This window comes from Ovis canadensis, chromosome 3 (assembly GCF_042477335.2).
Source record: "Ovis canadensis isolate MfBH-ARS-UI-01 breed Bighorn chromosome 3, ARS-UI_OviCan_v2, whole genome shotgun sequence".
NCBI classification, from domain to species: domain Eukaryota; kingdom Metazoa; phylum Chordata; class Mammalia; order Artiodactyla; family Bovidae; genus Ovis; species Ovis canadensis.
In genome coordinates, this window is record NC_091247.1 from 168,558,341 (window position 1) to 168,629,660 (window position 71,320).

Below are 71,320 nucleotides of genomic sequence, written 5' to 3' on the forward strand. Positions count from 1 at the left end.
CATGGTCCAAGTGTAAAGACTGACAAGAAAACAATGCAATATACAGTCATCCCTTGGTATCCATGAGGGGTTGGTCCCAGGACCCTTCACAAATACCAAAATCTGTCCCTTATGTAAAATGACATAGTATTTGCATATAACCTATGAATATCCTCCTTAAATCATCTCTAGATTACTTACCATACCTAATATAATGTAAATGATATGGAAATAGGTGAAAATACAATGTAAATGCCTGTAATTAGTTGTAAATGTGGTGTAAATGCTATGTAAATAGTTGCTGGCATGAAGCAAATTCAAGTTCCGCTTTTTTGGAACTTTCCGGAAATTTTTTTCCTAATATTTTTAATCTGTGGTTGGTTGAATCTGCAGGTGCAAAACCCATAAATATGGAGGGCCAACCATAATAGAAGTAAGGGCCAGATGCTGTTGGAGCATTCAGGAGAGGTTTCCAAGCCAGTCCAAGAACTGAGAGGTTTCCTAGTGAGAATAAAGTATAACTTGAGATCAAAAGCATAATAAAATTATAGTAAGAGCAGCTAACACTTGCAAAGCACGTGCTGTATTACAGGTCCTGTTATAAGCATTTCATATATATTAAGTCATTGAATTTTCATAACAGCCCATTAAGGCAGGTCCTATCAATATCCCTGTGTGTCAGTTCAGATTCCAAGACAGAAACAGACATGCAAGGCATTCACTGGGGGAAAATAACTAAAGAGACTAAAGGTGGAAAGTGCAGGAGTAGGTGCCAATACAGGTCTGAAACAAGAAAGAGAAGGAAAGTTGGATTTAAAAGGAAGAAACTTAAACTGCAGTTCAGCCCTGAGAAACTCTCAGCTAGGCCAACGAGGGTCCTTGAACAAAGACTGCCCAGTAGAGTTCTACGTTGTGCTGAACTGGTTGGAACTTTCAGTTCCACCTCCTGACCTCCAGGGAGAGGAGAGGGGTTGGAGATTGAGTTTAATCACTAACGGCCAATGACTTAAGGGGCTTCCCTGATAGCTCAGCTAGTAAAAAATTGGCCTGCAATGCAGGAGGCCCTGGTTCAATTCCTGGGTTGGGAAGTTCCTTTGGAGAAGGGCATGGCAACCCACTCCAGTATGTTTGCCTGGAGAATCCCATGGACCGAGGAACCTGGCAGGCTGCAGTCCATGGGGTCACAAAGAGTCAGACACTACTGAGCGACGAAGCATACAATGATTTAAATCAATTATGCCTAGGTAATGAAGCCTCCACCAAAACCAAAAAGGATAGGGTTCAGAGAGCTTCCAGATGAACATTGGGAGATTCAGGGAAGGTGGCTTGGAGAGGGCAGAGAAGTTCTGTCGTGTCCACTAAGTTCTGTCGTGTGTCACTAAGTCGTGTCCAGCTCTTGTGACCCCCATGGACTGTAGCCCACCAGGCTCCTCTGTCCATGGGGTTCTTCAGACAAGAATACTGGAGTGGGGTGCCATTTCCTTCTCCAGGGGATCTTCCTGACCCAGGGATTGAACCCGGGTCTCTTGCATTGCAGGCAGATTATTTACCAAGTGAGCTGCAAGGAAACCCAGACCTTGCCCTAAGCATCTCTTCCGTCTAGCTGCTCCTGAGTTATATCCTTTTATAACAAACCAATCATCAAATAAGTAAAATGTCCCTCTGTAAATTCTGTTAGCCACTATAGCAAATTAATCAAACCCAAGGATGGGGTTGCTGGATCCTTGAAACTACTGTCTGTCAGAAGCACAGGTGATAATCTGGGCTTATAACTGGTGTCCAAAGTGAGGGGTGAAGAGAATAGTAGGCTTGTAGGACTGAACCCTTAACTTGTGAAATCTAATGTTGTCTCCTTGTCGTTAGCATCAGAACTGAGTTGAATTGTGAAACACCTAACTGGTGTTGCAGAGAATCATTTTTTTATAATTAGGTCCAGAACTGTTGAAGGTAGAGGTGAATAGAAATCGAGGAGCCAGTGAAGTGGAGAAAACAGTGGACAGAGACATTGAATGCTCCCTCCCTCCTCTGCTCTTTCTCTCCTTTTCCCTCCTCCCCCTGCCTCCGTATTCTCTCCCCTCCCCCAAGTTTTCTGCTCTCTCCAGTATGAGTCCTGTGTTCTCTAGACAACTGCCTCTGTTCTGCCCAGTTGTCATTCTCTGGTGCACTGTACTAACAGAGCTTCATCCTGCCTGTCTGTTGACTAAAAGGGTAATTTCCTGATGCCATTCAAAGATGAGAATCCATGTCCCCGGTGAAGAGGAAGCTTGGAACCCACAGCCTTTCTACGTATTACTATTCAACCACCACATAGTAAGACTAAACTTGAAAAAGAGATATGCCAGGCCAGGCAGAATCCCAAAACATAAGCCAAAATTGAACATGAATCAAAAGCCTTGAGATGTCTTGACTATTTCGAATATCTATATCCCTTGACCTGACCATTTTCTGAGGCTCTATCCTGTGTTTCTAATTTCCTTAAGTACTCTCCAGCCAGATGTTGAGCCAGATAGTCAATATATCCAAGATAGAACACATCATATTTTCTCCTAAAACTGTTTCTCCTCCAGGATTCCCAATTTCTATTTGTATTATTTTTAGTCTTAAGGCTCTGACACTTTCTCTTCATTGCCCCATGCATTCCCTCCAGAGATGAGGCTGTAGAGTCCAGCTCTCTATCTGGAGCACCTGTCCCCTACCCTTCAATCCCATGGTCACACCCATTGTTCAAGCCTTCAACATTCAGTACCTCTTGCTTGCCCTATCATAGGAGCATTCTCACCATCCCCACAGTGTTAGTCCCTTCTCGCCTCCCCACAGTGCCGTCTGATAATTTTCCTCAAGCACAGCTCTGTTGATGTCACTATTTGAAAAGTATGTACTGTGCTTAGTCATTCAGTCGTGTCCCACTCTTTGCAACCCCATGGGCTGTAGCCCTCCAGGCTCCTCTGTCCATGGGGATTCTCCAGGCAAGAATACTAGAATGGGTTGCCATGCCCTTCTCCAGGGGATCTTCCCAACCCAGGAATTGAACTGGGATCTCCTTCATTGCAGGCAGATTCTTTATCAGCTGAGCTACTAAGGAAGCCCCACAGAAGAAACATATTTCAACATAATAAAGACCATATATGACAAGCCCACAGGCTTCCCAGGTGAGAAAACATAGGGAAAATTCCTTGATGTTGACCTTGGCAATAATCTTTTTGGCTGTGAAACCAAAAGCAACAAAAGCAAAAATAAGTGGGACTACATCAAACTAAAAGTTTCTACACAACCAGAGAAACAATCAACAAAACGAAAAGACAACCTATAGAATGAGAGAAATATCTGCAAACTGTATATCTGATAAGGAGTTAACATCCAAAATATAGAAGGGACTCATAAAACTCAATAGCAAAATAAATCCAATTACAAAAGGGCTCCAGGAGTCCGTGATGGACAGGGAGGCCTGGCGTGCTGCGGTTCATGGGGTCACAAAGAGTCAGACACGACTGAGCGACTGAACTGAACTGAGAGGATCTGAGTAGACATTTTTCCAAAGAAGTCATATAAACAGCCAACAGATACATGAAAAGAAGCTCAATATCACTAATCATCAGGGAAACGCAAATCAAAATCAGAATGAACTATCACTTCACGTCTGTTAGAATGGCTGCTATCAAAAAGACAAGAGTTAACAAGTGTTTCCAAGGATAGGGGAAAATAATCCACCTATGTCAACAGTCCCAAGGTTGAACAACTACAACAACCTTAAGAGGTTGGGAGAAAGAAAGGGAAAACCTAGGAGAAGTCTCAGGGCAATACTGAGGACTAGGCTCTGCTTAGCAGGTGTCTTCACTGAGCCACCTCCTTGGACTGAAGACTCTCAAATGGAAACATGACTCTGTAGGTGTTTCCTCTGAGCCTTTTCTTTACCAACAACGAAGTCATTAGCCCATTCTGTCTTGGACACTTCATCCTAAGACTATCTACAATGAACTGTAGAGCTCATCTGGCCATCCCCCAGCCTGAGATTCCCTTACTGCTCTCCCCACTTAGCAGAGTGAGCTTTTCTCTAAGGGAACGGTGTTTGTTTTTGTGGATGGGGCCATGTAAGCATGAAAGGAAAGGGAGAATATAGCAGAAGAGGAAAGAAAGGTAGAAAAAGGTGTGGGGAAGTAGAGGGTTCCAGGGGCTCCAGGAGAAAGTAGAGATGGCTTAATCTCTGCCTAAGCACCCACCAGGATGTCCCTTCTTTGTCTCTCCTCCCGCCAACATGAGTCTTCGCAGCCCATCCTCACCAGCCCAGGTCTTATTCAGTGAAAGGGCCCCAGGGAGGAAGCAGGAAGGTTTGGGGGCCCCTGAACTGACCTCTCTGGATGCCTTGGAATCTGGGGTGCACACAGGGTCACTAGCCACTGGTATGGATATTAGAAATATTAATATTGACTACTACCCCTGATTGGTTTCTCTTAAACTTGAAAATCCCAACAAAAACTAGCCATAATACCGTGTCATCTATCTCTCAGTAGAGCAATCATAAAAACCTGACACAGGTGTGAAAATGAAAGGGAAAACCCAGGAGAAGTCCTAGGGAGGTTGGCAATCCTCAAGGTTAGGCTCGCTCCTAAACTGGGCTTCCCCACCCAGTCACTGTACTTGGTGTGTGCCGAAGACTCTCACATCCAAACCTGGAGGTGTTTCAGGCTTCTGTAACTTTCCTCTTCAGCAACTATGCAGAGCTAGGACTTCCCTGGAGGTCCAATGGTTAAGATTCTGGCATTCCCAGTGCAGAGGGCTCAGGCTCAGTCCCTGGTCAGGGAACTAGATCCCACGGACCACAACTAAGAGCCCTGACCCTACAATTAAAGACCTCGTATACTACAGTGAAGAACCAGTGCAGCTGAATTAAAAATATATATAGTGCAGAACACATTACATTTCTCAGAACACTTTTTTTGGAGTCTGTTATACCAGTGAGACTCTTGGCTAATACTCTGCCTACCTTTCCTTTTATTCCTTTCCAATCTGCATGAGTTCCCCTGACCTCAACCCTGATTTTGTGGATAGCACAGAAATATGAGCATGTTTTCTGAAGTCAGATTACTTGGGCTCAAATCAGGCTTTACCATTTACTTGTGTAGCCTTGGGCAAGTTAATTAGCCTCTCTACCTGTGCTGCTATTGTGCATGCTCAGGCGTGTCTGACTCTTTGCCACCCCCACGGACTGTAGCCCGCCTGCCTCCTCCATCCCATGAGACTTTTCCAGGCAAGAATACTGGAGTGGGTTGTTATTTCCTCCTCCAGGGGATCTTCCTGGCCCAGGAATCGAACCCCGGTCTGCTGCAGCTCCTGCCCTGCAGGTAGATTCTTTCCCCGCTGCACCATTAGGGAAGCCCTCTACCTGCATGCTCATCTTCAAAATGGGAAAAAGGACCCTTCAGTGATCTGTTGGGAGAGTTTAAGTGAGTTAATACATGTAAAGCACTATGTAATTTCTAGATATTATTAGGATTACTTTGGTGGTTGTTTTATTATTGCCATTTTAGACTTTTATCCCTGAACCCTGCATCTTCCTCCAGGTCTTATCAGAATCACTTTTTCAGTGTGTGCAACTCCAAGCATTGCAACATCCTTAGTCTTTTCTATATGCTTTTTATCACTACACTGGGCCATACTAGTTCACCCTGACCTTCAGTCTCAAGCAGGGGACCTGTCTCTCTGCTATATAGCACAAGGCAAAATAAGGAATAGCTTTTATTTCCTTTTTTTAAATCTTCAGATGTGGGTTTATCTATAAGGTTAAATCAGTCTAGTCACTGATCCAAAGAGTGAGTCTATCAACAACGCACGGATTCATGGACTGATCCATTGTGACGTTCTTTGTCCTCACACTGGGCATACAAACTAGGTGTTACTTGCAAAACAAAGAATGTTGCCCACTATCCAGTTCTACAAGGATCAAGTCATTAGCCTCTGCAGTCACTGACTGGCAGTACACTCTGAAAAGAATTCAAGATGAAGAATGTGATAAGGCATTTTATACTTTGGAAAAATAGATGCCTTAGTTCAAGATATCTCAGGTGGAAAACAATTTAACGAACCCAGATTTTTGCATCTTCTCATACAGAAAAAAAAGCACTAAGATCATTAACTGAGGACTTCCTTGGCAGTCCAGTGGTTAAGAATCTGCCTACCAATGCTGGGGATACAGGTTCAATTTCTGGTTGGGGAAGATCCCACATGCCACAGGGGCAGCTAAACCCATGCACCACAACTACTGAAGCCCACTCATTCTAGGGCTTGAGAGCCCGTTCACCTTAGAATCCCTGCTCTGCAAAAGAGAAGCCACTGCAGTGAGAAGCCCATGCACCATAACTAGAGAGCAGCCCCTGCTTGCCACAACTAGAGAAAACCCACACGCAGGAATGAAGACCCAGTGCAGTCCAAACAAGTATAGAAACAAATTTTTAAATCTTTAACTCAGATGTCTGACCCTGGTGGTGCAGTAGATAAGAATCTGCCTACCAATGCAGGGGACATGGGTTCAATCTCTGATCTGGGAAGTTTCCAGGTACAGCAGAGCAACTAAGCCTGTGCACCACAACTACTGGGCCCGCACTCTAGGGCCTGTGCTCCGCGGTGAGAGAGGCCACCACCATCAGAAGCCTGAGCACCACAGTGAAGAGTAACTCCGGCTCACCGTAACTTAGAGAAAAAAAAAAAAGCTTGAGCAAAGTAACAAAGACCCAGCACAGCCAAAAATAAAAGTTTCTTAAAAAGAGTTCACAAGAACAATCAAACATTGCTATTGAACAAGTAAATATATTCAATTTGGAAAAAGCAATTTATCATTATCTGCCAAAGATAATGATCCACCTTCCCTATACCCAAAGATTCCAGTTTAGGTATACAACAACAAAATATGTACACCATAAACATTACTTGTGATAGCCAAAAGCTGGAAACCACCCACACATGCACAAACAGTAGAATGGATAAATAAGTTGAAATATGTTCATACAATGGAATGCTATACAGTGACAAAAACAAACTATAGCTACAAAGTTACATGAATGAGTCCCACAAACATAATACTGTCACACAAAAGAACACATACTACATGATTCCATCTACACAAAGTTTTAAAATACAAAACTAATCTATGTTGGCACTTCCTTGACTGTGCAGTGGCTAAAATTCCACACTCCCAGTGCAGGGGGCCAAGGGTCAATCCTTGGTCGAGAAACTAGATCCTGATGCCACAACTAAGACCTGAAGCAACCAAATAAATAAAACTAAATATTTTTAAAGCTATTTTAAAAAATTTAAATTAATCTATGTTGATATTAATACAAATCATATTACTGGTTACTTTGGGGGAGGAGGTAGGGTTCATCAAATGAGAACGGTATTAATGGATTATCTACAGTGCTCATAATATTCTATTACTTGACCTGTGTGGCTGTAAGAGAAATGCAAATTTTGTGAAAATTCATTGAACTGTCACCTGTGTGTTTTCCACTCAAATTAGAAAAATTAAAATACCACCTTGAGGCTGGTGCACTGGGATGACCCAGAGGGATGGTACGGGGAGGGAGGTGGGAGGGGGGGTTCAGGATGGGGAACACGTGTATACCCATGGCGGATTCATGTTGATGTATGGCAAAACCAATACAATATTGTAAAGTAAAAAAATAAATAAATTAAATAAAGGCTGAATAATAATTTTAAAAAATACCACCTTGATTAAAAAGAGAAGAAAAGAAACAGCCTGAAGAAAATAACTTCTGCATTTGTCATAAAATTCTTATCAAGAACCCTGTGCATTTATACACTGTGTAAGATCCCATATGATAAATCCTGTCATGCATTTAGTACCAGGAAAGACTTTGTCTTTTCTAAGTAAATAGTATACTATTGATTCTTTTTAAATTATCTAATTTTTCCATATTATCTTAGTGGTTTAAGGCCAAATTTAATGTTCAGTCATAGTAATTCTATTAGTCCTCATAAATAGCATTTTTTTCTTCTCTCTTCTCTTTCAACACGTGGATTTTCTTTCTCTTTTTATGTTTCATTTGCATTTTAATAACTTCTTTTGTGTATGTGTCTTTTACTATAAATTACCTCAAACTCTTTTTGAAGATGCTACATTTGTCCAAAAATAAAATCTAACAGATTTGCCAACCTTAGTCTCATCCCAAAAGCTGACTCAATCCCTCTGCCAAGTGGGAAAAAAATTGGTAAATACTCCAGTAGTTGATGCCATGTACTGGCATATATATATACACATATATCTATGTAAAATATGATAAAATGTACCTATACACATATACATAAATCACACTTCATTCATTTCATATCAGTATATGAGACTCCACAAAGAGAAAGGACAAATGTTACCTGAGGAATTTTTATTTGTGAATATATATCACATTTCACCTACCTTTGGAATTTTACTTCTTCTCTGTTCTCTGCAGGATTAGAAATGTAACAAGAGAGAAGGAATCATGGGACTATTAAAACCTTGTTTACTGGTCACATGGGTTAAAAAAGAGAAAGAAAAAAAATTTCACCACTCCCACTGCAAAGAGCTTGCTCATAGTAGGAAATGGGGGTAGGGTTAGGGCAGGACAGAACTAGATCATAGAGCTTCAGCAACACAACTCTCAGGGCTTAATTACATAAAGCTGCTTTTGCTTATCCCAAAGTTCACGAACTTACTCCACAGCTCCCAGCATTAACTAAAAAAGAGCTGGTTTTCCACACTGTCAAGATTCCCAGTTTACAGAGCATATCCAAGGGGTCTTATGTGTAAGGATAAAATCACTGTCAACTTCTAAACAATATTTAAACTGCAAAAGAATAAAGATCAAAAAAGCAGAGAAAATCATCAGTTCAGTTCAGTTCAGTCACTCAGTTGTGTCCTACTCTTTGTGACCCCATGGACTGCAGCATGCCAGGCTTCCCTATCCATCACCAACTCCCAGAGCTTGCTCAAACTCATGCCCATTGAGTCGGTGATGCCATCCAACCATCTCATCCTCTGTTGTCCCCTTTTCTTCCCGCCTTCAACCTTTCCCAACACTAGAGTCTTTTCCAATGAGTCCGTTCTTCACATCAGGTAGCCAAAGTGTTGGAGTTTCAGCTTCAGCATCAGAGAAAGCCATGGTGATGAATTTTCTTTCAGAAATCAAAGTTGAAGGGTCTTTTAAGAAAATTATAGACCACAATCAAGATCTTTCTCCAAACAGGTTTTATTTCCAACCCCAAACACACACACACACTCTCACACCATTTGTTCAGGAAGAGTTTTCAGAGGACTTCATGAACCCCACTGAGCAAGGTCCCTTTCATTTCCTGCACGCTGCCCATCCCAACCTTCTGCACCTGTTTCACAACACCACTCTCTTGTGGTCAGAGTTCAGGGTGCTTCGCTAGCTTGTGCCTACAGTTCTCAACAGTGCCAGCCTTGTTCAGCTGCAAATTCAGACCTGTTACAGTCAAAATTAAAAACAGAAAGCTCCCATTCTCTAAGTTGGAGCCTCTGCTGGAGTCAGGGAATGGGGAAGCAGAGCCTGCTCTTAGACTGCCCACCTGAGATCAGTTTCCGTGAACTGGGGCTCTGGGCCTTAAGGCTGTCAGACACGTTTACAAAAGACCTGCCACTGCTTTATGATCTAATACATTCTAGCAAATCAGTCAAACCCAAGGAGGGAGTCGTGGGAACCTTCAATTTAAAGCCAGTCCGTCAGAAGCACAGGTAACAACCTGGGCTTGCGATTGACATCTGAGGTTGGGGGGAGTCTTCTGGGGGGGAGGCTTGAATCTATGGATTCTGACACTACCTCTGGGTGCATGCATGTTCAGTCACTTCTTTGCAATGCTGTGGACTGTAGCCCACCAGGCTCTTCAGTCCTTGGGATTCTCCAGGCAAGAATACTGGAGTGGTTGCCATGCCCTCCTCCAGGGCATCTTCCCGACCAAGGGATCAAACTCGTCTCCTGAAACTGGGTAGATAGTATCAGGGCTGAGTTGAATTGTAATACACACAGCTGGTATCCAAAGAACTGGTTTAGAGGTATGGGTAAACCCATCCCTCCCTCACATTGGAATTGTTATAAAATCCTTCAGCACCCTTTCACAACTCTCTCCTTTCTTGGCTCCTATGAAATCACCATCTCCTAGCTCTCCTGCTTCTATTTCTATTTGTTCTCCTTGTCCTTCGCTGGCTTGTCTTCCTCCACCCAATATTTAAAGTCAGTATCTTTAAGAGTTCTATCCAGGCCCTTCTTCTCTTCTCAGTGCACACACCTTCCTTGTATGGGGACCTCAGTCATCATCAACTTCAACCTGATCTACAGTCTAATGACTTTGTAAATCTCTGCCTTCAGTCAAGAGCTCTCCTGACATCTAGCTCCTCATATCCAACTGCCTGCTGGGCATCTTTCACTGGAATTCATTCATTCATTCCGTAAATATAGAGTTCCTACTATGTGCTAGGTCCAGCGCTATTTACTGGAGCTAATGTTGTTGATTTTGTTTAGTCAGTAAGTCATGTCTGACTCTTTGCAACCCCATGGACTATAGCCTGCCAGGCTCCTCTGTCCAAGGGAGTTCCCAGGCAAGAATACTGGAGTGGGTTGCCGTCTCCTTCTCCAGGGGATCTTTCAGACCCAGGATCAAACCCACATCTCCTGCACTGGCAGGTGGATTCTTTACCACTGAGCCAGCAGGGAAGCCACTGGAGCTAATAGAGGAGAGTAAATTGGCGTGATATTTGAAATCTTAGAACTTATCATTTTAGTAGGAAAACAGACATTAAATATACATTCCTACAAATAAATATATAATTACACACTGTGACGAAGGCTATGGAAGAAAAGCATGGGGAGCTTAGGAAATATCACAATAGAAACTCAAATTTAACTTTTCAAAACTGAAATGATGATGATTCAGTGCAATCTGATCCTCCTCATTTTCATGTTACTTCCTATCCCTACATGTATTCAACAAATACTCAACAAATTTAATGGTTACCCACTAGATGCTAAACAACTCCCTTCCAACCAGCTGCCCAATCCTGAAACCTGGGGGATCATCCTAGACCCATCCCTCATCCCCTACATCCGATCAACATTAATTCTTCATAATATTTCTTGTCACTTATGTCCACCCAATCACATCCATCTCTACTGCCTTAGTTCAGGCCACAAGTATTTGTGCCCTGGATTCCAACAACAGTTTCTTGGGATGATGCTGCCTCTGGTTGCTCTTTCCCCTTCTATCTGTCCTTTACAGGGCTCCAGAGGTTATTGGAACAGACTGGTTCCAAATCGGGAAAGGAGTACATCAAGGCTGTATTTTGTCACCCTGTTCATTTTACTTATATGCAGAGTATATCACGTTGGGCTGGAGAAGCACAAGCTGGAATCAAGATTGCTGGGAGAAATATCAATAACCTCAGATATGCAGATGACACCACCCTGATGGCAGAAAGTGAAGAGGAACTAAAAAGCCTCTTGATGAAAGTGAAAGAGGAGAGTGAAAAAGCTGGCTTGAAGCTCAACATTCAGAAAACTAAGATCATGGCATCTGGTCCCATCACTTCATGGGAAATAGATGGGGAAACACTGGAAAGAGTGACAGACTTCATTTTTCTGGGCTCCAAAATCACTGCAGGTGACTGCAGCCATGAAATTAAAAGATGCACGCTCCTTGGAAGAAAAGTTATGACCAACCTAGATAGGATATTAAAAAGCAGAGAAAGACATTACTTTGCCAACAAAAGTTCATCTAGTCAAGGCTATGGTTTTCCCAGTAGTCATGTATGGATGTGAGAGTTGGACTATAAAGAAAACTGAGCACCAAAGAATTGATACTTTTGAACTATGGTGTTGGAGAAGACTCTTGAGAGTCCTTTGGATAGCAAGGAGATCAAACCAGTCAATCCTAAAGGAAATCAGTCCTGAATATTAAGTGGAAGGACTGATGCTGAACCTGAAGCTCCAATACTTTGGCCACCTGATGCAAAGAACTGATTCATTTGAAAAGACCCTGATGCTGGGAAAGATGGAAGGCGGGAGAAGGGGACGACAGAGGATGAGATGGTTGGATGGCATCACTGACTCAATGGACATGAGTTTGAGTAGGCTCCAGGAGTTGGTGATGGACAGGGAAGCCTGGCATGCTGTAGTCCATGGAGTCGCAAAGAGTCAGACACAATCGAGCAACTGAACTGAACTGAAAGGTTCTTTCTTTCTTTTTTAAAATTTTATTTATTTCTTTTCTGCTGCCCTGGGTCTTCACTGCTTTGTGCAGGTTTTCTCTAGTGGTTCTTTCTCTGGTTCTTGTGGTGTGTGGGCATCTCATTGCGATGACTTCTCCTGTTGCGGTTCATGGGCCCTAGAGTGCACAGGCTTCAGGACTAGTTGTACCGTTCAGGCTTAGTTGCTCCATGGCATGTGGAATCTTCTCAAACCAGGAATCTAACACTGTCCCCTGCATTGGCAGGCAGATTCTTACCCACTGCACCATCATAGAAGTCCCCAGAGTTTATTTCTATAACACAGTTCTGATTACGTTTCTTCCCTGCTTAAAAGCCTTCCAAGAGTCCCTATAGTCTTCAGACAAATACAGATTCCTGGGGAGGAACAAAGTTTGATGTTATGTTTTGATTTGAATCTGTTATCCTTTATTTTAAGCAGTCTGCAAGGAGGAAGCTAGACCCAAAATGTATATAACTTTATAATTAACAAGAAAATCTATTCAGTAGGTATATTAGCAGGTTACTCATCAAAAATCTGGTGGGTTTGCTATTGTATAGAACATGGAGCTCTGCTCAGTGTTATGTGCCAGCCTGGATGGGAGGTGGGTTTGGGGGAGAATGGATACATGTATAGGTATATGAATGGATGAGTCCCTTCACTGTTCACCTGAAACTGTCACAACATTGTTAACTGGCTATATCCCAATACAAAATGTTTTTGGTGTTAAAAAATAAAATTAAGAAAAAAATTTTTTAAATATTGTGGGTTCATTTACAGCTTAAGTGAAAAAATTCAATTTCATATATTATATCCATCAAATAGGTTAAAAAACGATTGCAAAGGCCTATAACACGTTTTATCAGCTTTGAAGTCATCATTTGCTTTGTGGTTAAAAGAATCATTCCTGTGAGATTTAACTAAAACTCTGTCATTAAAAAAAAATGAGGGTACTCTTTATTACTTTCAGTAGTTGATAACAAGTGATAAAAGTTATCATAAGTTGAAATATGATCTTGGCTCCACCTAGACAGTCTCCCCTGGTTTATGATGCTCTTCTGTGAACATAACAGATTTTCTTATTTTCTCCTATTTTATTGAGGAGGAAAATAACTAGCACAGGGTAATTCAAATTTTCAACTTGTTTCAACAATATTATTCATTCCCAAGCCTTCAATGCAGATATGATTGAATCAGATATGATCAATATTTTATTTTAATTTTAACCAAAACTGAATTAAAATGGACAAATGACTTTTATTTCCATACTCTTTAGTTTGGCACACAATGCTCTGGCCATAGCTTGCCAGAGAGATGTCTTACTGTGCCTTCCCTTGAAGTCTGAGTTCTGACCATACGGAACTATTACTGGCAGTTTCCTGGAAACACCATGCCATTTAAGCTTTTGAGCCCTTCCTCCCTGTACCAATCCTGCCCAAGTCTTTAAAAAAAAAAAAATACTGATACCAATAGACAACTGGGTTAAAAATTCATTGAAGAGTAAACAAAAAATAATTTACAAATAGATGGACTTTGGGGCTTTTCTGGAAGACCAGTGGGAGGGAAAAAAATTCATCTATAACATTTTATTCTACTTTTTGATTTGTATCAATTGCCCTTATTAGACTATAACTTTCTTAGAAACAGAAACCATGTCATTTTTCTCCCCAGAGCCTAGCTAAATGTCCAATACAAATTTTTATTAACTGAAGAATAAATGAATTAGTTAAAAAAATGACTGGATGAACCATATCTTTCCCAAACATTCCTTTTACATGCTAAAAACATCCAGAATAACAATACAAGCTGGACTGAAAGTCCATGAAGTAGGTGTCCAAGTCTGCAAAGAACTTGAAGAGAGTGATGGAGGGCTGACAGATTACCCAAAGAGGTTGACAGTAGACATAAGCAGTAAATGTAAAGAAGGTAGATAATGTAAGACTTGAAGGACAAAGAGGTTTTGCAAGTACAAAGATGAAAACACAGGGGAAACCAACTGAATGGCAATACTGCCTCCCAGTGGCCCTTGGGATAAAAACCTGTATATCAAAGCACTTCCACAAAATATCTTTCTCTCTTTGAGTGGTTCTGGGCTATGAGCTTGTGCCAGGCACCTCTTAGTTTATCTCATTTAACCCTCAAAACAACCCCTTGTAGACAAATAGCTTGAAGCTTAGGAGTTAATCTCACAGGCTAGGAGCCAGGATGTCTGCTTCTCTCACTTACTAGCTTTGTGACTGGGACAAATTAGATCTCGGCATATGTCTCCACCCTAATGGCAGGAAGCAAAGAGGGACTAAAGAGCCTCTTGATGAAAGTGAAAGAGGAGAGTGAAAAAGCTGGCTTAAAACTCAACATTCAGAAAACTAAGATCACGGCATTTGGTATATCACTTCATGCAAATAGATGGGGACACAATGGAAACAGTGACAGACTTCATTTTCTTGGGCTCCAAAATCACTGCAGATGGTGATTGCAGCCATGAAATTAAAAGACACTTGCTCCTTGGAAGAAAAGCTACGACAAACCTGGTCAGCATATTAAAAAGCAGAGATATCACTTGCCAACAAAGGTCCGTCTAGTCAAAGCTATGGTTTTTCCGGTAGTCATGTATGGATGTGAGAATTGGACCATAAAGAAGGCTAAGCACCAAAGAATTGATGCTTTCAAACTGGTGCTGGAGAAGACTCTTGAGAGTCCCTTGGACTGCAAGGAGATCAAACCAGTCAATTCTAAAGGAAATCAGTCCTGAACATTCATTGGAAGGACTGATGCTGAAGCTCCAATACTTTGGCCACCTGATGGCAAGAGCCGACTCGTTGGAAAAGACCCTGATGCTGGGGAAGATTGAAGGCAGGAGAAGCAGATGACAGAGGATGAGATGATAGGATGGCATCACTGATTCAATGGACATGAGTTTGAGCAAACTCTGGGAGATGGTGAAGGACAGGGAAGCCTGGTGTGCTGAAGTTCATGGAGCCATGAAGAATCGAACACAACTGAGTGACTGAACAACAACAAATAGGTCTCCATCTGTAAAACAGGGATATGGTTAGTACTGATCACATATGTCCTTGACAGCATAGCAAATGCTATACAAATGTTAGCTATTATTATGTCCTCTTGCCTAATGAGAAAAACTAATGTTAAATAAATCAAGCATACAATAGGAACTCAATAAATAAACTTCCTTTGCTTTGCCCCCTTATGTCTTAGCTCCTCGCAGTGTGCCCTCTTTAATGGTCCTGAAATTCAAATGGAGGACTCCCAAATAGCTAAAAGAAATTAGTTCCTAAAGGCAGCAATAAGGAATTTCCAGTAAAGAAACACCAAAACCTCCATTAAAAAGCCCAAGGGTATGCAGCTCTGGAAAAGAGAACTCTTAATGTTGCTCTTTTTTGTTCTTTTTTTTAATTTTTGACTTTTGACTGCATCAGGTCTTAATTGTGGGAAACTCAGTTAGTTCCCCAACAAATTTCTGTATCCCCTGCATTCAAAGCATGGAGTCTTAAGCTCTGCACCACAGGGGAAGTCCCTCTATTGGCACTCTTGCTACTGTTATTAGAGTGAAGACATTCCCAGAAATGAAATTTACTCTACCCAAAACAGGTTGTCTGGGGATTGTGAAAATCAGCTAACATTGTGCAGAACATCACACTTCTAGAAATACTCAAATAAATATGATCTGTCTAGAGAGTATTTTTCACCATGTTGCCTACAAAAGATGAGGGACCATGACCACTTTCAAAAATTAAAGTTCATGAAAATGATAGCTTTCAAGCAATAATACTTATGTAACTATCAGACTACCCACCCCGACCCACATTTGTAGTGAGATGTATCTTTACCTGGTAAGACTGATTGGCAAATCTGCACATCAATAGTAAACAGGCTCCTTTCATACTTATAAAACTCTCCATGATTCTGCAAGCTTCCTTGGATTCAGATTTTAGTACTCCTGGATGCTCTATATGAGAGACCAAATATAGAAAGAAATAATGACCAGACCATATACAAAAACAGAACTCTGATCCACAATCTGCCCAAAATATACCCAGGAAACCAACTCCCTTATCTATAATAAACAGCCCAGAAAGCCAGCTTGCTTTAGGTCAGACTTGGAGGAAGTGAGACTGCAGTCTGGAGTAATAGTCCAGGAAGCTAAATAACCCACATAATAATCCATCCAAGATAGTCAAGACTTGATTAAAAACTGACAGCTTCCCTAATTTTTTCCCCCACTTTCAATTTAGAACCAACAAGAGAAAGCCAAATATGTGCACCTAACCAATCACATAGGATGTCCCAATGTATGTTAGCCCACTTATACCTGCCCAATGCAAAGGCCTTGATTTAGGATATACCTGAAACCTTCTCTCTTGTCCCTATTAAAGCTTTCCCATTCCTCTGCCTACATTTAAGTCTGTCAAAATACAAGTGAGGGTGGCTGACTCCCTTTCTGTATAAAACAAGTTCTTGAATAAATAGATCCCGCTTTTCTCATTTGATTGGTCATTTATTTCCATATATTGGACCTAGAAATTCTATGAAGAACTAATTTCCAAACCTTCTTTAATTGCTTAAATGTGTTGTTTCTAAAACAGTTATAAAGTTAGCAGAGAACATCTCTTTTACTTCATCTTGATAATCTAAGTCTATACGCATTCTTGCCTTGAGAACCCCATGAATAGTATGAAAAGGCAAAAAGATGTAACACTGAAAGATAACTCCCCAGGTTGGTAGGTGCCCAACACGATACTGGAGAAGAGCGGAGAAACAGCTCCAGAGGAATGAAGAGGCTGAGCCAAAGCAGAAATAACACCTAGTTGAAGATGTGTCTGGATATGAAAGTAATTCTGATGCTATAAAGAACAAAATTGCATAGGAACCTGGAATGTTATGTCCATGAATCAAGGTAAACTGGAAGTGGTCAAACAGGAGATGGCAAGCACAAACATTGACATTATAGGAATCAGTGAATTAAAATGGACAGTAATGAGTGATGTAATTTAGATGACCATTGTATCTACTACTGTGGGCAAGAATCCCTTAGAAGAAATGGAGTAGCCATCATGGTCAACAAAAGAGTATGAAATGCAGTACTTGGGTTCAGTCTCAAAAATGATAGAGTGATCGTGGGTGGCTTCCAAGGCAAACCATTCAATATCATAGTAATCCAAGTCTATGCCCCAAACACTAATGCAGAAGAAGCTGAAGTTGAACAGTTCTATGAAGACCTACAAGACTTTCTAGAACTAACACCAAAAAAAAGATGTCCTTTTCATCAAAGGTGAATGGAATGCAAAAGTAGGGAGTCAAGAGATAACTGCAGTAACAGGCAAGTTTGGCCTCGGAGTACAAAATTAAGCAGGGCAAAGGCTAACAGAGTTTTGCCAAGAGAATGCACTGGTCATAGCAAACACCCTCTTCCAACAACACAAGAGACAACTCTACACATGGACATCACCAGATGGTCAATACCAAAATCAGATTGATTATACTTTTGCAGTCGAAAATGTAGAAGCTCTACAGAGTCAGCAAAAATAAAACCAGGAGCTGATTGTGGCTCAGATCATGAACTCCTTACTGCCAAATTCAAACTTAAATTCAAGAAAGTAGGGAAAACCACTAGGCCATTCAGGTATGACCTAAATCAAATCTCTTATGATTTTACAGTAGAAGTGACAAATAGATTCAAGGGATTAGATCTGATAGACAGAGTGCCTGAAGAAGTATGGACAGAGGTTTGTAACACTGCACAGCAGGCAGTGATCAAAACCATTCCTAAGAAAAAGAAACGCAAAAAGGCAAAATGGTTGTCTGAGGAGGACTTACAAATAGCTGAGAAAAGAGAAGTAAATGGCAAAGGAGAAAAGGAAAGATATACCCATCTGAATGCAGAGTTTCAAAGAATAGCAAGGAGAGAAGAAAGTTTTCCTAAGTGAACAATGCAAAGAAATAGAGAAAAACAATAGAATGGGAAGGACTAGCGATGTCTTTAAGAAAATTAGAGATACAAAGGGAACATTTCATGCAAAGACTGGCACAATAAAGGACAGAAAAGATATGGACCTAATAGAAGCAGAAGATATTAAGAAGAGGTGGCAAAAACACACAGAAGAACTATATAAAAAAAGATCTCAATGAGCCAGATAACCATGATGCTGTGATCACTCACCTAGAGCCAGACATGCTTGAATGCAAAGTCAAGTGGGCCTTAGGAAGCATCACTTAAAACAAAGTTAGTGGAAGTGATGGAATTCCATCTGAGCTATTTCAAATCCCAAAAGATGATGCTGTTAAAGTGCTGCACTCAATATGCCAACAAATTTGGAAAACTCAGCAATGGCCACAGGACTGGAAAAGGTCAGTTTTCATCCCAACCCCAAAGAAGGGCAATGCCAAAGAATGTTCAAACCACCACACAACTGCACTCATTTCACATGCTAGCGAAGTAATGCTCAAATTCTCCAAGCTAAGCTTCAACAGTATATGAATGAACCCAGAATACCAAGATGTTCAAGCTGGATTTAGAAAAGACATAGGAACCAGAGATCAAATTGCCAACATGCACTGGATCATAGAAAAAGCAAGACAATGCCAGAAAAAAATATACTTCTGCTTTATTGACTACGCTAAAGCCTTCGACTGTGTGGATCACAACAAACTGTGGAAAATTCTTAAAGAGATGGGAATACCAGACCACCTTACCTGCTCCCGAGAAACCTGCATGCAGGTCAAGAAGCAACAGTTAGAACCTGATATGAAACAATGGACTGGTTCCATATTGGGAAAGGAGTACATTAAGGGTGCATACTGTCACCCTGCTTATTTAACTTATATGCAGAGTACATCAAGCAAAATGCCGGGCTGGATGAAGCACAAGCTGGAATCAAGATTGCCGGGAGAAACATCAATAACCTCAGATAGGTAGATGACAACGTCCCTATGGCAGAAAGCGAAGAGGAACTAAAGAGCCTCTTGATGAAGGTGAAAGAAAAGAACGAAAAAGTTGGCTTAAAACTCAACATTCAGAAAACTAGGATCATGGCATCCAGTCCCATCACTTCATAGCAAATAGATGGAACAATGGAAACAGTGACAGACTTCACTTTCCTGGGCTCCAAAATCACTGTAGATGGTGAAAGCAGTCATGAAATTAAAAGACACTGCTCTTTGGAAGAAAAGCTATGACAAACCTAGTCACCGTATTTAAAAGCAGAGACATTACTTTGCCAACAAAGGTCCATCTAGTCAAAGCTATGGTTTTTCCAGTAGTCATGTATGGATGTGAGAGTTGGACCATAAAGAAGGCTGAGCACCAAAGAATTGATGCTTTTGAACTGTGGTGTTGGGAGAAGAGTCTTCAGAATCCCTTGGACTGCAAGGAGATCAAACCAGTCAACCCTAAAGGAAATCAACCCTGAATTCATTGGAAGGACTGATGCTGAAGCTGAAGCTCCAATACTTGGGCCACCTGATGGCAAGAGCTGACTCATTGGAAAAGACCCTGATGTTGGGAAAGATTGAAGGCAGGAGAAGGGGACGACAGAGGATGACATGGCTGGATGGCATCATCGACTAAATGGACATGAGCTTGAGCAAGCTCTGGGAGATGGTGAAGGACAGGGAAGCTTGGCAGTGCTGCAATCCATTGGGTCGCAAAGAGTCCGACACGACTGAGAGACTGAACAACAACCATATGCTTCTGGGCTCATCTTTCCGTAGTAAATCATCCAGAAATGGGCGTGGTCTTCTTCGTCCCACCTGTGCAGGGAAACTAGCAAAGAAGTAAATGGGCAGGGACCACAGGAGCACCTACCTCAACCAGAAAGTGAACGGGAAAGTCGCTCAGTCGAGTCCGACTCTTTAAGACCCCATAGACTATAGCCTGCCAGACGCCTCTGTCCATGGAATTCTCCAGGCCAGAAAACCAGAGTGGGTAGTCAATTACCTTCTCCAGGGCATCTTCCCAACCCAGGTATGGAAACCAGGTCTCCCTCATTGCAGGTGTATTCTTTACAGTCTGAACCACCAGGGAAGTCCAAGAATAATGGAGTGGGTAGCCTATCCCTTCTCCAGCGGATCTTCCCGACCCAGGAATCGAACCTGCGGTCTCCCCTTGCAGGCGGATTCTTTATCAGCTAAGCGACCATAGAAGCTCAGTCGGTCAGAAGCGGCCTCGCCCAGGCCAGCCTCCAAATAGGAACTACAATTCCCAGCGGCCCCTGCGGAGGGCGCCATGATGCGCCTGCGCAGTGGCGCAGGCTCGCCCTGTGTGGTTCCCGCCAATTCTTGCGGTAGTCCTCTCAGGGTTGAATTCTGCGTTCCATGGAGGCGTTTGATCCTGCCGAGCTGCCCGAGCTGCTTAAGCTTTATTACCGAAGGCTCTTTCCCTACGGCCAATACTATCGCTGGCTCAACTATGGCGGAGGTGATGGAGGCAGGGGAGAGGGTTGGTAGTGTGTCTGCAAAGGCGTGTGAGGAGGTTTGGGGAGGGTACCCTGGAATGACAATATGAAGTGCCTCCTGTGCGCTAGGCGTTGGGCTGGGCGCCTTCGTCCCTTATCTCCAGCCCTCTCCGTCACCTCTGAGGGGTAAATGGGCCGAGAGAGGATGTAATGACCAGCCTACGCCGCACACGGAAAGGTATAGCCGCTACCACTACCACTACGTGTTAGTGTGTGCTAAGTCGCTCAGTCATGTCGACTTTTTGCGACCCTGTAAACTAGCTCACCAGTTCCTCAGTCCATGAGATTTTTCCGGCTCAAATGGTCGAACTCACTTTCCGTTTGGTGTTTACCTGCAACCGCGGGGCGGGAGGGGAGTGGAGGTGGGGGAGGGGTAGGTACAGCGCTCATAGCATGAAGCTGCGAAGTCGTGATCTGCTCAGGGACCGGGGGGCATCTTCTAAAAGAGGAGAGGTACTTAACTCTTCCCTCTTGAATTTATTAGTGCCCACCAAGGAAAGAGGGGTGGTATTACATATTGAAAATATTTCTGCATCTTTATCTTCATCTTTGTAAACCCTTTCAAATTAGGAACTAGCTCTTGTCTTTTTTTTTTTTAACATGTAGCATAGTGTTGAGCACAGAGGACTCACTAAAAATATCTTCTCATTGGTTAATGTTTTAATGCTCTGAGCTGGATAAAGTACCAAATTAAGGTGTACATTTATTTTGCAGTGGTAAAGAATTACTTTCAGCATCGTGAATTTTCATTCACATTGAAAGATGATATTTACATTCGCTACCAATCCTTCAACAACCAAAGTGATCTGGAAAAGGAGATGCAGAAAATGAATCCATACAAGATTGATATTGGCGCAGTATATTCCCACAGAGTAAGAAATCGTTTTTTTATGTAGTTTGTTGTTTTTTAAACCAAGAAAGAGTTGGTGCCCCTAGCATTTTGAGATAAATTTGTAGTGTGTGTTTTATTTGAAGAGCCACACTTTAACCATTTTTGTAAGGAAGTTGTAAAGGTAAAAAAAAAATTTTTTTTAATGTCCTTTGATACTTTACTGACTGGAAATCATTTAGAAATGGATTGGCTATATTCACTCTAGGACAAAAAAACTTTAAGCCAGTATCTGGCTAAAAGACTAAATGAGGGACTTTCCTGGTGGTACAGTGGATGCAGGGGACACAGGTTCGATCCTTGGTCCAGAAAGATCCCACGTGCCATGGAGCAACTAAGCATGTGTGCCACAACTAATGAGCCTGTGCTCTAGATCCTGAGAGCTTAAACCGAAGCCCAGGTGCCCTAGAGCCCATGCACCTCAACAGGAGAAACCACTCCAATGAGAACCCCGTGTATCGAAACTAGAGAAAGCCCATGTAGCAATGAAGAGCCAGCACAATCAAATAGATTAAAAAACATTTTTTAAAGACGAAATGAAGAAGTCAGCATGGTTGAACACAGGACATTGGAGAGAATCATTCTTGATTCCTCTCTCACACCTATATCTGTTTCGATAGGTAATCTCTTTAACTCTACCATAATAATATCTACTAACCACTGCTACTAGTGCTACTATCATCATCATCACCTCTTATCTGAATTATTGTAAAAACTTCCTAACACTTTGCTCCTGTAGACTCTAGACTGTATTCTCAACACGGCAGCCAAAAGGAACCTTTTAAAACAAGTAAGATCATCATGATTCATCTGCTCAAAACCATTCTCCAGTGGCTTCTCATTTTACGCAGAGTAAAAACCACTCTCTCCCTCACTCACTCCATTCCTGTCACACTGACCTGTGCTCAATCAATTTCCACTGCCTAGAACCCATTTCCCGAAGTATCTTTTTGGTTCATTTTTCTCACCTTCAAGTCCTTACTCAAAGAGGCCTGCAGCCTGCCCTTCCTCCTACCCTCTCCCCTCACTGATGCATTCTAAGTGCCTAGAATACTGCCAGGCAGAGAGAGTACATCATAAGTATCTGTTGAATGAACCAACATAATTGCCCAAAATTGCCCTTCTTCCTCTCCTTAAAAATACACACAGGTAGGAAAAAGATACACATAGAATAACAGCTTTTGTATGGAGCTTTTTTTTCATGTTGTATAACTTGTTTTTCATATCATTCTTCATTATTCTTTTTTAAAAAAGAGAACTTAGATAATTTGGCCTAGGTTACACAATTTCTAAATGAGGGAGATAGGACTTGAATCCAGGTTTTCGGACTCTAAATCCCAAACAAAAGGGAGAGGAGGTAAGAAAAGGCAGGCAGGGAAAACACTTTGGAGCAGGTTTCTCCTCTTTTAGGGACAGAGATTAAAACTGAAGTCTCTGTAGAAGAGCCAAGGTGTCACTCTTATCTAACTCCTCCCTAGCACAGAAGGGGGAAAAGGTGTCATTTAAATTGGGCCCAGACAGGCATCTATACATCATCTTTGTGTGTTTTTATTGGCTATATATGCACGTAGTTTACAAAATCAACTACTATTAATTAGGCTCTTTTTTTTTTTTTTTTGGTTTCTTACTTTTGCCTCTATTTTCTGTTCCCAAGAGGCAACCTCTTTTTTTTTTTTTTTTTTTTTCCGGCTGTGCTGGGTCTTAACTAAGGCACAAGGAACCTTCCGTCTTCATTGCAGCATATGGAATCTTTAGTTGTGGCATGTAGGATCTAGTTCCCTGACCAGGGATTGAATCCCAGGGCCCCTTGTATTGGAAGTGCAGAGTCTTAGCCACTGTACCACCAGGGAAGTCTCTCTTCCTATTTTTATTTTCATTTTCTCTGCTTTCTGAGGAATTTCCTCAGAGGTTTTCATTTCTGCTATTATGTTTTCATTTCCAAGAACATTTTTTTTCTAACATATCCTGTACTCTTTTCATTGATATATCTGGTCTTGCTGAAGATATCAGTGACAGTTTTTTACATTTTCTTCTGTTACACAGGCTGTTTTATCTACAGTTACATTTTTTTTTCTGTTTTTCCACTTTTATCAGAGGTTTTCCTTATATATCTGTTAATTTCTTGCTTGTTGCTTATATTTAAGAATAGAGTACCAAAGAGCTGATTGGAAGCTCTGGCTGAGATCTGGGCCATTTTATTGTGGGAAGCTCTGGTGTCAGTTTCTCTAGGTCTTTGCTTGAATGAAAACTCCAGTTGATCACTGATCTGTTCCTAGAGCCTAATAACAATGCCTGACACACATGGTCAGTCTTCAGAGAGGAATTTTCCTGTCTCCTGCCTGGGGTGGCAGTGGAAAGGTACAGAGGAGAGAACTAGGTCTCAACATTCCACAAGTAAATGTCTAATTAATCCCCTGAATATCTGTACAGTTCAACCTTTTTTCAGCTGTGCCTACTCTCCCCTTCTCAGTCCAGGGACCCTCTGTTTTATGCTCTCCAGGTAATGATTCAGGTGTCTTTGCCAGGGAAATGGAAGCACAGTCAGCTAGCTCCACACAGTAGGTTTAGCACTAACTGCTTCGTAAATAGATTTATAATCAGTCCTCCTGTTTTTAATCTCAGCTCCAGAGATACCTGTTGTCACCTTTTCCTAAGACTTGGAGATTCTGAGATGTAAACTGGGTTTCTTCTTGTTCTTCTTTACTGAGAGCTGAAGATTCAGCTTTTTGAATCTCCTTATAAAAATTGTGGTGGTGTTGTCTCCTCTCTGGTTCTCTTTTTAAAAAGACTTATACCTATCTTTAAAAAGAAAAAATTATTTTTGTGCAGGTTTAGAGGAAGCCAAATAAGTATTTGCATTCAGTCTACCTTCTTTACCAGATAGTCCATAGCCTCAAAGGAAATTCCTTAGAGCTTGAGCCAGACTGACTTGGGAGATCTTTTTGAATTATTGAAAAATTTTAAACACATTTTTGTTACTTATATGACCAATAACAACTAAAGGTCCTTAAAATATCTTGCAGTAGGCTACTAATTATTTGTATGGACCTTGCCTGATCAGAAACCTAAAAATGCTTTATTATGATTTCTACTGATCAACAAATGTTTATTATACAATGTCTTATGTCAATTATATCTCAATAGGATTATCAGAAAACATACTTATGGTAAAACATTTATCAAACCTTGTTTTTAGTAGATGGAAGTTACACTGGCATCACTTCTGGCTGTATAGGATCAAATCAGTGAGCTTCTTTTCTATGTCAGTCACTGACAGACTTGGCATTATATGGTTTCTTTCCTTCTCTTTGGCCCCTTTTTCTTTATAGGTAGGAAATAAGCATATCTGACAGTGTGGCAGCTCTTACAGAAACTGATTGATATTTTGTCCCTTTAGCCCAATCAACACAATACAGTGAAGCTGGGAGCTTTCCAGGCTCAGGAAAAAGAACTGGTGTTTGACATTGACATGACAGACTATGACGATGTGAGGAGATGTTGCAGGTGAGTTCCGCATGCTTTGCTAGTAGGGTGGGTGATATCACTGACAGTGAGTAATGATCATTCTGCCCCAGTTCTGCAGACGTATGTTCCAAGTGCTGGACCCTCATGACGATGGCCATACATATCATCGACCGAGCACTGAAAGGCAAGTATTAGCAGTATCTAAATGGGGTCACGTGCAAGAATCTTTTTCTTCTGAATATTAATCTGTCTATACCATTTTATAATCAAGTCTCATAAATTTCTGACATGTTTCTTTGAAATATATGATGGGAAAATAAAAGATTAAAGTTGTAGTTAAAACTTTGATAAACCTATTGATCAAATCATGTAATTTTTTTCCCAGTTCAGTCATGTGTTGAGCAATTCTTGCATGCCAGTTACTGTCCTAAGTGAGGAACTATGAAAGATAACAGTTCTTACCTCAAGTAAGTTATGCAGTCTAAGGAGAAAACAAGAAAATTAAGGATTACATATGTGTTAATATGCACAGGGTGCTATGGGGATATAGAACAGCAGGAGTGCATACAGGAATGGGAAGATATTAGATCAGAAAAGGCTTCCTGGAAGAGGTGATGGTAAGGATGAGAATGATAATGACTAACTTATATAAGAGGCTTATTATGTACCAGGCACTATTTCAAACACTTTAAATGTGTTACCTCTTTTAATATTCTTAGCCAGGGTCTTTAGAGAGAAATGGCAGTTGGTCAGGGAGAGAAATGGAAATACTGGGGCATGAAGAAATTCTTAGCAGAGTGACCAGGATAAGTAAAGAACTGAAAGCAAGAGCTCAGGGAGCATGGGACACTACAAATAATGTACAGTTGACTCTTGAACAACATGGGTTTGAACAGCGCAATTCTACTTATACAGATTTTTTTCAGTAGTAAATACTGCAATACTATATGCTTCATAGTTGGTTAAATCTGCAGATGTGGAACCACAAATATAGAGGAACTGCTGATGCAGAGGAACTTGTCCTTTTATATATATATATGTGTGTGTGTGTGTGTATACATACACATACATATTTGTTGGCCGCACTGGGTCTTCATCACTAGACATGGGCTTTCTCTAGTTGACAAGGAGGGCTATTCTTCGTTATAGTGTGCAGGTTTTTCTTATTGCAGAGTATAGGCTCAGTAGTTGTGGCACACAGGCTTAGCTGCCCCACGACATGTGGAATTTTCCCTGACCAAGGATCAAACTTGTGTCCCCTGCATTGGCAGGCAGATTCTTAACCACTGGGCCACCCAGGAAGTTCAAGGAACTGTTTCTATGGAGGGCCAACCATAAGTTTTATGTGGATTTTCTAGTGGGAGGGTCGGCATCCCACTTTGTTCAAGGGTCAACTGCAGTATAGTTAAGATGAGTACATGTGGATAAGAGGTAAAAAAAAAATCAAGCTAGAGAAATATGCAAGAACCAGAAATTTACAAATTTATTTTAAAACTGATGATTTCTTCCCTCCTCAGAGGACTTTGGATTTAAACATCGTCTCTGGGTATATTCTGGAAGGAGAGGTGTTCATTGTTGGGTCTGTGATGAATCAGTTAGAAAACTGTCCTCTGCAGTACGTTCTGGGATAGTTGAATATTTGAGTCTGGTAAAGGTAAGGTCTTCTTAATGATAGTTTACATTTCTTCATTAGCTAGACATCACCCAGCCTTGTATGTTTAGTAACAAAAGCAAACTATCTTTTAAGCATTCATATTTCAGAGTAAATGATTTTATCAGTAGATCAGTTAAAATCATAGTAGTTACATTTTTAAGATATCTCATATTTTGCTGTATGTGGCAAAAGGAAGTTTAGTTTACTTTTCTGGTCCAAGTATGTCAAGTAAAGTTAACCAAGATTTATACTTTGACAGAATTTAATCAATATCTTTAGAATACATTAGAGAAAATTTTGATTCTTACATGAAGTTTTGTTTTGTTTTTGATGGTTTGTTTTTCAGGGTGGTCAAGATGTTAAAAAGAAAGTTCACCTAAGTGAAAAAATTCACCCTTTTGTCAGGTCTGTTGGGGAAGACTCCATGAAGTTTAAGTTGTGTCTGATTTACCTGCATGTGCTTTTAGAATTACTGTATCAATTTTCTGCACCAGGGTAGCATTTTACAACAATAATAGCCAGAATTAATTAATTGTCTGTTTTGTACATTCCAGTATTCTTGATAGGTGTTTCACAAATGTTCTTACTGGTCTTCACAACAACCGCATTAGATACATGATGGTTATCTCTCATCTATAAGTGGAGAGATTGTATAATTTGTTTGGCTTTATGCAAGTAATTATTAAAATCAGCATATATGTCCTTGTCTGCTTGATCCCAAAGACCATACCCTTTCCATTTAATTCACTACTTCTCTAGGATAATGGAAAGAGCATTGCATTAGAAGTAAGAATCCCTATTCTGCCACTTTAATATGACCTTGATAAAATATTAGAGACTCTGTTTCTTATCAGTATGGGGAGAACAGTGTCTACTCCATCTATCTCAGAGTTGTGGCAGAGATTAAATGAAACAGTAGAAGGGCCCTGGCAGTCCAGTGGTTAAGACTCTCTGCCTCTACTGCAGGGGTCATGGGTTCAGTCCCTGACTGGGGAACTAAGATCCTGCATGCTGCATGCTGTGCAGCCAAAAAAACAATAATAATGAAATAAAAACTAGTAACCTAACGTACAAATATATATACATAAAACAGTAGATGCAAAGTCTATTTTCAAACTGCAAAGCACTTTGTAAGTGTTGAGATGCTAAAGCAAGCAATTCAGAATAGAAACTGTTGATTGTATCCCACATCCTACTACTGATGTATTATTACATTGTCCTGACTTGGTTGCTTTCTGCCCTTGTTACATGTCTGTGATGCTATGAACCTTCTAAATTGTGGGATTTAAGAAGTAAACATTTCTTGAATATCTAGTCTAAGCCAAGTACTTTGCTAGGTTCTTTCCCCTTAGAGTGTTTCATTTAACTCTCATAACCCTGTGAAGAGGTATAATTCCCATTTTATCTAGTTAAGTTCTAGAAATTCAGTGAAAATAAGTACTAGCCTCCCTAGTGAACAAAAGCCGTGTGCCATATATGTCACTAATAGTGTTGGGACTTTGTTATTATTATTCCTACAGAAAATCTATAAACATAATTAAAAAATACTTTGAACAATATGCCTTAGTTGATCAAGATATTCTTGAGAATAAAGAAAGCTGGGATAAAATTTTAGCCCTTGTTCCTGAAAATATCCTTTCCCAAGTCCATTTCTATGTGAGCTACTTGTACTGACCTGTGATATTATAAATTTGTTCTACCTGCATGTTCTCATGTACTTATATAGTTTTAATCTTTTTTACACAAAACATCTCCTGTATTTCTGCATTTTTTTTTAAAATCTCTAGTCTGGAATACAATAAGAAGCGAGGCTGTTTTGTAAATAAATTTCCTCATTTTGGAAGCTGATCCTCCTAAAATTAGTGACTACTTAACGGATACAAAATGATCATCAAAATATATACAGATCACGAACCAGTTTTACCTTAAACCTTAAAGCTATTTTGGCATTCTTTCTGTCGTACCTAATACAATTTAACAGGGGAATTTTTCTAAGGTTTTGTGTTTAATATGTGTATTTTAGAAAATAATAATTACTTTCTATGTAGTCTTTAGATATCCTTGTGGTAATACACATTGAAAATAAGTTGTTCATTGATGTACCCTAAATGAGTATGTTCCTTAATGATCCATCACCAATGCGTGATGAACTTCAACAAGGCTTCCAAAGGCATAGCAATTCACTTCAGCGTTGGGAGAATTTGAAGAACACCATCAACAAATATCAGGTATATTCCATTGAAATCTGTATTACAAATACAATAATGCAATTCTTAATTAAATTATCATTTTTTCACTTACTAAGTTAAAGATGGTTGAAGATCATTTTTTCACCACCTTAAAGAAATCTTCAAAAGTTCCTACTGATCCTCATGCTGGACTTACATCTGTTTTTAGAAAAACAACAAAAACGACAAATGTGGACCCTGGCTTGAGTGGGAGATCATGCTCCAGTATTGTTTTCCACGACTGGATATCAATGTTAGCAAAGGAATCAATCATTTACTGAAGAGCCCTTTTAGTGTTCATCCTAAAACAGGTACTATTTTTTAAAAAATTAAGAACAAAAGAAAAATCAAAGTTATTTTTTGTTATAGAAAGCATGTCACTGAGTGTGAATGTCTGAAATAGTAAAGCTTGAAGAATTGTTCTGTCAGCTAGTATCTGAATTAACTTATTTTTCCATTGTCAGTTAGTAGGTATTCAATGAGTTTCCACTATGTAAATAATTTTCAGTTGGGTTTCTAAGGTTCAGCGTTAGAAGTAGAGTTGGAGAGGAACTTAAAAATCATAGAACAGCAGCACATATTGTTCAGATGAGAAAACAGTGGCTCGAGAGGTTAAAGTGATTTGTCCACAGTCTTAAAACAAATTTTGGGGAATTCCCTGGTGTGATCCAGGGAGGTTAGGACTTGGCACTTTCACTAATGGGGACCAGGTTCTATTGCCATTCGGGGAACTAAGATCCCACAAGCCTCGTAGTGTGGCCAAAAATAAAAAAATTATGTCAGAACTGATAACAGAGTTCAGTTCTTAAGACTCAAAGTTCCATGCTTTTTAGAAATAGAATCACAGATGTAGAGGACAGACTTCTGGTTACCAAGGTGGAGGCAGGGGGTGGCATGAATTGGGAGATTGGGATTGACATATATACTCTACTATGTAAATAAATAATGGGAACCGACTGTATAGCTCAGGAACCTGTACCAGTTATCTGTGGTAACTTAAATGAGAAGGAACTCTTAAAGAGGGGAGCGGTATATGTAATGTATGCATAGAACTAGTTCCTTTTGCTGTACAGCAGAAATTAACAACACTGTAAGGCAACTATACTCCATTCCATGCTCTTTCCACTATGCTGCCTCCCTCAGGTCTTTTTCAATAGATTTAGCTTTCTTCTTTCACTCTTCTGGATAAGATTTGATGGACTAAAACTGACTTTACAATAAGTATGATAGTAGATACAGTGGCATAAACTTTGCTCCATCCAACTAGAGGACACAATTAGAAGTATCTAGTTATCCTTTTTAGTGTCAACAATTCAACTCTGCCACTTGCCGTGGGAAGTTAAGCAAATGACCCTTGGTTTTAACATCTGTACAGTAGATACCTCAGTGGTTTATGGTGAAGATCTAAAAGGTTAAATACTTAGAAAAGTGTCTGTCACATATTCAGTACTCCCACATTGCCTAGTTTTCTTTAATAGTCTACAATGACTCTGTAGTATATACATTTATATAGCCCCTTTTCAAATCTGCCAGTTATGTGTTTTTAGTTTATTTTGGTAACAAGCTTAATGTTTCTTAATGTTTCTCTTAATATTCTAAAGCTTCAGTGAGTATTCCCCTTATTTAATATTCAAGATTTGAGTAACTAATTACATTCACTCTTAAGTATACATTTTTATTATATCTTTTTCCCATTAAATGGCTATAGTCTTTTCACTCTGCCTTCTACCCGTAACTCTCAATTTCCTTAATTATTTTGTTAGTCACCTGCCATTCTTTAAATTCATTATCTCATTTTTCAGATATGAATTTTATCCTCATGTCCCAGATGTGGATTTTGTAAAAGGGTAATATGTCATTTATATTATTTCCAAAGATGCTCAACACATAGGTGTCTGTTTTGATTTCAGCAAATTAAAGTAATGAAGTAAACTACTTCCATCTATTTTGTGTTCCATCTTCAGGACTCACTAAATTTGAGATTGTTCCGTACGTACATATTGGAGGATATAGGGAAGAGAAAAACAGAAATCAAAATGGATATAAGAGCAACTAGGTAATAGCTCAACAGTCTTTCACATCTATTTTTTGGTGTTTTTAGAGAAATAAAAGGCACTAATATGAAAGTACTTTTTTTTAAGACCCAATTTTATTGTGTTTATGTATTTTTTGAAACTTTTTGGCCACATGGCATGTGGGATCTTAGTTCCCTAGGCAGGAAGAGAATCATACCCCCTGCATCGGAAGTGTGGAGTCTTAACCATTGGACCTCCAGGGAAGTCCCGAAAGTACTTTTATATTTCTAAATAAATATTCTTAACAGATTAGTGTAACCCTCTTTCTAAGCCTTAAAGTTTTAGCCAAAAATAACTCATAGGACACAGCCTATAATTATTTGTATTGTACAATATTCAGCTTATAATTTTTTGTTTTTCACAGGTCGCATTTCTGTGCCTATTGACTTACAGAAAGTGGATCAGTTTGATCCATTTACTGTTCCAACCATAAGGTATGTTCCAGATCACTGATCACTCCTTTTTTGTTTGTGACTGTTGTAAATGTGAAGTAAATTGGATTAGATCCCTTCTGGAGAGGCAGCTTCTCTGAGGCTGTATGATGGTGCCCTTCCAGAAGAGCATTTCCTCGTGAGTTCTACAGAACACAAATTTTTCAGCTACTATTATGCAAAAAAAAAAGTTCAAATAAGTTTGAGAAGTGTTGACTTAAGCAAAATTTCCTAGTCTTTAATATGCTAACATGCATGGAAAACTCCAGAAAGAGAGTATGATGTTTAGAATATCCCAAATTCATTTGGCCACATTTTTTTCACAGAAAATCTTGTGAGATTCATGTGCTTTCATACACTGGGTAATATTGACCAAGAATCAACTTTTAAATTATCTTCTATTATTTGTAGTTCCATTTGCCATGAGTTGGATGTTATTTCTACTAAAGAAGAAAAAGAGAATGGAGCTGAATCTGATATTAAACACAGAACCAGAGGTAGGTTAGTATATTGAAGTCTCACTTTAACATAATCTTTTTATATTGACGTCTTTCTGTGACTCAGTAATTAATTTGCCTTGGATTCAGACCAGAATGGATCATTGTTTATCCTGAAACCAGCTCAGTAGCAAATAATATGATCACAATGTTTCTCTCCTTCATCAGTTGCCCAAATGGTGCTGTTGAATCCAATGTGAGTCTACAGATATTTACAAAATAACATTTAATGCCAGGATCTATACTGAAAGATTAAATTGTCAATTGATTTTGACAGTTGTTTGAATCTCACAGTCTTAGATTCAATAACTATCTACTTAACAACTACCATGTATGCAGTATTTCGTTCTCTACTTATTTTTGTATCCAGATGAGTATTATGTTAAATATATGTCTAAACTGTAACTGAATTGTATATCCAATAATTTGAAAGAGATGGGAATATAAAACGGCCTGTTCAGTTCAGTTCAGTCGCTCAGTCGTGTCCGACTCTTTGCGACCCCATGAATTGCAGCACGCCAGGCCTCCCTGTTCATCACCATCTCCCTGAGTTAGTGAAAGTCAAATCTTATACCAATACCCAAGAGACACTATAGCAATAGTTAACACTACTTTCTATGATGAAAATGTCATGCACTGTCCAAATGGTAATCACTAGCCTTTATACATGACTTTTGAGAACTTGAAATGTGAGAAACTGAATTTTTAGCTTCATTTAATTTAAATAGCCTCATGTGACTCGTGACTACTGTAATGGGCAGAACAGATCTCTGATTGATCTTTTTAGTCAAATGTTGCTACCTTGCTTTCAGAATCCAAGCTCAAATGTCACTTCATATATTTCAGCTCTAACATAAACAAGGTACATTCCTCCATCAATATTTATAGAATGATTACAAGCATTCTGTTTAAAATAATGGACAAAAGTCTCTAACAAATAAACTGGAAAATAATAAACTGGAAAAAAAAAGAACTCAGGGAAAATAAACAATGCAAGGAACAGAGGAAACCTTTTTTTAAAAAAACTGATCTCCTCAGAGATTAAGAGAAGACAGTGTATCCATGAAGCAAGACCAGAATGCTATGGGGAAAAAAACATTCAGAATAAGAAAGAGGTCTTAGAAATCAAAAACATAATCGTTAGAATAAAACTTTCACTGGAAGGGCTGGAAAAGAAAAGAGGAGACTTCCTAGAAAGTAGTGAAAAAAAAAAAAAAGACAAGTTAGTTATGTTTTTTAAGGAGGAAAAAGATAAAATTAAAGACTGATTCAGGAGGTCTAATATCTGACAGAAAAAGAACAAATAAAATAGGGAGGGAAAAAATTGCCAAAATTATATATGAAAACATCCCAGAAATGAGCCCTTTGTTAAAAGGGCTCAGCATAATGAGAATGATATGCCTACACCAAGGCACATCGTTTTGAAATTTAACAGAATTAAGAGAAGATCTTAAGAGCTTTCAGACCCCTTCCTACAGTCCCTCCCCACAAAAAAGCCATGGACCTAGGAAGAATGGCCTTAAATTTCTAAGTAAAAATGGAAGTATTCATTTTTAGAAGTAAGTGCTAGAAAAGAAAAAAGTAGTTGCCATTCAAGAAGATGGAAAGGTTAGCAGGGAGCTGCTATTTTTTTCCACAAAAACCTGTTAATACTATTTTACTTTTTTTTTTTTTAGCAAATTACTTTTAACACAACTTTTTAAATTTAATAATAAAAGAATAATAAATTTAATAGTATCTCTTTGTGGACATCTTTTTACTTTATTCAGAGGTTTTAAGAAAGCAAGTTTTGGCTCCCTATAAGGAGAAGCTTTATAATAAATATCTGTTCGGAAATAAACTGCTCTTTCCAGTATTCATACAGGCTATTAGCCGTGAGTAAGTCAGGGATGCTTTAGATGAGGTGGGAGGCTGGCATAGGTGATATATATAAGTTCTTATTATTTCTTTAATTTCTATGATTCTAAACTTTTGTCCATTTTCATATTAGTACCATTTGTTCCTTCCTTTCTGCTTCCCAAATACTGGTATGTTCTCTACCTTCCTCACTGACTATCTAATTAAATCTTTTTTCTAAGACCCAGTTCATAGCTACCTCAGTCAACTGTGATTGGTCAGTTCTTTGGACACAAAATTATCCGTATGCCTGTTTGGCCTTTAATTATATGTTGTCTTCTGTTACTACATAGAGGAGTTGTTTTTCCAGTTCTTTTGAAAGCTTCTTGAAGGAATTCCCTGATGGTCCAGTGGTTAGGATTCCATACCTCCACTGCAAGGAGCCCAGGTTCCATCCCTGGTCAGGGAACTAAGATCCTGCAAGCCTCACAGAGTGGCCCAAATAAATAAATAAATATTTTAAAACATAAAAATTTCTTGAGATGAAGTAGTATGTATGGATTATACTTTTTTATAATTTAGCATAGTACTCAATATATAATTATGGCATGTGGGATCTTAGTTCCCTGACCAGGGATGGAACCCTACCTTGCAGTGGAAGCATGGGGTCTTAACCACTGGACCACCAGAGAAGTCCCTGGTTCCTTTTCTTTTCTTTTTTTTCCTTTAAATTCTTTTTAGTAAACTATTATGAGTATTCTTAATTCCATGCAGATAAAATCCAAATCTCATCTTGATCTTAATTAGATTTTTTCCCTTCCTTTGGGTATTAATTATTGATTGTATAATTAAATGGATGATTATGATTCTGTATTCAAAGTTTTATGTACATTTTTAAGACTTTATAAATCAAAGAATACCTGTACTTAATGCATGTGACTATAAACTTCTGATTGTTTCTAGAAGGTATGGCCCCCACTTCACATGTTCAGTGTTTTGATCTGTTGGTAAAACTATTTATTATTGAAGCCACAATTTCCAAAGAAAGGAGTGTTTGGTGGGACTTAATACATAGCAGTAGATGATGCTGGTCTAATACCAGAAAGCCTGACTACTAGAGTAGTTATATATATATGGTTTGGATGTTTTAGAGCAGCACTGTCTATAATATATTAGCCATATGTGGCTATTAGGCATTTGAAATGTGGCTAGTATAACTAAAGAACAGGGTTTTGTTTTGTTTTCTTAATTTTAATTAATTTAAGCTTAAAAACTGATAACTGATTCAATTATTGGAAAACTTTTAAGCATGTTAGAAAAATTAGTTCTATGAGCTTGCTTTTTTACCTACATATACTATAATTTAAATCTAGATCAAGTATTTCCAATGATATGATAATATAGTATCTGTTAATAAATTAAGTTATACTTTAAGTACAAAATACTAGATTTGAAAGACTTAATATGAAAGAATGTAAAATATTTCAATCTTTAATGGCAACCCACTCCAGTATTCTTGCCTGGAAAATCCCATGGATGGAGGAGCCTGGTAGGCTACAGTCCACGGGGTCGCAAAAGTCGGACACAACTGAGCAACTTCACTCACTTTTTATCATATGTTGAAATATTTTAGATATAATGGGTTAAATAAAATATACTATTAAAATTAATTTCACCTTTTTAATGTGGCTACTAGAGTGTTTTAAATTATACATTTTGGACAGTACCATTCTATAGAATTTTTACAAGAGACTAAAAGTTATACATTATGTTATTCTTGCTGCCAAAATGCTAATTATAACTCATGGTCTTCATAATTTAGATTATAAGAAGACCAGTCTAGCTCCTTTTGTAAAAATTTTTGAGCAGTTTCTTGAAAACCTGGATAAATCCCGAAAAGGAGAACTTCTCAAGAAGAGTGGTAAGATTCTACACCTTTCCCTTATAGCTATTTTGATCTTAGTATGGGCAGTTTAAAACATCTAACAAGTGAACAATTTTAAGAGCTCTAATCTTTGCCCTCTCAAGAAAAGTTACTAGTTTATCTTACTATCTTTAGTGTTTTGAAAACTGAGGTCCCTTAATTCAATTCAGCACATACTCATATAACACTTTCTATATGTCAGGTTCTATGAGAAAAATAAAAATGAATTATACAAGGATGAATTCCACACCATGGCTCCCTGCCCTTAGGGAGTACTAACTGATACCAAAAAAAGTATAAAATGCTAAAAAAGCGATAGAGGTCTCGTCTGACTGAGAGAACCTAGGAAGATTTTATATGAAAAGAATGAAAAAAAAAAGAAAAGAATGGCATTTAACTCTACTCAGTGAACTACTGTATGAATTCTAGTCCCCAGTGCCATTATATCATGCCTTGAGGTATGAGTAGGAATTCCACAGAGATTTGATGAGATAAAGATACAAGAGTGGAGAAAGGAGACAGGTTGTTCATTCTCAAAGGAACAGCAGAAACAAAGGCATAGAGCAGGAAAACATCAAGTCACTCTAGAGGCCATCAAGTAGCATAGCTTATTTGGAAAAAGATGCATCAGGAAGTGATGCGATAGAAATTCAGAGAAGCCACAGTGTAGATTGCCTTTAATTTCAGACTTGGGAATTTGAGTTTAATTCACATGAACAGGGAAGCAATTAAAGGTTTTTGAGGAAGGGAGTGTCATGATTTGTAGTTGTATCTAAAAAGATAAATCTAGCAGTATCTGGGGAGAAACAGGGAATAGAATGAGCTGTTAGTATTAGGACAACAGAGCTGGAGATCTCCAAAAAGTGCAAATACTAGAGCCATCCTTGAACTTGGTAATGATTTTTGGGGGAAGCTGAAAGATCTAAGTATAAGTGTCACAGAAGCCAAGCAAGAGGAAAGTTTCAATGAGCTTATCAAGTTCTTTGACTAGGAGACACCCAAGCATATGTGTAAAGCAAAAGGAAAAAAATCAGTAGTGAGTATTATTCAAGAGATTGATGAATACCATAGAAAATTGGCAATGTTATAGAAATGCAAGCCCCTTTTCCACTTCATTTTTTAATAAAACGTGTGATGATTAAATAGCAGTGCCTAAGATAATGCTCTACTCATAGCAGACACTCAAATACGTGCTTGTTGAATGAACAGTGATGACTCTGAACTTGGAAAGCCTCATTGAAGCTGCCATTCCAATGGGGCATATTAAGTCCTTTGTATTCTCGTTCTGTACTAACTCAGCCTATAATGTGGGCTTCAGCAAATGTGAAAGCAAATCTTTATGCATGATGTGAATTTAATGGAAACATTAAGCAAATCAGAATGTGAAATAAATGAGCTTTGTTTTCCTTTACTATCCTTGATAAAAGTATATCCTATTTTAGATTTACAAAAAGACTTCTGAAGACAACAGCTCCTATATGAATATGGATTATCGTCTACCATCAACCAAGAATCAAATACTTCAAGAGCCATTTAATAAATGTAGCAGAACTGTGTATGTGTCTTAATGCTCAAAGCTAAATTTCCTTTTCTTGATAAATAATTATGTTGAAAAGATTCAGGAAACCACCAAAGGAGAATGTTCAGATTCCTGAAAGGAGCAATAATGGGAGGATATAAGTGAATGCAGATTAATCTGTAAAATTTAATATTATAATTCTAAGATTACTTATACAGGTACTAACTTCTAGTAGTTGCCATATATAGAAGTGAGTAGTAATATGACCAAGACTTTAATGTCAGCTCACCAGATTCAACCTCCATATTTCTAGGTGTATGAGGGTTTTGTTCTTAAGTTCTTAATTAACACTTAAGTTAATTATACCTGGAGTGTATATTCAGTAACTTCCTCATTTTGTTCACTGATATTTTTATTGGTCAGGCCACACCCCACTCCCTGTCTTTTAAAAAATCATTTTAAAATGGGCATCTAAACCTACTATAACTTTACTTCAAAAGATATGACTTAATACTGTTACAATATTAGAGCCTAGTATTTTTTACAAGTGTTGGTAATTGTAGCTCCTAACTTCTTCCCTCAGAGAATAATTTTCTAAGCAATTTAGAAAAACCACTTCACCAGCATAAAACTTTTGGTACTTGTCGAAACACTTGGACTTTGTATATCTCCAGACACTTAAATTTAATTTTAAAGGTTTCATTTCTTCCATATTTGATTTCATATGATAGATTCTGAAATGTCAGATTACTTTTGCCTGATTTTATAGCCAGACTAAAGTCATTCTGGTTTACATTGTCTTTTGAGAAACATTAAGAAGCAGGCTTTCAGGCTGGTGCTTTCCGTGGGGTATGAAAATTTTCCTTTCTTTGCATTACCTATAACATTGTTTTCACCATAGCCACAGTCTTTTTTTTCTTTTTTCTTTTGACTTATATAAAACAGATTGTGTAATACAGTCAACACACTGAAATGCTTTGCATTTCTTTCCCTTTTCTAATTTTTTAAGAAAAAATTAAAGACTATTGGTGTAAAATTCCTCTGTTGAACTTCTGTTTGCTATATATTGTTAAGTCTTTTTGGAAAACAGTGACTGGTCAATTAAAACTCCTGAATAAAGAATTACTAAAGACTCGTTAGTCCATCTTAAGTACTTAGAATGAGAGGAGAAAGACTGGGATTACCCGTTCAATAAAAGATGTTTTAGCATTAAAGCATTTTAATGCTTTAATATTAGAGCCCTTGATAAAAACTGGTATAACCGCCCATAAAATACAGAATATATTGTGCTTGTATATAACAATGTCTGGTTCTTGAAAATAGCAGAAACATGCTCAAAGACAATTAACTTCTCTAACTCTGATTTGCCAACTCATCCATGTATGAAAATTGTAGAAACAAAGGGCACAGAACTAGTTTCCATCTTCAAACTTGCCCAGTTTATAAAGAAACCCAAAGAAAGAAAGCACATCTTTGGCTAACGATTAACAGTTATAAGTCGGTAGGCTTGCTGGGAAAGAAAGGGGAGTAGTCAGAATGTTTTACTTATCTAAGACCACAGTTGGCTATTATGGGCCCTTTCTTCTGAAGGTAAATGGAATGCACTGAAAGCCTCCCAGATCACTATTAAGCAGAAATTCTACCAAAAAATTTAATAGTAACATTAAGTTGGCTTTTACCTTCCTAACAATCCTATGAAGTAATCCTCAACACTATAGTAAAATAGTGAAATTTTAAAGTAGCTTTTAGAGCATTTAAAATATTCACTGCTTATCTTAAAAGCGTTAGGCTCTCAGTCATGTCCAACTCTTTGGGACCCCAAAGACTAGCCCTTCAGGCTCTGTCCATTGGGTTTCTCAGGTAAGAATACTGGAGTAGGTTGGCATTTCCTTCTCCGGGGGAACTTCCCCACCCACGACTCCTCCCCTCATCTCCTGCATTGCAGGCATATTCTTTACCATCTGAGACAACAGGAAGCCCACTTATCTTAAAAGGTAGCCACAATTGTCTTAACGCCACTAGCTTTTAAGTGTATTTAAAGTGTGATATTGGAGAAGACTCTTGAGAGTCCCTTGGACTGCAAGGAGATCCAACCAGTCCATCCTAATGGAGATCAGACCTGGGTATTCATTGGAAGGACTGATATTGAAGCTGAAACTCCAATACTTTGGCCACCTGATGCAAAAAGCTGACTCATTGGAAAAGACCCTGATGCTGGGAAAGATTGAGGGCAGGAGGAGAAGGGGACGACAGAGGATTAGATGTTGCATGGCATCACTGACTGAATGGACATGGGTTTGGGTAGACTCCAGCAGTTGGTGATGGACAGGGAGGCCTGGAGTGCTGCGGTTCATGGGTCACAAAGAGTTGGACACGACTGAGCGACTGAACTGAACTGAAAGTGTGAATACTGTATTTGTTGAGTCCTTTTGGAGAGAGGATATGGGAATCAAGACCCCTAACCTTTTCATTAACAAAACGTTTGTATTCTACTTTTCAAAAACTACTGTATAAGGAGTGGGATCCTTTAGAACGTATGAGTTTCAGGATACAGTGTCCAAAATAGAGGCAAAAAGAAATATACTGGGTATAGAAATTTACACCTTCATGATAATCTCATTTAAATTATGTATTCCAAAGTAAAATAATTGACAGCCTAGGTCACAGCTACCTTTCATTGGTGACTACAATCTCCGTGTATTCGGCATTACTTAATACGTCGTTCTACTGAATTAACTGATAAAAAGAAGTCAGAAAGTAATAATGTTGTGGCTACTTTGCTGACCCGAGAGCAGAGGCTGCTGCCTTTCGCGTGTCAAAAATGCCTCAACATGAGGTATGCGAAGGGGTCGGCTATCTAAGGACTGCATAGCTCAGGATAGAGAGTTCTGCCAGGCCAGCGAGTCCCGTTCTAAATTCATACCCTTATTTAGCCCTTGTCACCACCCCCAACTGGAAACAGCCGGATGACTTACTGGTTAAAGGAAGTGACTGTAAGCAGCTCCTGACCCGGAATTAGATCCTGGTCCCGCCCCCTCCCCCAGGCTTCGTTCTGCAACAGGCGTGGGTCACGCTCTCGCTCGCTCGCTCTCTTTCTGCCGCCATCTTGGTTCCGCGTTCCCCACACAGTAAGTGCTTGTCTTCGCCGCTACTTTTTATCCATAGCCATCCGCCTTTCTTGCGGTCTGAGGCGCCGCGCAGAATAAGAGCTAAGGAGAACTAGAGTTTTTATGAGGTCACGGGGTTCCTGTTCAACCCTGGGCAGTGTGGCCTTGGGGCCTCCGGACAAAATGGGGTCTGCTCTTGGTGTCCTGGCAAGAGTAGGGCAGGAAGGCCAGAGAGTCCCGGGCTGGGGAGATGGGAGCCGTTGGGGATGGAAGTGGGCTGCGTCTGCTGTTGGAACCGGCTTCGCCAGACCCCAGAAGATGTTAAGGGGTCACAGCTTTGGAACAACCACCCCCACCCCCGCGCGCGCGTATACACACACACACACCCTTATTGTGACAAGCCAGTGTTGGGACTTAAGACACCTTCCTTCCCCTTCTGGGTCCCGGAAGTCAGCAAACGGGGGTCCTGGAGGTCCTCGCCCAGAAAGTGCGGGGGAGAGGGGGCGCGGCGTTTCGAGGTCGCCTCTGAAGTCTCCCATCCCGTGCTCAGGAGCCAGACCGGGATCCTCTCCCTCGGGTTGAGAACGCAGTGGTAATTGCTTCTGTGTGGGATTTGGAGTGTGGAATAAAGCGAATCCCTGGGCACTGGGAAATCCGCTCTCCGCGGAGTGAAGAGGAGCGACAAAAAGGTGATTCTCTTGATCAAAAATGTGAGGGTTACGTCGTGTTTTTCACCTATTCCAGCTACTTTGGGGAGGGTTGTCCCACACACCCTTACGCTCTTTAACAGCTCTCAGCAGTTTTAAGCGTGACTCTGGATTAGGCAGCGGGATGGATTCCAGTCAATTCAGGCCTCCTTTTTATTCCCTTCAGAAATGCCCGGTGAAGCCACAGAAACCGTCCCTGCTACAGAGCAGGAGTTGCCACAGCCCCAGGCTGAGACAGGTAGGTTCCCCCTGGACGCCTTGCCCTTAATTAAGATTGTAAAATTGGCCCTAAAAACATATGGTGGGTTAAATGACATATAGATTATATTTGTTTTTCAGTATTGGTTCTCATTAAAGAAGATGGGGCTGTAGCTTTGCCAGGGAGGAGAGTCCATAATAGTTACTTACCTGTTGGAAACAGGTGACGCACTGGCAGGCCAAGGAGACCTGAGCTTTTGTGAAGTTGCAGCCAGCAAGTTGCATCAAGGTTTTAGATGGCAGTGCTTGGCTTTGTGCTGTCATCACATGCCTGGATGAGTTGTGTGCTGGTGGTAAATGTGTTCTCCTGGGCCCTGGGGCCCTCCTAGATTGGTTAACTTGTTTTTTGGTGGATTGGTGCTGAGATGTTTCTAGTGTCCTGGAACAATGCCTGCATCAACAGCTTATCTGGAACCCAGGATTGAATTAGAGCCTTCTTTTGACTGCTCTTCAGCTTTGAAATTAATGAATGTAGAACGTAGTGTAAAAGCAAGGTTTGAATTCTGTTTAAAATACAACTCTACAAAATCTGAGGGGGGTAGTGAAAAAACTTTATGGTAGTCTTCTTGCTGTTCAGTTGTGCAGAAGTAAATGAAGGGAATCTTCAGGCTATGACCTCCATTCTGGCCTCTCCCCGCCCCCATGGTAAATTTTTTTTTTTTTTTAACTCCACCTGTCACTTAAGGGCAGTTTCTATCTCCTGGAATTAAAATAGTTGAAAGCATTAAGGTTCTCTCTCCCCACCTGTCTGATTTAGCAGCTGAAAGGATTAATACAGCTGCTTGAAAAGAAAAAGGAGGGAGCCTCTGAATTGGGGAATGAGCTACATGAAATCCTTGAACTATTGAGATTTAAGGTTGAAAAATAAAGGACTTGTCTCTGAAGAGTCTGTAGTTTCAGTGTTAGACAAAACTTTAGAGAGTCTCAGCTTGATTTTACAAGTGTGGGGACTGAAATTCAGATGAATTTTGAATAATCTGAATCAAGCTTCAAAATTAATGCTGTTTGCTTCTGAAGCAGTCCTCACAGCTGTTAAACTATACTTGAGTATTTTGAGATTGCACTGTAGGTTAGATTAAGTGCCTGTGGTGAATACTCAGGGGGGTTTTTTTGGTCTTTTTTTTTAATACATAACTATGACTAAATAATTATTATTAGAGTAAGTGAGGAAACTAACTCAGGAAATCGGTTATGGTGTCTAAAGCAAGTAATTTGGGCCTTATCCCAGAGTTTTGAGGTTCGGTGAGAAGAAAACATTCTAAGTTTCAAATTCTGATTAATATGTTTGAGAGCATTTGCACTGTAGTCATAAAGACTTTGAGCTACCAAGTTTCCAGGAAAGACTGGTTTGAGCCTACCTCTGTATGGGATACTCTTTGATTGAGTGACCTGTGAATTTGGATGCTCTAGGCCTTTTTAAAAAATAATACTCCCTTCTAGGTGTTGAGCAATCATTCAGAATCTTTTGCATAGCTTCAGTGTGGTGGCAAGTAGTGCCTGTTTTGGTACAGTGGCATACTCCAGATTAAGGGGTGGGGACCCAGTGTATTCTCTCCACTTGCATTCCCTACTTTCAAAATAGAACCACCGTCTAGTTTGACAAGTTGGATTGCAGTTTCATAATACAGTTCCTACCCTTGTGACTAAGCTCTGTTACTCGTGGTCTAATTCATCCAGATTGATATCTGAAGAGCTAACATTGCTTAGAGACTGTAGAGTCCACGCTTTTGCGGTTGGTTGTTTGTTTGATTTGGGTGGGTAAAATGAAGTATAGGGAAGCTCAGCGACTTAGTATTCAACATTGAGTATTCTGAAGCCTGAGCATTAAGAGACCTGTGTTTCTCATTCAGCTCTGATTCTCCATCATTATTGCCACTCGTTAGCTTCCTTGTTCCAGTTTTCAGCATTTGTTGCAGTTCATGCCCCTTGGGTGGATAGAGTAGAACTTTCTGTTGGTGATTCCATGGTCTGTGAGAAAGTCTTAGGGTTCCTTTGAGGAGGGAAGAGAAGGGCACAACTGGCAAAGGGTAGAAAGCCTGCTATTGCCAACTTATTCCTGGGCCTGTGCTCCCCATTTAGAGACTAATAGGCTGCTCTTAGCCGGTTCTTCACCATAAAGTGGTTTACTTATTTTAGTAGATTTGGGAAAGGAGAAGAATGTATTCTACTTGACCACTGAAGTATGTTTGGGGAAGATTGCTGTTGCTTGTCACCTTTGTCTAATCCTGCGTGGTGACTTTCATTCTCAGATTTAAAATTCCAGTGTTTCTTGTGTGAGGTGTGTTGTACCAAGTTGGGCTGTATAACTCAATTTTGTTTTTTTCCTTCCCTTTCCTCCTTCACCCCCCCCCCCCGCCCCCGCCCGCTCCCGGCCTTTTTTTTTTTTTTTCCCGCTTTTCTTCTTCAGCTGTGCCTCCTGTGTCTTCAGCCTTGAGTGTCACTGCTGCTTTAGGGCAGCCTAAACCTACCCCTACCCCTCCTTGTTCCCTGGCCTCCCAACAATGCCCTCTGGCAACCCCTGACCAGCCTTCCCCATTCCTTTCTCCCTCTACCATTGCCTCAACCCCTTTTGAAGCTCCTTTTCTCCCGTCATCCCATGGGACAGCCCTGCCTTTGGGAGCTGCCCCTCCCACTGACACCCCCATTTTCTTACCAAACCTAATAGGGCCTCCCATCTCCCCAGCTGCCTTAGCTCTGGCCTCTCCCATGATAACTCCAACTCTGAAAGGTGCTCATTCCTCTTCAGCTCCCTTGGCTCTGGTGGCCTTGGCTCCCCACTCAGTTCAGAAGAGCTCTGACTATCCCCCTAATGCTCTTAGTTCACCTCCTTCAGTCGCCGTGATTGAGTCGGGGTCAGTGACATCTCTGTCAGCTCCAGTTGCTCGCTCAGAACCAAAGCCCTCTCCTAGTCAAGCTCCCTCTCAAGTAATTCCTAATCCAAAGGGTACTCCCAACCCTCCAAGTATAGTCAGTGCTATCCCTTCCCATCTTGTAACTCCTTTGGCCTCTATTCAGTCTGACCTACCCTCATGTTCTCAGATACCACCCGCCACTCCCCCAGCCATCCCTTCCCCTCAAGTCAAAGGTGTCTCTGTTTCCTCGGCTCTGACTGCTCCACAAAACCCTGTAAGCCTCAGCCTAAAGGGACCGCTTAGTCCACCTGCTGCTTCATCTCTTTCAACTCAGTCTTTTGCTGAGGCTGCTGGGTCCCCCCCAGTTTGCCTCACTTCTCTCGGCTCTCTTACACCTTTACATCAGAGTTCTCCTGTTCAAACTTCAAGTTCTAATATTCTGTCAGATCCCATAGAAGATACTATTTTTGTAGATGATTCTTCTACAGATGCCTCTTCTCAGAGATCTGTAATTCCCCCCCTTCCTTCCAGAAATGAGGTGGTTCCTACTGCTGTGACTGCTTTTCCAGGGGGGACTCCAACTTCCTCTCTGGCTCTGTCTGCTGACAAAGGCATCTCTGCTGTCACTGACCTCACCTCCTCAAATGTAGTTGCCTCTTCTCCGTTATCTCCTACAGCCTCTCTAATTCTCAAAGATTTTCCTAGTACAGCAGCCCTGGCAGCACCTAAAGATGCCCCCTCTCCCCAAAGTACATCGTCTTCCCCAGAGATAGCTCTTTCTCCTGAAGCCACCCTAGCAACAAAAAGCTACCTAGAGCCTCTCCCTGTAGTGAAGCCAGCCAGTACTACTCCCTCTTCTCTGAGTGTTAACTCCCCAGTCTCTGTAATCAGGACAGATTCTTATGCAAGCCCAGACCCAACTAATCTGCTTCTCAAAAGTTCTTTCACTACCCCAACTGTAGCTGCATTTCCTTTGGAAAGTGCTGCCATTGATGGAATGGCTCCTACAACTGCCAAAGGTACTTCCACTCCTTCAAATGTGGCCAGTCCTTCCACTCTTACTACTTTACCTTTGATGCCTCCAACCTCTGAAAGTTGCCCTATGGCTCCAGTAGTGACTTTATCTTCCCAGAATGCTTCTGCTTCTCTAGCTCCTATGGCACAGGTCCCTGAAATTCCCAAGTCTGAGTCTTCTACCCCTCTGCCTCCAACTGGTACTCCTCAGGGTGAAAAGAAAGTTCATGGCATTTCTCAAACCTCACCATTGGCACCTGTGGCTTCTGCTCCTGAAGGGTACCCAACTAAAGACTCTGGTGCTTCTATTACTGCATCTTCCAAAGGAATGTACCTAGCTGACTCCCCATCTCCTTTAGGGACTACTGTGTCTCCTCAGCCTAAAAGAATTCCAACCAAGAAGGGTTCAGCTACTGCTCCCTCAAGTCTTGCCCCTTCTGCTTCTAAAAGTGTGCTTGCTATCCCTGATACTCCTGCTGGAAATCTCTCGTTTACTGTTTCTCCAGTTGAAGCTTCCTCTCTTCCAGAGGCCGATCTTCCTTTTCATGTCTCTAAAGGATCACTAGCCGAGAAGCATTCCCCTACTCCCCCATCCCCCAGAGAGGCTCCTGTTCCCCCGCCTATGGTTCCTTCCCCCAAGGAGGGGCCAGCATCCCCATCCCCTAAAGAGACCCTTACTCCTCTAGCTGTGACCCCTTCCACCCCCAAAGGAGCCCCAGCAGCTCCTTCCCTTAAAGAGGCTCCCACTCCCCTAGCTATGACTCCTCCTTCACCCAAAGGGAGCTCAGCAACCACATTACCTAAAGAGACTCCCCTTCCTGCTGTGACCCCTTCCTCCCCAAAAGGAGCCCCAGCAACTCCTTCCCCAAAGCAAACCCCAGCCACCCCACCTCCCAAAGAGACTCCCACTTTCCCAGCTAAGGCTCCTCCCTCTTCCAAAAGAACCCCAGTTAAGCCACCTCCAAAGGAGGAGTCCACTCCCCTAGGTGTGACTCATTCTTCCCCCAAAGAGAGCCTAGCAATCCCGCCTCCCAAAGAGACTTCCTCTTCCTCAGCTCTGACTCCTCCCTCCCCCAAAAGGGGCCCAGCAACTCGATCTCCCAAAAAAGCCCCAGCTAGCCCACCTCCAAAGGAAGACTCCACTCCCCCACCTGTGACTCCTCCCTCCCCCAAAGGGAGCCCAGCCACTCCATCTCCCAAAGGAGCCCCAGCTAGCCCACCTCCAAAGGGGGATTTTACTTCCCCAGCTCTGACTCCTCCCTCCCCCAAAGGGAGCCCAGCCACTCCATCTCCCAAAAGAGCCCCAGCTAGCCCACCTCCAAAGGGAGACTCCACTCCCCCACCTGTGACTCCTCCCTCCCCCAAAGGGAGCCCAGCCACTCCATCTCCCAAAAGAGCCCCAGCTAGCCCACCTCCAAAGGGAGACTCCACTCCCCCACCTGTGACTCCACCCTCCCCCAAAGGAAGCCCAGCCACTCCATCTCCCAAAAAAGCCCCAGCTAGCCCACCTCCAAAGGGAGACTCCACTCCCCCACCTGTGACTCCTCCCTCCCCCAAAGGGAGCCCAGCCACTCCATCTCCCAAAAAAGCCCCAGCTAGCCCACCTCCAAAGGAAGACTCCACTCCCCCACTTGTGACTCCTCCCTCCCCCAAAGGGAGCCCAGCCACTCCATCTCCCAAAAAAGCCCCAGCTAGCCCACCTCCAAAGGGGGATTTTACTTCCCCAGCTGTGACTCCTCCCTCCCCCAAAGGGAGCCCAGCTACTCCATCTCCCAAAAAAGCCCCGGCTAGCCCACCTCCAAAGGGAGACTCCACTCCCCCACCTGTGACTCCTCCCTCCCCCAAAGGGAGCCCAGCCACTCCATCTCCCAAAAGAGCCCCAGCTAGCCCACCTCCAAAGGGGGATTTTACTTCCCCACCTGTGGCTCCTCCCTCCCCCAAAGGGAGCCCAGCCACTCCATCTCCCAAAAGAGCCCCAGCTAGCCCACCTCCAAAGGGGGATTTTACTTCCCCACCTGTGGCTCCTCCCTCCCCCAAAGGGAGCCCAGCCACTCCATCTCCCAAAAAAGCCCCAGCTAGCCCACCTCCAAAGGAAGACTCCACTCCCCCACCTGTGACTCCTCCCTCCCCCAAAGGGAGCCCAGCCACTCCATCTCCCAAAGGAGCCCCAGCTAGCCCACCTCCAAAGGGAGACTCCACTCCCCAACCTGTGACTCCTCCCTCCCCCAAAGGGAGCCCAGCCACTCCATCTCCCAAAGGAGCCCCAGCTAGCCCACCTCCAAAGGGGGATTTTACTTCCCCACCTGTGACTCCTCCCTCCCCCAAAGGGAGCCCAGCCACTCCATCTCCCAAAAAAGCCCCAGCTAGCCCACCTCCAAAGGAAGACTCCACTCCCCCACCTGTGACTCCTCCCTCCCCCAAAGGGAGCCCAGCCACTCCATCTCCCAAAGGAGCCCCAGCTAGCCCACCTCCAAAGGAAGATTCCACTCCCCAACCTGTGACTCCTCCCTCCCCCAAAGGGAGCCCAGGGACTCCATCTCCCAAAAGAGCCCCGGCTAGCCCACCTCCAAAGGGGGATTTTACTTCCCCAGCTATGACTCCTCCGTCTCCAGAAAAGGCCCCAGCAACTCCATCACCCAAAGGAACCCCCACTCCCTCTGCTGTGACTTCTCCTCCCCCCAAAAGGGGTCCAGCAACCCCACCTCTCACAGGAGACCCTGCTCCCCCATCTGTGGCTCCTCTCTCCCCCAAAAGAGCTTCAGCAACTCTGGCTCCCAAAGAGTCTCCAGCAACTCCAGACCCCAAAGAGGCCTCAGCAGCAGCATCACTCAAAGGAACTCCCACTCCTTTAGCTGTGGCTCCTCCCTCCTCCAAAGGGACTCCGGACCCCAAAAGAGCCTCAGCAACTCCAGACAACAAAGAGGTCCCTACTTCCCCAGCCGTGACTCCTTCCACCAAAAAAGCAACAGGAACCCCTGTCCCCAAAGGAGTGCCCACTCCCTCAGCTGTAATTCCTCCCTCCCCAAAAAAGTCTCCAGTCCCCAAAGGGGCCCCAGCAACCTCATCCTCCAAAGGGGCTCCCACTCCCCCGACTGTGATTCCTCTCTCTCCCAAAGAGGCCCCTACTTCCCCGGTTTCAGTCACATGTCCCTTGGGGTCCACTGCCCCTCAGGCATCTAAAGGGCCCCGAATAAAGAAAGGCCCCACAGCTGTCAAAGCAGTGCTTGATGGTTCAGCTCCAGAAAGTGTACCAGTCATCACAACTCCCACTCAGAAAGGTCCAGCAGCCAAGAAGAGTTCTATTTCACCACCTGTGTGCCCAGATCCCTCAGCTCAGAATGGTACTAAAGGACCCCTTCCTGCAGTGGCTCCAGCTCCTCTACTGACAGTCTCTACTCAGAAAGGTTCTTCTCCAAAGGTTCCAAAAGCCCTCCCTGTCTCTCCCTTAAAGGGCACAGATTCTTTCCATTCCCCAAAGGGCTCCTTGCCGCCGCCTCCTGAGTCAGAGACATCTACCCCTTCAGCAACAGCTGCCCCAGAGAAGATACTTCCTAAAGCTGGATCAGTGTCTGTCTCTCCAGCACCTACCCCATCAGTCTCTCTGCCTCTTGCTTCCTCCCCAGTTCCCCCTCTGCTTCCTAAACAGCAATTTCTGCCGTCCTCACCTGGGCTGGTGCTGGAATCACCCTGTAAGCCCTCAGCCCCTGCTGATGAGGATGAGCTGCCGCCTCTGATTCCCCCGGAACCAATCTCGGGGGGAGTGCCTTTCCAGCCGGTCCTCGTCAACATGCCCACCCCTAAACCTGCTGGGATCCCTGCCCCAACCCCCTCTGCCAAGCAACCTGTTGTGAAGAACAATAAGGGTATTTGCCTTGGTTTGCCGTGTGCATGGTGTGTTGCCCACAACCCTCCCGGGCTACCCACCAATACTAACCATAGGATGCGCCGCTTTCTCCAGTATATCTGCTTGTGTTTGGGCATAGAATAAGCTTAAATGCAGAAACTCTAGGAATATGAGACAGAATCTTGGTTTTCGCCTCAGATGGTCCATTGTGTATTATCTTGTGTAATGCGGTCCAGACTAACTCTGGGTCCATCATCTTCCTTACCTACCTGATCTGACACTGAAAACCAAGACCTTCTAGACCTTTAATTTGCTCTAATCTCTACCACATCACTAACCTTGTCCCTGGGTCTGGGATTTGCTAAAATATTGGGAAATGTAGAACTGCTTGAATTTCTTCACATCTTAAACTTAGTAATAAGCAGTGCCCAGGGACTCTTTTCCTCCAAGACCTATTTTTCCTAGCCTGAGAATGGTGGAGGTGTGTGCTTTTACCCTCAGTAGTCCATTGATGCTTGGCCTTTGAATTGAGAGAAACTTAAATATGTGAGTTACATTTGGAAGAAATGGATGAGGTCATAGGACAATTATCTAGAAGTGACTATTAGAACTATAGATCAAAAAAAAACTATAGATCAGCATTTTGAGAATCTTTGGGTTGGGTTGATTAGATCAAACTGCTAGGGTTAGTAGTTTGAAAATAAAGCTAAATGTGTACACAACTGCTTCTGGCCTCCCCCAACCCAGTTTAAAGGATGAGGGGAAAATGTCCTCTCTCTCAACCCCCTCAAGACAACCTCCACAATGTCATCTTAACTGTTTTCACTGAAGTATACCTGGAGGCTCCTTGCCTACCAGAACCTTTCTAAGATGGATGGGCTATTGGGTAGAATTTGGCATTGCATAAATCATTGGTATTTGTCTGTTCAAGTGAAGAACTTGAAGGAAAAGTAACAGTTATATAAAATGCTGAGCTGTGTCTAGTGTTTCTGGGGCTGGGTCTTTAATTGATGTGTACACACTAGTTTGTGACTAAGTTACAGGCTGTCATACTGTACAAGCCAACTTCATACAAGTCCATTGGTTTGCATTAAATTCTCTGAGGTCTGGCATATAAACCAGTGAGTTTTGGTCTGGGCAGGCCGTGGTAAGGTGCCTCTTGTAATCTTCACTATATAATAGTAAAAGTTATTTGTCATTTTAGGGTCTGGAACAGAATCTGATAGTGATGAATCAGTCCCAGAGCTTGAGGAACAGGATTCTACACAGGCAACCACACAACAAGCTCAGGTGGGTATTATCTTAACTTACTAATGTAAGTGCTTGGGTCAGAGAAACATTGGTGAACCAGTGTTGATCAGAGAAAGCTGGCTTATGCATTTGGAGCTGTGAACTTTTGTAAAGGGAAAACCACATGGGGATTTTGGTATCCAGGTCTTACATTCCAGTTTACTCATAGCTATTTAATTTTCTTAGCTGGCAGCAGCAGCTGAAATCGATGAAGAACCAGTCAGTAAAGCAAAACAGAGCCGGAGTGAAAAGAAGGCACGGAAGGTAAGAATTGAAGTTATAAAACAAGAGTTAAAGGTTCTGATGAAGCAACTTTCTAAAGGGGGAATCTGTAGTGGGACTCAGGGTCGTGGCAGGAAGCCTGGGAATCAATGATGTATTCCTGTGTAAAACTTTTCTTCACCCACAGAAAGTGTTTGCTTAGAATGTAGTTTTGTTGAGTTTATTTCCTGAAGCTGCTTCTAAAGAAGTTGACGACCTGTTATTTTTTATTCTTTAGGCTATGTCCAAACTGGGTCTTCGACAGGTTACAGGGGTTACTAGAGTCACTATCCGGAAATCTAAGAATATCCTTTTTGTCATCACAAAACCAGATGTGTACAAGAGCCCAGCTTCAGATACCTACATTGTTTTTGGGGAAGCCAAGGTAAGGAAGGTTTTCTTGAGAATTGCTATAGACCAGGATTTCTCAACCTCAGTGCTGTTGACATTTTGGATCAAATAATTCTTTGTTGTAGAAGGGCTATCCATTAAGCAGTATCACTTGCAGTTGTGATAACCAACAAAATCTCCAGGCTTTTGACAGATGTCCCCTGGGGAACAAAATCACCCTGCAGTGGAGGACCACTGCTTTAGACATAAGCTGTTTCTTTGTCTACAGGGATATATCAGTATAATCTGAGTGAGATCAAGTGATTTAAAGCTAGGTGGTAAGTTAATGTGAGTTAGATTAAGTTAGTTAGAGTGAGAGTTTGGGAAAGATACCATTTTGTTGATTTACTGCAGTTGATCTACTCATTTAAATCTGTACTTTCTGTCCTATAGATTGAGGATTTATCTCAGCAAGCACAGTTAGCAGCTGCTGAGAAATTCAAAGTTCAAGGTGAAGCTGTCTCAAACATCCAAGAAAACACACAGACTCCAACTGTACAAGAGGAGAGTGAAGAGGAAGAGGTATATAAGGAAATCTTTTGTATCTTAAATCCTTTCAAGATAATACCATGTTTGTATTGATGGGTGTCTTCTATATGGTTTTAGGCTCTTGAACTCCATCAGTTAAGTAGCTTTTGACTTAAGTACTATCTGTAGATTCAAGTGATGCCTGACAACTCTTGAAGTTGTTCTTGCCTTTAGTTTATTATTAAGTATTTTTTCCTTATCTTAGGTTGATGAAACAGGTGTGGAAGTTAAGGACATAGAATTGGTCATGTCACAAGCAAATGTGTCGAGAGCAAAGGCAGTCCGAGCCCTGAAGAACAACAGCAATGATATTGTAAATGCTATTATGGTAAGTATCCAAGCTTACTCTTTGACTCCCTCTTCCCTGACCGGTTGTGGGTGACTATTTTTTGTGCTTAATATCAGCCAATTAAGAAGCCTCTTTCCAGAGTCTGTTCTGAGTTTCCTTGGATTTTAGTGACCTGTATTCTCTGAATTTGCCTGTAACCACTTCTGATGATCTCTTTTCTCTTACAGGAATTAACAATGTAACCATCAGAAAAGAGGACCTTTTTTTTGGTGTTTCAGAAGAGTAACTGCAGCTGGGTTTGAAATTTGTACTGTTTCTATCATTAATAAAGTTATGGCTTCTTGTTGGATGAACTCTGGGTGCTTGATCTCTTTGGGGTTGGCGGGGGGAGGGAGGGGACAAAAGCTCCAGAAATGAGAACACATTTATTTGTAACTCTTAAGACCTCAGCTTCAGTTAAAGAGGTTTAATGCCACAGGTTTCCCTTTTAATAATTATCTTCTCCTCTGACCTATGATCTTTCTGAAAACATACTGGGACTCATCTGGCCCCTTGTCATGCAGTAGCTTGGTACAGGGTTGGAAGTAATAGATGTGAAATGCTTGCCACTGAGGCCAGATGAGGCCCAGTATGTATTCAGACAGTACTTTGTAAAAAAGCGAAGATACTAGGACTTCCCTAGTAGTCCAGTGGCTAAGACTCCTCACTCCCAATGCAGGGGGCCCAGGTTAAATTTTTTTTGAAGGAAGGTACCTCATGAAGGAGAGATTTTTGACTATAGACAGTGCACATGCTGTGCTCTTAGACATACAGACATATTAATCTATAAATTATGATTAGGGTAGCCATAATTGTCCTGCAATAATAAATGAAATCAGAACTGCTCCAGGCAAACGAGTTTGGTTTAGCCAATCGTGATAAATACACAATACAGATAACTAGAAGTCATAAAAAGAACAGTGAAGTTTCTGAGTTGCTCAGTTGTGTCCAACTCTGACTCCATGGACTGCAACATGCCAAGCTTCCCTGTCCATCACCCAGCTCCCAGAGCTTGCTCAGACTCATGTCCGTTGAATTGATGCCATTCAGCCACCACTTCCTCTGTCATCCACTTCTGCCTTCAGTCTTTCTAAGCATCAGGGTCTTTTCTAATGAATCAGTTCTTCCTATCAGGTGGCCAAAGTGTTGAAGTTTCAGCATCAGTCTTTACAATGAATATTCAAGACTGATTTCCTTTGGGATTGACTGATTTGATCTTGCAGTCCAAGGGACTCAGCCTTCTCCAATACCACAGTTCAAAAGCATCAATTCTTCAGCACTCAGCTTTCTTGATGGTCCAACTCTGAACATCCATACGTGACTGACTACTGGGAAAGCCATAGCTTTGACTAGACAGACCTTTGTGGGCAAAGTAATGTCTCTGCTTTTTAACATGCTGTCTAGGTTTGTCATAGCTTTTCTTCCAAACGGCAAGCGTCTTTTCATTTCCTGGCTGCAGTAACCATCTACAGTGCTTTTGGAGCCCAAGAAAAAGTCAAGTGTTTCCAGTGTTTGCCCATCTTTTTGCCATGAAATAATGGGACCGGATGCCATGATCTTAGTTTTTTGAATGTTGAGTTTTAAGCCAGCTTTTTCACTCTGCTCTCACTTTCATCTAGAAGCTCTTTAGTTATTAGGAAGTGGTTTGGGGAAGAGCAGAGGGCTAAAATTTGAAAATAGGCTGTGTTTTAAAAAATGGTAGATGCTGTGGTATGTTTTGGGAACTAAAAGTTTAAATCTTTTTACTAGTCTCAGTTCTTTTGAGAAAGTAGGCATTATTTTAGGAGTTGGGATTAAGACAGGACCAAAGGAGGTTAAATGACTTCTGCAAAGACCAAAGCCTTTTCACTGTAGTAGGCTATCCTAGAGAAGCACAGATTGACTTTTGGCTGAGAATAATGATCTGTTTCTTTGGAGTAAAACAATCATTAAGTGAACAGAAATCTCAAGAGGCTGAATTCTGCCAAGTCTGAGTCAGGTAGTAATTATTTCAGGAAGAAATTAGGGATATTAACTCCCATTTCCTCACCCTTCCCTCTCTACAGAGAGAACAAACTGCCAGTTCTTGGTTACATTTTTAGAGAAGTATCTTGTTCAAGGCTATTACTGCCACTGATAACTGTAGTGTATTCCCATTTCAAACTACTGCTACCCTTTATATCATATATTACAGGCATTTGTTTAGTTGCCAAGTCATGTCTGACTTGTGACCCTGTGGACTATCACCCACCAGATTCCTCTGTTCATAGGATTTCCCAGGCAAGAATACCAGAGTGGGTTGCCATTTCCTCAAGGGAAATCTTGCCAACCCAGGGATCAAATCCATGTCTGTTGCTTTGCAGGTGGATTTTTTTTACCACTGAGTTAACCAGGGAAGCATTATTTTACTAGCATGTGAGATGAGTGCAATTGTACAGTAGTTTGAACATTCTTTGGCATTGCTTTTCTTGGGGATTGGAATGAAAACTGACCTCTTCCAGTCCCGTGGCCATTGCTGAGTTTTCCAAATTTGCTGACATATTGAGTGCAGCACTTTTACAGCATTATCTTTCAGGATTTGAAATAGCTCAACTGGAATTCCATCACCTCCACTAGCTTTGTTCATGGTGATGCTTCCTAAGGCCCACTTGACTTTACATTCCAGGATGTCTGGCTCTAGGTGACTGATCACACCATCGTGATTATCTGGGTCGTGAAGTTGATTTTAGAAAAGGGAGAGGAACCAGAGATCAAATCTCCAACATTCGCTGGGTCATTGAAAAAAGCAAAACAGTTCCAGAAAAACATCTATTTCTGCTTTATTGACTATGCCAACGCCTTTGTATGGATCACAATAAACTGTGGAAAATTCTTAGAGATGGGAATACCAGACCACCTGACCTGCCTCTTGAGAAACCTATATGCAGGTCAGGAAGCAACAATTAGAACTGGACATGGAACAACAGGCTGGTTCCAAATCGGGAAAGGAGTACGTCAAGGCTGTATATCGTCACCCTGCTGCTGCTAAGTCGCTTCAGTCGTGTCCGACTGTGCAACCCCATAGACGGCAGCCCACCAGGCTCCCCCATCCCTGGGATTCTCTAAGCAAGAATACTGGAGTGGGTTGCCATTTCCTTTTCCAATGCATGAAAGTGAAAAGTCAAAGTGAAGTCACTCAGTCGTGTCCGACTTCACAACCCCATGGACTGCAGCCTACCAGGCTCCTCCGTCCATGGGATTTTCCAGGCAAGAGTACTGGAGTACTTATCTAACTTATATGCAGAGTACATCATGAGAAACGCTGGGCTGGAGGAAGCACAAGCTGGAATCAAGATTGCCAAGAGAAATATCAATAACCTCAGATATTCAGATGACACCACCTTTTTTGGCAGAAAGTGAAGAACTGAAGAGCCTCTTGAAAGAGGAGAGTGAAAAAGTGGCTCAAAGCCCAACATTCAGAAAACTAAGATCATGGCATCTGGCCCCATTACTTCATGGCAAATAGATGAGGAAACTGGAAACAGTGGCTGACTTTATTTTTCTGGGCTCCAAAATCACTGCAGACGGTGACTGCAACCATGAAATTAAAAAATGCTTACTCCTTGGAAGGAAAGTTATGACCAACCTAGATAGCATATTCAAAAGCAGAGACATTACTTTGCCAACAAAGGTCCGTCTAGTCAAGGCTATGGTCTTTCCAGTGGTCATGTATGGATGTGAGAGTTGGACTATAAAGAAAGCTGAGTGCTGAAGAATTGATGCTTTTGAACTGTGATGTTGGAGAAGACTTGAGAGTCCCTTGGACTGCGAGGAGATCCAACCAGTCCATTCTAAAGGAGATCAGTCCTGGGTGTTCATTGGAAGGACTAATGTTGAAGCTGAAACTCCAATACTTTGGCCACCTGATACAAAGAGCTAACTCATTGGAAAAGACCCTGATGCTGGGAAAGATTGAGGGCAGGAGGAAAAGGGGACAACAGAGGATGAGATGGTTGGATGGCATCCCCGACTCAGTGGACATGGGTTTGGGTGGACTTCAGGAGTTGGTGATGGACAGGGAGGCCTGGTGTGCTGCGGTTCATGGGGTCGCAAACAGTCAGACACGACTGAGCGACTGAACTGAACTACCAGGGAAACCCAGAAAGGAAGAAGGGGTAGTAAGGTAAAAGGCTGATCTCTGGCATACCTCAAAGATATTGTGGGTTCAGTTCCATACCATCACACAATACAGTGAGTCATGATTTTTTTTTCTAGTGCATTTAAAAGTGATATAGGACTTAACCAGTTTTTTTGTTTGTTTGTTTTTTGTTTTAAACTGGTGGAAGTCTTGATGGCTACCGACTGATAAAGTGGGAGTTTCTGAAGATTTGAGAGTAACTTTTTTTTTATGGCCATGCCATTTGGTTCAAAGTCGGTGTGTAGGTTGCATTCACAACTTGGCCAATTGTTTGGTGTAATTTAGGCCTAGTTTCAGCCTATCTGTGCTTTTGACATGGCTTCCTCACTAAGTTTAATCATTTCTAGCTCTTGTTTTAAAATAAGAGACGTGAATCTCTTCCTTTCACTTGAACACTTAAGAGGCCATTGTTTGGCTATTAATTAGGCCTAATTTCAGTATCCTTGTGTCTCAGGAAATAGGAAAGCTTGAGGGGAGAGAGAGAAAGAGAGATGGCTGGTCAGTAAAACAGGCAAAACACATTTATAGAGTCCACCGTCTTATATGGGCATGGTTCATGATGTCCTAAAACAATTACAGTAGTAATATCAAAGATCACCGATCACCGTAAAAAATATAGTAGTTTAAAAGTTTGAAATGTTTTGAGAGTTACCAAAATGTGAGCTAGACATGAAGGGAGCAAGTGCTGTTGGCAAAGTGGCGCCAATAGACACTCGACACAGGGTTGCCACAAACCTTCAACTTGTAAAAAACACGGTGTCTGCAAAGCAAATAAAACTAGGAATGCCTATAATTCCTTCAACCAACCATTTTTTATCTACTATCCTTAAAATGTACAACTACCTCCTCTGCTACCGAATTATTAAATTTTTAGTTCTCAAATTAGAGGATGTATAGTTTGGATAAAACTTTTAAAGAGGAATTGTTCCTTCCTATTCTCAAACTGATTCAATACTTATGTTCAAATATTCAATAGGCCACATATCAGTGAAATCTCAAGTAATCTCTGCTTCCATCTGTAACAGTAGACCTAATACTCCCAAAACATATTTAGGATGGTTGGAAGCATTTGATAAGAATTTGAAATTGGCACAGGTTATTTACTAAATCACCCTTCTGATTTAAAATAAAAACAAAGTATTTCCCTGGTGTTACAGTGGATAAGAACCTGCTGCCAATGCAGGGGACAGGGGTTGGATCCCTGGTCCAGGAAGATTCCACATGCCATGGAGCAACTAACTCCATGTGCTGCAACTACTGAGCCCACACACTGCAATAAGAGAAGCCACTGCACTGAGAAGCCCACACATCGCAAAAAAGAGTAGCCGCTACTCGCTGAAGCTAGAGAAAGTCTGTGCTCAGCAACAAAGACCCGGCGCAACCAAAAATACATACAATAAACATAAAAAATGAGGACCTTCCTGGTGGCACAGTGGGTAAGAGTCCTCCTGCCAATGCAGGGGACCCAGGTTCGATCCCTAGTCCTGGAGGGTTCCAAGCGCCTCAGAGCAACTACGCCCATGTGCCACACCTACTCAGCCCACATGCTACAGCAACAGAAGACTGCATGCCTAGAGCCTGTGCTCCAGAGCAAGAGCCCACTGCAATGAGAAACCCAGGCACTACAACTAGAGAAAGCCTGGATCCAGCAGTGAAGACCCAATACAATCAACGGTAAAAATAAACATTTTTTTTTTAATGAAAAATGAAAAGCTTCCTAATGGGCCATTTATTTGCTTAGCTAGCTTTCACGTTTCAACCACTCACTTAAATTTATTTTCTTTAGTTTTGGCTGCGCTGGGTCTTCACTGCTGCACGGGCTTTTCCCTAGTTGCCGGAGCGGGGGCTGCTCTCTAGCTGCAGTTCGCGGGCAGAAGCCGCTGCAGAGGCTTCTCATGATGCAGAGCCCTGGCTCTAGGCTGTATGGGCGCAGTAGCTGTGGCTCAGGGGCTTAGTGGGATGCTCCCTGATCAGCGGTTGAACCTGTGTCTCCTGTGCAGCATTTGGGCTCTTCATTCCCCAACCTGGGATCAAACCCATGCCCCTGTACATTGGGAGACACACTCTTAACCACTGGGCCAACAGGGAAATCCCCAAAATTGATTTTTTAAATTCCTATACATGAGTTCCTACTCTTAACATACATTTATAATATGCCAAAAAAGTTAGTGTTCTGCAAATTTAAAACTTTAAATAAAATTGTATTGTATATTACATATCCTCATGCAAATTGCTTTTCAACTTACTTTCCAAAATTTATCTATGATGATAGACGTATTCATTCCCTTCCCAGTCCACTGTCATCTTCCTTTTATCTCTACTTCTCCAGGAACTGTTTCTCATCCAGGGCACCTAGATGCTAAGTCCAGTGGACGGACACTTCATGCATGGCTGCATTTGTCTTTCTTCAAATTAGCTTTCTTAACATTATCTAGCCTGTCAAAGTTTTCCCTTATGTATTTCCTGCTAATACAGTTAATGAATGACATATCTATTCATTCAGTCATGTTAAAAAAAAAGGAATTCCCAGGTGGTCCAGTAGTTAGGACTTGACATCCTCGCTGCCGAGGGCATGCGCTCAATTCCTAGTTGGGGAATTAACATCCTGCAAGCCATGCAGTGCAGCCAAAAATTAATTTGAAAAGAAAAAGTAACCTGGTCTTTGCAACAAATTGTGTCAGGAAAACTAGATATCCACATGCAAAAGAATGAAACTGGACCCTTACTTTACCCTATATACAAAAATTAACTACAAGGAATTCCCTGGCAGTCTAGTGGTTAAGAGTCAGCACTTTAACTGCTATGAGCCTAGGTTCAGTCCCCTGGTCAGGGAACTAAGATCCCACAAGCCTCCTGGTGTGGCCAAAAATATATATAAAAATAAATAATAACTACAAATGGATCAAAGATCTAAATGTAAGACTTAAAATGATAGAACTCTCAGAAGAAAACGGGGGGAAATCTTCATGTTCTTGGATTTGGCAATGATTTATCAAACAACAAAAGCACAAGCAACAAAAGAAAAAATTAGATAAATTAGATTTCACCAAAATTTAAAACTTCTCTGTATCAAAGGACACAAATCAACAGAGAAAAAAAACAACTCAGAAGTTGGGGAAAAGTACCTGCAAATGACAATTTGGGGGTTATAATAGCTTAATATCTACAATGTACAAATAACTACAACTTAGTGGGCAAAGGACTTGACTAGACATTTCTCCAAAGAAGTTATTCAAATAGCCAATAAGCAAATGAAAAGATACTCAACATCACAAATCATTCAGTTCAGTTCAGTTCAGTCGCTCAGATGTGTTCGACTCTTTGCGACCCCATGAATCGCAGCACGCCAGGCCTCCCTGTCCATCACCAACTCCCGGAGTTCATTCAAATTCACATCCATCGAGTCCGTGATACCATCCAGCCATCTCATCCTCTGTCGTCCCCTTCTCCTCCTGCCCCCAATCCCTCCCAGCATCAGAGTCTTTTCCAATGAGTCAACTCTTCGCATGAGGTGGCCAAAGTACTGGAGTTTCAGCTTTAGCATCATTCCTTCCAAAGAAATCCCAGGGCTGATCTCCTTCAGAATGGACTGGTTGGATCTCCTTGCAGTCCAAGGGACTCTCAAAAGTCTTCTCCAACACCACATTTCAAAAGCATCAATTCTTCGGAGCTCAGCCTTCTTCATAGTCCAACTCTCACATCCATACATGACCACTGGAAAAACCATAGCCTTGACTAGACGGACCTTTGTTGGCAAAGTAATATCTCTGCTTTTGAATACGCTATCTAGGTTGGTCATAACTTTTCTTCCAAGGAGTAAGTGTCTTTTAATTTCATGGCTGCAGTCACCATCTGCAGTGATTTTGGAGCCCAAAAAAATGAAGTCTGACACTGTTTCTGCTGTTTCCCCATCTATTTCCCATGAAGTAATGCAACCAGATGCCATGATCTTCGTTTTCTGAATGTTGGGCTTTAAGCCAGCTTTTTCACTCTCCTCTTTCACTTTCATCAAGAGGCTTTTTAGTTCCTCTTCACTTTCTGCCATAAGGGTGGTGTCATCTGCATATCTGAGGTTGTTATTTCTCCGGGCAATCTTGATTCCAGCTTGTGCTTCTTCCAGCCCAGCGTTTCTCATGATGCACTCTGCATAGAAGTTAAATAAGCAGGGTGACAATATACAGCCTTGACCGTACTCCTTCTCCTATTTGGAACCAATCTGTTGTTCCATGTCCAGTTCTAACTGTTGCCTCCTGACCTGCATATAGGGGGAAATGCAAATCAAAACTACAGTGAGATACCACCTCACAAGCATTAGAATGGCTACTATCAAAAAATAAAATAGATGACCAGTGTTGGTGAGGATGTGAAGAATGGAAACACCTGTGCTCGGTTGATGGGACTATACAGTACTTCAGCTGCTACAGAAAATGGTATGGCAATTCTCAAAAAAATCAAAAATAGAATATGTGATCTAGCAGTTCCACTCTGGGTATCTACTCCAGTCAAAATCAGGACCTTGGAGACTTCTATACACCCATGCAGCATTATTCACAAGAGTCAAAAGGAAGAAACAACCTAAGTGTCTCTTGGAGATGAAGGAAAAAGCAAAATGCAGCATATACGTATAATGGAATATTATTCTACCTTAAAAGGAAGGAAGTCTGATACACGCTACAAGAGTAAACCTCGACATTAAGTGAAATAAGCCAGTCAAAAAAGACAAATATTAATGCATATTATTTCACTTATATGAAGTACCTAGATTAGCAAAATTCACAAAAACAGAAAACGAAACGGTGGTTGCCAGAGGTTGGGGGAGAAAGGAAGGGAGAATTAGTGTTTAATGGGTACAGAAGTTTAGGTGAGGAATATGAAAAAGTTCTGAAGATGGATCTATTTCTGCTTTATTGACTATGCCAAAGCCTTTGACTGTGTGGATCACAATAAACTGTGGGAAATTCTGAAAGAGATGGGAATACCAGACCACCTAACCTGCCTCTTGAGAAATCTGTATGCAGGTCAGGAAGCAACAGTTAGAACTGGACATGGAACAACAGACTGGTTGCAAATAGGAAAAGGAGTACATCAAGGCTGTATATTGTCACCCTGCTTATTTAACTTCTACGCCGAGTACATCATGAGAAATGCTGGGCTGGAAGAAGTACAAGCTGGAATCAAGATTGCCGGGAGAAATAATAACCTCAGATATGCAGATGACACCACCCTTATGGCAGAAAGTGAAGAGGAACCGAATACTCTCTTGATGAAAGTGAAAGAGGAGAGTGAAAAAGTTGGCTTAAAGCTCAACATTCAGAAAACGAAGATCATGGCATCTGGTCACATCACTTCTATGGGAAATAGATGGGGAAACAGTAGAAACAGTGTCAGACTTCTTTTTGGGGGGCTTCAAAATCACTGCAGATGGTGACTGCAGCCATGAAATTAAAAGATGCTTACTCCTTGGAAGGAAAGTTATGAGCACCTAGATAGCATATTAAAAAGCAGAGACATTACTTTGCCAACAAAGGTCCGTCTAGTCAAGGCTATGGTTTTTCCAGTGGTCATGTATGGATGTGAGAGTTGGACTATAAAGAAAGCTGAGCGCCGAAGAATTGATGCCTTTGAACTGTGGTGTTGGAGAAGACTCTTGAGAGTCCCTTGGACTGCAAGGAGATCCAACCAGTCCATTCTAAAGGAGATCAGTCCAGGGTGTTCTTTGGAAGGAATGATGCTAAAGCTGAAACTCCAGTACTTTGGCCACCTCATGCGAAGAGTTGACTCATTGGAAAAGACTCTGATGCTGGGAGGGATTGGGGGCAGGAGGAGAAGGGGACGACAGAGGATGAGATGGCTGGATGGCATCACGGACTCGATGGATGTGAATTTGAATGAACTCCGGGAGCTGGTGATGGACAGGGAGGCCTGGCGCGCTGTGATTCATGGGGTCGCAGAGTCGGACACGACTGAGCAACTGAACTGAACTGAACTGAATGTTGCACAATGACAAGAGCACAATCCTACCGAACTGTACATTTTAAAAAATGATTAAAAAGGTAAATTTCATCTTGTGTTATTTTTTTAAAAGAAAAGTCTTGTCATCCTAACCTTGTCACAGTTTCCTGTTGATGTAGGTTGCTTCCATGTCTTGGCTATTGTAAACAGCACTGTTATGAACACTAGGGTGCGTGCATTTTTTTTAAACAATCATTCTAAAAATGTTATTATTTTTGGCTGTGCTGATCTTCATTGCTACATGTGGGCTTTCTTTAGTTGCAGCAAGTGGGAGCTACTCTTTGCTGTGGTGCATGAGCTCCTCTCGCTGCAGAGTACAGGCTCTAGAGTGCGTGGGCTCAGTGGATACAGCACACAGGCTTAGCACACGTGGCACGTGGGGTCTTCCCAGACTAGGGATGAACCCATGTCCCCTACATTGGCAGTCATTTTTTAAAAATAATACTTTTGTTCTTATTAATGGCTGTGCTGGGTCTTTATTACTGCACGTGGGCTTTCTCTAGTGTGAGGTGGCAACTAGCAATATTGAGCATCTTTCCATGCGGCTGTGGACCATCTGTATGTCTTCTTTGGGGAATGTCTGTTTAGATTTTCTGCCCATTGTTTGGATTAGGTTGTGTTTTTGATACTGAGTTGTATGAGCTGTTTGTATATTTTGGAATTTAACCCATTGTTGGCAGCATCATTTGCAATATTACAATTGTGGTGAGTGGAACTCTTCGTTGTGTATGAGCTTCTCATTGCTGTGGCTTCTCTTTTGAAGAGAACGGCTCTAGGCACAAGGATTTCAATAGCTGCCACACATAGGCTCAGAGGCTGCGGCTCATGGGCCCTAGAGCATAATCTCAGTAGTTGTGGCGCTTGGGCTTAGTTGCTCTGTAGCATGTGGAATCTTTCCCAACCAGGGTTTGAACTTGTCTCTTGCACTGGCAGGCAGATTCTTTACCACTGAGCCACCAAGGAGGCCCTTATGTTAATTTTTGATTGAGTACTCTGACATGAATATTACTTTGCTGGATTCTGGATATTTTTGTATTTCTATAAACACTCTTGAGATTTTTTTCTGAGGTGCAGTTAAATGACTTGCAAACAGTTTGATTCTTTCAGGTCTTACTTTTAAACTTTGTTAGATGAGGCCAGGGCAAAGTTTGATCTAGGGCTAATTTTTCCCCAGTACTGAGGCAAACTCTTCTAAATACACTTAGTCATTTATGAGGTTTTCTACCCTGGCTAGTGGGAATAAGCATTATTCCTGATCTTATCTTACATCCAAAGATAAGTAGCTCCCTCTTTGTTTCAGGTGGTTCTTTCCCCACTCTAAAGGTTCTTTCCTCATGTTTATGCACTAAACAATACTAAGGAAAAGACCTAAGAGGGAACCCTAAAGATTTCTAGAAATCTCTCAGTGTGTATCTCTCTCTTTTCTGATACTTTACCCCGTGATACCTTGGCCTCCATCTCATTTCAGTTCAGTTCAGTCACTCAGTGTGTCACTCACTTCCCAGTCCTTCACTATCTCCCAGAGCTTGCTCAAACTCATGTCCATTGAGGCAGTGATGCCATCCAACTGCCTCATCCTCTGTTGTCCCCTTCTCCTCATGCCTTCAATCTTTCCCAACATCAGGGTCTTTTCCAGTAAGTCAGTTCTTTGCATTAGGTGGCCAAAATATTGGAACTTCAGCTTCAGCATCAACTCCTTCCAATGAATGTCCGGGACTGATTTCCTTTAGGATGGACTGGTTTGATCTCCTTGCAGTCCAAGGGACTCTCAAGAGTCTTTTCCAATACCATAGTTCAAAAGCATCAATTCTCAAAAGCATCAATTTACTCATCCACCTCCTTTACTCAAGGTAATGGCCAGGCTCCTCCTAGATTCTTCCTCCTTGTGCCATGACCTGGAACTTCTCTCTAGGCATTAAACTGAGACAATCATAGGGCTCACGTCACTGGTCTGTCATTTTTAAGTAATCACTAGCCTTTGGAGAAGGCAGTGGCACTCCACTCCAGTACTCCTGCCTGGAAAATCCCATGGACAGAGGAGCCTGGAAGGCTGCAGTCCATAGGGTCCCTGGACGTCACTTTCACTTTTCACTTTCATGCATTGGAGAAGGAAATGGCAACCCACTCTATTCTTGCCTAGAGAATCCCAGGGACGGGGGAGCCTGGTGGGCTGCCATCTCTGGGGACACACAGAGTCGGACACGACCAAAGCGACTTAGCAGCAGCAGCAGCCTTTGTTACCTGATGTTCAATGTCTTGAAAACAATCATTTCATATATAGTATAGTATGATTAGATTAGATCCCTGTTACTTTATGTTGGCCAGAGCAGTAGTCCTGGCACTTTTCTTGCATAGCTCCTTCCTCATTAGCAGTCTGTGGTGGTTTCCCAGGTGCCTATTGCTAAAACAGAGAAAAGATATTGATTTCTATATGTTTGCCTTTATAAGAGGTTGTCTCTGAGTGGAAATGGGGAGTCAGGCTGTTGGGGCTGGTTATTTTGTCATAACATATAGGATTGAATGACTCTTTTAAACTACATTCTTCTGTAATTTTGATAAAAATTACACAATAAATGGTAATGGGGCATCCCAACTAGTTTATGATTTAAACATTACTGTAGTGTTCTACCATTTAGGATAATATTTGCAATTTGTTTGGATATAACATAGCTTTTGTTTAAATTTTTTCCTTGACTTCTTATTTACTTAGATTTATTATTTATATTGTTATGCATAAACACTGACTTGTGAAAAGTTTTTCTGCTTTCATTAATAATAATCCTAATATAATCATAATAAATTATAGTAATTGGTTTCCTTAATATTAAACCACCCCTGCATTCCAAAAATAATCTTGAGTTAGTTGTAGAGTATTATTCTTTTGCACACTGATGGATTCTCTTCGCTAATGTGTTATTTAGAATAACCACCCCACCAAGTAGGAACTCTCCTACTTTTGTTTATTGTTTGATGTTTAAATAATTAATAATTACTAACTGCATGTTGATTACAAATCAGAGCGAGGTGCTAGGATGAACAGTTTTCTAAATAGGACACCAGGATCCACAGTTGCAGGGCCCAGTCAGCCACTGGAGTAGGCAGTTCTGTACTAAATAATGAGTGGGTACAAAGGGACGGGGCTCTTAATGGTTTTTGTTAACAGAAATCCACTTCTTCCTTGCCGCCAACAACTCTGGAAGGGGCCCATGTTCACAGCTGCCTGAATGGACTGGATCCTCTGGTCCACTTCCGCACAGGGCCAAGATCAAGCACACCACGTGGTTTCCCTCAGCCATCCAACTGTCTGTCTCTGTTTTGCAGACTTTGATGAGCTCCTCCTTGTTATTGCGGATATAAAGCTCAAAGTAGTCACATTTCTAGCTGTTACCTATCTTTCTGATGCTCATATTCTTCAGGGGGATGACTCCTCTGGACTCCTTATCCATCATGTATTCAAAATAGTAGAGGCAATTGGCTCTGAGGATTAACCAGTGCTGCTTCCACATTTTCACCTGGCCCCCTTTCCCCGCCCCAGTTCAAGGAGTCAGCCTCAGGGCACTGGTTGAAGAATTTCTGATTATCATTCCTGATCATCCTCAGGCTCTTGAAGGGCTCATTTTGGGTGGTCCTAGAAGTTCCAGATCAGCTCCTTAGGCAGATCCCACCCTACTTGCTGTGCTGGTTCATAGCCACAAAATGCTCCAGGCCTGGCTTGTTCTAGCATTATCTCTGGTGAAGGACAGTACATAGCAGGCATCTGTGGACTGGATAATCCCAGGGTGGCATCTGCAGTATCCACAGGCAAAGGCTTCCATCGTCTGATCAATCTTCTGGTCCTCTCTGGGGAGACAGTAAGCTCCACAGAAATTGCCTGAGGGCCTCACCAGTCATGGAGATCCATGAAGTTATGGAGCATTGGTAGGTTCATCTCTTCCCTCTCCTCTAAGTAGTCCCCGTGACTGTCTTGTTCAGGCCCTTGCCCTTGAACAGGAAACAAGAAGTGACCCCTTGGGGGTGTGCACTGGGAAAGTTTGTTCTCTACCAAGAACTTGATCCCACTTCTTGGGGTCCTTGCTGAAGTTCTTTTAACTATTGCCATGTTCTGCTCCTGTTGCAAGGACTCACTGCCCTCAGTGGCCTCCAGGCACCCTCCCTCATGGCTTCACTGAGCTCCGACCACAGGTGGTGGATCTCCAGCAGCAGCTTCTGTGTCAACAATGAGGCATTCTCCAGCTCCATCTGTTCCTCAGGAGTTCAGTCTGGGTGCTCATAGACACTATCCTCCATGGCTGCCAAGTCCCCACAGGCAGGGCTGGATCCAATTTCACCTGTGGGCCCAGGTCAGCCAGTCAAATGCCTTGAGGGCTGTTGCCACTGCCTAAACAAGGGAAAAGAAAACTAAAAAACAAAAGGAGTAGCAGGATAGCGGAGACACTAGAATAGCTGCCTCATAATAAAACAGGTTCCTGACATTGTACAGGAGGCGGTGATCAAAACCATCCCCAAGGAAAAGAAATGCAAAAAGGCAAAGTGGTTGTCTGAGGAGGCCTCACAAATATCTGAGACAAGAAGAGAAGCAAAGGCAAAGGAGAAAAGGAAAGATATACCCATCTGAATGCAGAGTTCTAAAGTAGCAAGGACAAACAAGAAAGTCTTCCTCAGTGATCAGTGCAAAGAAATAGAGGAAAACAATAGAAGGGGAAAGATTAGAAGTCTCTTCAAGAAAATTAGAGATACGAAGGGAACACTTCATGCAAAGATGGGCACAATAAAAGACTGAAATGGTATGGACCTAACAGAAGCAGAAGATATTAAGAAGAGGTGGCAAGAATACACAGAACTATACAAAAAATTCCTAATGACCCATCTAACTATGATGGTGTGATCACTCACTTAGAGCCAGACATTCCTGGAAGGAGAAGTCAAGTGAGTCTTAGGAAGCATCACTATGAACAAAGCTAGTGGAGGTGCTGGAATTCCAGTTGAGCTATTTCAAATCCTAAAAGATGATGCTGTGAAAGTGCTGCACTCAATATGCCAACAAATTTGGAAAACTCAGCAGTGGCCACAGGACTGGAAAAGGTCAGTTTTCATTCCAATCCCCAAAAAAGGCAATGCCAAAAAATATTCAAACTAACACACAATTGCACTCATCTCACACACTAGCAAAGTAATGCTCAAAATTCTCCAAGCTTAAACAGTACGTGAACTGAGAACTTCCAGATATTCAGGCTGGATTTAGAAAAGGCAGAGGAACCAGAGATCAAATTGCCAATATCTGTTGGATCATTGAAAAAGTAAGAGAGTTCCAGAAAAACATCTATTTCTACTTTATTGACTACACTAAAGCCTTTGACTGTGTGGATCACAATAAACTGTGGAAAATTCTTAAAGAGATGGGAATACCAGACCACCTTACCTGCCTCCTGAGAAATCTGTATGCAGGTCAAGAAGCAATAGTTAGAACCGGGCAGAGAATAATGGACTGGTTCCAAATTGGGAAAGGAGTACATCAAGGCTGTAAATTGTTAGCCTGCTTATTTAACTTATGTGCAGAGCACATCATGCAAAATGCCAGGCTGGATGAAGCACAAGCTGGAATCAGGGAGAAATATCAATAACCTCAGATATGCAGATGACACCACCCTTATGGCAGAAAGCGAAGAGGAACTAAAGAGCCTCTTGATGAAAGTGAAAGAGGAGAGTGAAAAAATGGGCTTAAATCTCAACATTCAAAAAACTAAGATCATGGCATCTGGTCCCATCACTTCATGGCAAATAGATGGGGAAACAGTGAGAGACTTTTATTTTCTTGGGCTCCAAAATCACTGCAGATGGTGACTACAGCCAGAACATTAAAGGCGCTTGCTCCTTGGAAGAAAAGCTATGACAAACTTAGCATATTAAAAAGCAGAGACATTACTTTGCCGACAAACATCGGTCTAGTTAAAGCTATGGTTTTCCCAGTAGTCATGTATGGATATGAGAGCTGGACTATAAAGAAAGCTGAGTGCAGAAGAATTGATGCTTTTGAACTGTGGAACTGGAGAAGACTCTTGAGAATCCCTCTGACTGCAAGGAGATTAAACCAGTCAATCCAAAAAGGAAATCAACCCTGAATTCATTGGAAGGACTGATGTTGAAGCTGAAGCTCCAATACTTTGGCCACCTGATGCGAAGAACTCACTCATTGGAAAAGACTATCATCTTGGGAAGACTGAAGGCAGGAGAAGGGGATGACAAAGGATGAGATGTTTGGATGGCATCATCAACTCGATGGACATGAGTTTAAGCAAGTTCCAGGAGTTGATGATAGACAGGGACGCCTGGTGTGTGCAGTCCATGGGGTGACAAAGAGTTGGACACTACTGAACACATGAACTGAACAAAAAGAACATAAGTTTATAAGTCAGAAAATAACATCTTAGTATTGTGAAAATGGGCTTCCCAGATGGCTCAGTGATATAGAATCCCCTCCCAATGCAGGAGACATAGGAGACAGGGGTTTGATTCCTGGGTCAGGAAAATCCACTGGCAAAGGAAATGGCAACTCCCTCCAGTATTCTTGCCTGGAAAATTTCATGAACAGAGGAGCCTGACAGGCTACAGCCCATGGAGTCACAAAGAGTTGAACAAAACTCAGCAACTGAGTACACACAAAATTATGTCGTGAAAATAAAGGGTGTGTGTGCCAAGTCACTTCAGTCATGTCTGACTCGTTGCAACCCTATGTACTATAGTCCACCAGGCTCATCTGTTCATGGGATACTTTAGGCAAGAATACTGGAGTGGGTTGCCATGCCCTCCTCCAGGGCATCTTCCCAATCCAGGGATCGAACCCACGTGTCTTATGTCTCCTGTATTGGTAGGTTAGTTCTTTACCACTAGCATCTCCCGGGTGGTACTAGTGATAAAATAAAGGGAAAATTAAGGGAAACTTCACTAAAATTGAGCAGCAAGACCAGAATAGGGAGCTTTCAGGCAGTGCCACGAAACATCAGTACAGATCCCAGTACCAAGGAACCTATTTTGCACTTCCAGAAGAAACTAACACTATTTCACTAAGGCAGCAGGAGGAAAAAAAATCTGGCCTGGCAACAGCTCAGCCAATGAGCCTGTCACGACTCAGCCAATGAAAAACCACAATACTTTGAACTCCTCTGTGTGTGTGTGTGTGTGTGTGTGTGTGTGTTAGTCACTCAGTCATGTCCAACTCTTTACAGCCCCATGGACTGAAACCCACCATGCTCCTCTGTCCATGGAATTCTCCAGGCAGAGTATTGGAATGGGTTGCCATTTCCTTCTCCAGAAGATCTTCCTGACCCAGGGATCAAACCTAGGGTCTTCTGCACTGCAGGTGATGCTTTACTGCCCAAGCTACTATGGAAGCCCGTTTTTGAATTTTTTGAACTTTTAGTTTCCTCCAATGGACTTTTGTTATAAGGTTCCTCCTGACTTCCCCTTCTCTTCTATAAAAGTTTCTTCTCCTTTGCTTTCACAGGACTTCCTTGTGATTCACATAGTTGAAAGAAAGTGAAAGTGAAAGTTGCTCAGTCATGTCCAACTATACAGTCCATGGAATTCTCCAGGCCAGAATACTGGAGTGGGTAGCCTATCCCTTCCCATAGTCGCATGTCCCAATTGGCAGTTATTTTCTGCTTCCCTGGTGGCTCAGAAGGTAACGAGTCCGCCTGCAATGCAGGAGACTCAGGTTTGATCCCTGGGTCAGGAAGATCCCCTTGGAGAAGGAAATGGCAACCCACTCCAGTATTCTTGCCTAGAGAATCCCCATGGACAGCGGAACCTGGCTGGCTACAGTCCATGGGGTCACAAAGAGTCAGACAGGACTGAAGCAACTTAGCACACACAAACAAGCCAAAATAAAAAAAAAATTTTTTTAATCTAAGCACTGTGCTCCATGACCCCACCAATATTTGGCATGAAGTTTGAATCAAGATACATGCAGTAATACTACAAAATCAGGATGCTATTACCCTTAGAGTTACCAGGCAACCACAAATCCCCACTGAGTGTCAGGTTCCATCCCTAAGAACATAGGCTATAGGCTTTCCTTGATTTTAACTAATTTTTTTGTTTGTTTTATCATTTCGTGTACCATTACCAGTTCATGTAAGCATGGGGAGTGTTTTGAATATTTTAGTTCATCCATAGTACCACTATTTTCAACAATGAGAGCTCATATTTTAACATCCATTATTCCAATTAATAATCCATTAATGTCTCCAACAGAAGCTAATTTCTGACACTCATTAGTTTAATGTGCAAAATGTCTAATGCTGACCAGAATTAAGACAACTGAAGTAATTCTGGTAATCCTTATGGAGTATGAATTCCCTGTTAGAATGCCATCTACACTAGCAGTATAATTTTAACCTTACATATACATATCTTACTGTTTATATTTTAAACTATAGCTTTTGTAACACTGGATTCAAATACTAATTCTACTGCTTAAAATCTATGTAATATTGGACATGAATGTAATTTGATTCCATGGAGATTCAACTGAAGTGTAAAATGGGGATATAATCTCATAGAGTGATGAGCACTAAATAATATATATGAAAAAGCATTATAAACTGTAATACAGTCTACAAATTACAGTAGAAACAGTGTCAGTCTTTATTTTGGGGGGCTCCAAAATCACTGCAGATGGTGACTGCAGCCATGAAATTAAAAGACACTTACTCCTTGGAAGAAAAGTTATGACCAACCTAGATAGCATATTCAAGAGCAGAGACATTACTTCGCAGACTAAGGTCCATCAAGGATATGGTTTTTCCTGTGGTCATGTATGGATGTGAGAGTTGGACTGTGAAGAAGGCTGAGCACCGAAGAATTGATGCTTTTGAACTGTGGTGTTGGAGAAGACTCTTGAGAGTCCCTTGGACTGCAAGGAGATCCAACCAGTCCATCCTGAAGGAGATCAGCCCTGGGATTTCTTTGGAAGGAATGATGCTAAAGCTGAAACTCCAGTACTTTGGACACCTCATGCGAAGAGTTGACTCACTAGAAAACACTCTGATACTGGGAGGGATTGGAGGCAGGAGGAAAAGGGGATGACCAAGGATGAGATGGCTGGATGGCATCACGGACTTGATGGACGTGAGTCTGGGTGAACTCCGGGAGATGGTGATGGACAGGGAGGCCTGGCGTGCTGTGATTCATTGGGTCACAAAGAGTCGGACACAACTGAGCAAATGAACTGACCTGAACTGAACTGATATTATTTATAATAATATTATTTATAATAATTTTGGATAATAATATACCTAGTAGAGGTTAGGTTATGTTGAGATCCTTTGAAGATTTGTCCTTACATGGAACATTAGGTGACCT

The 71,320-nt window shown here is 41.6% G+C and overlaps 3 protein-coding genes and 1 pseudogene across 8 annotated transcripts in view; 2 read left to right on the forward strand and 2 right to left on the reverse strand.

Moving 5' to 3' along the window:
- The window catches only part of LOC138437503 (17-beta-hydroxysteroid dehydrogenase type 6), a 21,932-nt gene extending 13,303 nt beyond the window's left edge, over window positions 1-8,629 (reverse strand). Inside the window, exon 1 of the mRNA XM_069584944.1 lies at window positions 8,405-8,629. The gene's annotated coding sequence lies outside the window, so the exon portion shown is untranslated. The remainder of the gene's footprint in view (window positions 1-8,404) is intronic.
- Window positions 8,630-20,447: 11,818 nt separating this feature from the next.
- Window positions 20,448-38,345, forward strand: PRIM1 (DNA primase subunit 1). The gene is made up of 13 exons (XM_069584952.1): window positions 20,448-20,658; window positions 21,410-21,567; window positions 24,982-25,088; window positions 25,160-25,233; window positions 26,567-26,703; window positions 27,050-27,108; window positions 28,224-28,333; window positions 28,840-28,931; window positions 29,101-29,242; window positions 31,371-31,440; window positions 31,849-31,934; window positions 35,593-35,691; window positions 37,137-38,345. The coding sequence occupies exons 1-13, from the start codon at window positions 20,556-20,558 to the stop codon at window positions 37,154-37,156; spliced, it is 1,257 nt and encodes a 418-aa protein (XP_069441053.1). The 5' UTR covers window positions 20,448-20,555; the 3' UTR covers window positions 37,157-38,345.
- Window positions 38,346-39,644: 1,299 nt separating this feature from the next.
- NACA (nascent polypeptide associated complex subunit alpha) lies at window positions 39,645-52,106 on the forward strand. Of its 6 annotated transcripts, XM_069584945.1 has the most exons (10): window positions 40,260-40,341; window positions 40,871-41,009; window positions 41,194-41,265; window positions 43,693-49,014; window positions 50,200-50,285; window positions 50,472-50,549; window positions 50,785-50,931; window positions 51,330-51,458; window positions 51,670-51,792; window positions 51,981-52,106. In XM_069584945.1, the coding sequence occupies exons 3-10, from the start codon at window positions 41,196-41,198 to the stop codon at window positions 51,993-51,995; spliced, it is 5,970 nt and encodes a 1,989-aa protein (XP_069441046.1). In that variant the 5' UTR covers window positions 40,260-40,341; window positions 40,871-41,009; window positions 41,194-41,195; the 3' UTR covers window positions 51,996-52,106. The 6 variants fall into 6 exon arrangements, with proteins under 6 accessions (XP_069441049.1, XP_069441050.1, XP_069441047.1 ...); XM_069584948.1 differs by lacking the exon at window positions 43,693-49,014 and having other exon boundaries at window positions 39,645-40,341; XM_069584946.1 differs by lacking the exon at window positions 40,871-41,009 and having other exon boundaries at window positions 40,220-40,341.
- Window positions 52,107-64,962: 12,856 nt separating this feature from the next.
- LOC138438245 (cytohesin-2-like) lies at window positions 64,963-66,878 on the reverse strand (annotated as a pseudogene).
- Between the last annotated feature and the right edge of the window lie 4,442 nt (window positions 66,879-71,320).

What these genes read in the sequence shown, in the direction of transcription:
- NACA (XM_069584946.1), top strand. Translation starts at nt 41,196, where the DNA reads ATGCCCGGTGAAGCCACAGAAACCGTCCCTGCTACAGAGCAGGAGTTG. An exon ending in TGTTGTGAAGAACAATAAGG is followed by an intron (nt 49,015 to 50,199) that starts GTATTTGCCTTG and finishes TTGTCATTTTAG; the next exon opens with GGTCTGGAACAGAATCTGAT. An exon ending in GTGAAAAGAAGGCACGGAAG is followed by an intron (nt 50,550 to 50,784) that starts GTAAGAATTGAA and finishes TTTATTCTTTAG; the next exon opens with GCTATGTCCAAACTGGGTCT.
- PRIM1 (XM_069584952.1), top strand. Translation starts at nt 20,556, where the DNA reads ATGGAGGCGTTTGATCCTGCCGAGCTGCCCGAGCTGCTTAAGCTTTAT. An exon ending in CTGGCTCAACTATGGCGGAG is followed by an intron (nt 20,659 to 21,409) that starts GTGATGGAGGCA and finishes TTTATTTTGCAG; the next exon opens with TGGTAAAGAATTACTTTCAG. An exon ending in CATCGACCGAGCACTGAAAG is followed by an intron (nt 25,234 to 26,566) that starts GCAAGTATTAGC and finishes TTCCCTCCTCAG; the next exon opens with AGGACTTTGGATTTAAACAT.